The 52,305-nt window shown below is 36.6% G+C and overlaps 7 protein-coding genes and 1 long non-coding RNA gene across 12 annotated transcripts; 2 read left to right on the top strand and 6 right to left on the bottom strand.

Annotated features, from left to right (window-relative positions):
- Window positions 1-777: 777 nt before the first annotated feature.
- Window positions 778-2,905, bottom strand: LOC147297673 (uncharacterized). 3 transcript variants are annotated; one of them, XR_015119931.1, is made up of 5 exons: window positions 2,432-2,905; window positions 1,579-1,853; window positions 1,436-1,492; window positions 1,094-1,147; window positions 778-990 (listed from the first exon to the last, which is right to left on the bottom strand). It is a non-coding gene; the product is annotated as an uncharacterized LOC147297673 (long non-coding RNA). The 3 variants fall into 3 exon arrangements; XR_015119930.1 differs by having other exon boundaries at window positions 1,422-1,492; XR_015119929.1 differs by having other exon boundaries at window positions 1,094-1,492.
- A 2,019-nt stretch (window positions 2,906-4,924) lies between these two features.
- On the top strand, window positions 4,925-17,944 carry PIE1 (SNF2 domain-containing protein / helicase domain-containing protein). Of its 2 annotated transcripts, XM_086241251.1 has the most exons (20): window positions 4,925-5,125; window positions 5,716-5,796; window positions 5,984-6,091; window positions 6,251-6,331; window positions 6,450-6,538; window positions 6,673-6,806; window positions 6,915-6,976; window positions 8,160-8,295; window positions 8,744-9,061; window positions 9,146-9,219; window positions 9,304-9,435; window positions 9,959-9,997; window positions 10,998-11,066; window positions 11,203-11,265; window positions 11,350-14,434; window positions 14,927-14,991; window positions 15,070-15,140; window positions 15,454-16,234; window positions 16,373-16,920; window positions 16,998-17,944. In XM_086241251.1, exons 1-20 carry the CDS (start codon window positions 5,066-5,068, stop codon window positions 17,443-17,445), a joined length of 6,444 nt encoding a protein of 2,147 aa, XP_086097377.1. In that variant the 5' UTR covers window positions 4,925-5,065; the 3' UTR covers window positions 17,446-17,944. The 2 variants fall into 2 exon arrangements, with proteins under 2 accessions (XP_086097377.1, XP_086097385.1); XM_086241259.1 differs by lacking the exons at window positions 4,925-5,125; window positions 5,716-5,796; window positions 5,984-6,091; ... (4 more) ...; window positions 8,160-8,295; window positions 8,744-9,061 and having other exon boundaries at window positions 9,149-9,226.
- A 272-nt stretch (window positions 17,945-18,216) lies between these two features.
- Window positions 18,217-23,603, bottom strand: LOC147297675 (DEA(D/H)-box RNA helicase family protein). The gene is made up of 13 exons (XM_086244753.1): window positions 23,213-23,603; window positions 22,845-22,968; window positions 22,684-22,753; window positions 21,529-21,591; window positions 21,264-21,338; window positions 20,857-20,976; window positions 20,224-20,265; window positions 20,072-20,146; window positions 19,674-19,820; window positions 19,417-19,554; window positions 18,937-19,048; window positions 18,770-18,858; window positions 18,217-18,564 (listed from the first exon to the last, which is right to left on the bottom strand). The coding sequence occupies exons 1-13, from the start codon at window positions 23,433-23,435 to the stop codon at window positions 18,427-18,429; spliced, it is 1,416 nt and encodes a 471-aa protein (XP_086100879.1). The 5' UTR covers window positions 23,436-23,603; the 3' UTR covers window positions 18,217-18,426.
- Window positions 23,604-25,789: 2,186 nt separating this feature from the next.
- LOC147297676 (Tetratricopeptide repeat (TPR)-like superfamily protein) lies at window positions 25,790-28,854 on the top strand. The gene has a single exon (XM_086229155.1). It carries the CDS (start codon window positions 25,790-25,792, stop codon window positions 28,598-28,600), a length of 2,811 nt encoding a protein of 936 aa, XP_086085281.1. The 3' UTR covers window positions 28,601-28,854.
- Window positions 28,855-30,133: 1,279 nt separating this feature from the next.
- On the bottom strand, window positions 30,134-35,417 carry LOC147297677 (N-terminal nucleophile aminohydrolases (Ntn hydrolases) superfamily protein). Its single transcript, XM_086255654.1, is given in 11 exon segments — window positions 30,134-30,231; window positions 32,236-32,301; window positions 32,592-32,654; window positions 32,861-32,946; window positions 33,185-33,254; window positions 33,671-33,756; window positions 34,251-34,326; window positions 34,742-34,788; window positions 34,887-34,951; window positions 35,185-35,261; window positions 35,377-35,417. Coding segments are annotated over 11 exon segments (726 nt in total). The 3' UTR covers window positions 30,134-30,182.
- Window positions 35,418-36,228: 811 nt separating this feature from the next.
- Window positions 36,229-38,899, bottom strand: SCI1 (splicing regulatory glutamine/lysine-rich-like protein). The gene is made up of 4 exons (XM_086228851.1): window positions 38,795-38,899; window positions 38,317-38,445; window positions 37,626-37,681; window positions 36,229-36,631 (listed from the first exon to the last, which is right to left on the bottom strand). The coding sequence occupies exons 1-4, from the start codon at window positions 38,862-38,864 to the stop codon at window positions 36,398-36,400; spliced, it is 489 nt and encodes a 162-aa protein (XP_086084977.1). The 5' UTR covers window positions 38,865-38,899; the 3' UTR covers window positions 36,229-36,397.
- Window positions 38,900-39,783: 884 nt separating this feature from the next.
- Window positions 39,784-42,689, bottom strand: LOC147297679 (putative Peroxidase 48). 2 transcript variants are annotated; one of them, XM_086229529.1, is made up of 4 exons: window positions 42,321-42,689; window positions 41,066-41,263; window positions 40,537-40,702; window positions 39,784-40,413 (listed from the first exon to the last, which is right to left on the bottom strand). In XM_086229529.1, exons 1-4 carry the CDS (start codon window positions 42,636-42,638, stop codon window positions 39,977-39,979), a joined length of 1,119 nt encoding a protein of 372 aa, XP_086085655.1. In that variant the 5' UTR covers window positions 42,639-42,689; the 3' UTR covers window positions 39,784-39,976. The 2 variants fall into 2 exon arrangements, with proteins under 2 accessions (XP_086085655.1, XP_086085654.1); XM_086229528.1 differs by having other exon boundaries at window positions 39,784-40,437.
- A 3,554-nt stretch (window positions 42,690-46,243) lies between these two features.
- On the bottom strand, window positions 46,244-48,750 carry LOC147297680 (putative Peroxidase 48). The gene is made up of 4 exons (XM_086229827.1): window positions 48,394-48,750; window positions 47,463-47,660; window positions 46,894-47,059; window positions 46,244-46,804 (listed from the first exon to the last, which is right to left on the bottom strand). The coding sequence occupies exons 1-4, from the start codon at window positions 48,748-48,750 to the stop codon at window positions 46,320-46,322; spliced, it is 1,206 nt and encodes a 401-aa protein (XP_086085953.1). The 3' UTR covers window positions 46,244-46,319.
- Window positions 48,751-52,305: the final 3,555 nt, after the last annotated feature.

Consider the following 52,305-nt stretch of genomic DNA (forward strand, 5'->3'; position numbering starts at 1 on the left):
ACAATTAATCATGCTCTAATGTCATTGGTAACGCTGCAGCCACGATTATGTGCTCGTGACCGGTATTGGCGTTACTCATAAAGATGAGGCACAATCTTGATATTTGTGTCACACCCACAAAGACACAAATACAAGTACTAATTGTGTCTTCCCTCTGACAATCACGTTGACAAACATGCAGACGTGGCCTGGCACGGTACTGTTACGGACATGGCACATCTACTACAAATGTGCCCAATGAGTTTATGTTTTAAAAAAAAAATAATAAACAATATATATTTTTATGAAGACCATTTTGTGTGTTAATATTTACACCTTATTATTTTGCACTTACACAATATATATAGCACATGCTATACACTAGAAATCTAGAATACTATCCTATCTACTGGAAGTGTAGTACCATTAAAACTATATGCATACATGTTATTATATTATACCATTAAAACTAGTAAAAAATTAGTATAGTGTACAACCCTATTAGAAAGTAAAACAATCATTGTAAAAATACCTAATAAAAAAGATTTAATTGCAATTAGTTAATTTCATCATAATATGCTACAAACAAATCATATAGACTAATAATGACAATCAGTACTTGATTCTATTGTGTAATCTGTTCGGAAAAAAAAAGGTATATATTAGTTACCATACTACAATTGTAATATGCAAGTACAAAACACAAGATTTACAAACCTACATATTACAATTAAATAAATAGACTATTACCAACATTTTCCTATTCTACGTAATCTTGGATGACATCAACAAGTTAAACTTCATTCCAAGTCTGCATCAACAAGTTTCAAGTGTATGTGACTTTTCCTTAGACTGAAATATTTAAAAAAAAGCAATAACATCACTCCCAGCAGGTTTGGAATTGTTTATAGCAGAAGAGAGTATTAAAAAAAAAAACAAGCAAAGGAGACAGGAAAAGTAAACCATACCTCAATAAGTTTTAACTTCCACATGGTCTCTGACTTTAAAAGCCTGTAAAAAAATAGACCAGAAAGTTAATAAGAAAATCGACCATGATCCTTACATACAGATACAAGAAAATAATAAAAAAAATTTTAAAAAATTATGTGCTTACATCTTCAGCTTTTTCCAGCCAATTTGAACTCAACTCACTAATATGGCAAAGTCCCTGTAAAAGATTGAGAATTGAGACGTCTATTAACAATACTGTTTCAACCTCATCCCTCTGCAAATATTGTTTAGAACTCTATACTTCACCTAACATAGGATCTAAGTGATAAAGCAATTCAGCATACGGGTCAATGATAACCAATGTCCAATGATCCCTATAATCCAAAAAATTTATGCATTTGCTCTATAATAAACCAACCTGCTCAGTAAAAAAAAATAAAAAGCGATAGGAAAAGAGACATGGAAAATAACCATTACAAGAAAAGCATTACCTATTTATACATACTTTATTATTATGGAAAAAGGCTGAAAATAAACCAAAGCTGCCTTTCTACATAACAAGCTGACAAAAAAAAAAACGCATAAGCTTTTGTTCATTCATCCATTCATCCAAATTGAATCAAACAGGCATCCAAAAATTGAATCAACCAGCCATCCAAAATCTCATAGAAGCTTTTGTTCACCGGAAATGTTTAATCATATAATGAGCTACTCTCCTGCTCAAGACAAGAAACCTAAACCAATCAAAACAAAATAAAGAATGATTAGCCACACTTGATAAGGAATATCATAATTTAAAAAAGTTCAAACACATTTGAATTGTGGGGTCGTTGAGGGCCTTGGGGGCTGTGGGGCTGTTTGAGGAGGATCAACCCCTTCTGTGACTGCTTCAGCTCTAGAACTCTCATCCATTGTTGACATTCCTAATTAAAGGACATTGCAGTGGAAATCAGAGGCCAACATAACTTAATAAACGAACCGTGACTAACCCATAAATACAATTTATTTAATAACACCCAACCCAAATGAGTTTTCTAGTTTACTAATCAAACAACCAAACAACATTTTAGTCCCTATGCAGAATAGAACAGAACATATAATCAAATATGCAGATAATCAATTACACGCAGATAACCAAACAACATTTTACTGATCGATGAAAATAATGCAGATAATCAAATTAAATCCCTCTGTTTAAGCCGATAATCAAACCCTAAGAAGTGAACAAAAAAACAATTATACAAAAATCCCTAATTGATTAAACAGATAAACCCTAAATTGAACCCTAACCTGCAACACCCTGATCCTAAAACAAATTGGTTTCTCAACTAAAAATCAACCCCAATCAACCTAGGCACTTCAATTGGACCAAAAACAACTCAGAATTCATTCCAATATGCTCGATTCAAGGTAAACCCGAAATGGGTACAAGCCCTAAAATTTCAAATCTTTAGATTCTCAAAATTGACACGCAATAACAAGGGGGAAGGAAAGCCCATACCTAGAGGATCATTTCTCGTAACTGGATCGAGGGCCAAATCTCGCCGGAAAAGCTCAAACTGGCCGGAGAAGCCGCCGGCCTTCTCAGCCTCGATTTACCGTCGTGGAGCGTCGGGTAGACGATCGGAGCACACCACCGTGCTCGGCTCGACGAGAGGAAGCTTCCAGGGCCAGAGCTGGGCCGCGAAGACGCCGGAAACGGCGAGTCAACGCCGGAGCTCTAAACGGGCGAAAACTGGGTTCTCAGTTTCTGCGCAATTTCTGGGTGATCCGAGACTAGGAGAAGAGAGAGGGAGTGACGACGAGCAAACTGGGCCAAACACCCAGCCTAGCCGCCGCCGGACGCGCCACCACGCGCCGGTGACAGGCGCAGCAAGGGTGAGAGGCGAGAGAGAACAGAGACGCGAGGGAGAGAGAGAAAACTGGGGAGTGAGTTTTTGTGTTTTAGTTGTTTGGGGTTTGGTTTGGGTGACCTTACAAGTAGCACAATGGTAATATTTGTGTCTTATGACAGCAACAAAGAGCATGAATCATATATTTGTGTCTTATGACCTGCCAAATAGAGCACAAATATTTGAGTATAAACTCAATTTAATATTATTTTTAATTTTATGAATAGATTTAGTTACTTCCTCAGCTCTCACACGAGTTTCAATAAAATTGTTGCACAGTAATAATATGTAAAAAAGCACGAAAATTATGTCTTATATAATAGGACACATATAAAAAAGACACAATCACATGTGCCAAATGTAACAGAACACAAATATATTTATATTTATGCCCCTTATTAAATAACATGTCACAAATTCGTATTTGTGCCCATTTTGTATGTGCCTCATGTCCCTTTTTCTTGTAGTGCATCTTACTGCCTATTGGCTGCGGCATGCTCCTATATTTAGACTCTCGAGAGTCATATTAGCCATGCAGGTGACCACGATGAAACCTTAAGAATGCATGCTACGTACTCTTGTGAATATCCAGTATCTGATTGGATTAAATATATATATATATATGTATTTTTTTTTGTTTATGAAAAGATGTCTCATTGGACTAAATGTGATGGCCATGGAGTGAGCAGCGTTGGTTTAATTTCAGTTCCTTTCGGTCAGATTGTGTAAGTTGCAATGTCTTCACTAAGAGCTGTGGAATAATTAAGCTTGCAAGTAGGCATTCGTACTGTATCTCTTTTAAAAGATGGCTCCTTATGGCTTGTCAATTTTTGCTTTTTTTTTTTTTTTTTTCCCCTCGTAAGATGGGGGTTTTAGCTAGGCCTAAAATTAAAAAGGGTCTATATTAAACAAATCTTGAGTTTATTATTTAATTTCTTCTCTTTGAGGGGTTATTTTGATGTGATATCTGCTAATTGGATATCAACCCCACTTTCCACAACATTTATAAATTAACAAATTAATGATCAACAATTTGAATAAGTGGCTGTACATAATATCATTTAACCCATTTTCATAATTTATGATAATTAAAACAAAGAGCACTTATATACCATCACAAGGCTATTTTCTATTAAATCCATGAATATTATAATCATCCATTTTTTCTCCTTCTTGAAATTATAGCAATTTAGCACGACCGCACCGAGTATAGTTCACACTCACACACAGACCAAAAAAAAAAAGTTCACACTCACACATGAAAAATTGAAAACCACCTTAATTTCCTTGATATATATTTCTAAAAAGTAGGGTTGGCATTTTTGAACCGCCTACCGACTAACCAACCGTTCCAACCAACTTTGGTTTGTCGGTTTTTGTGGTTTTCGGTGGAAGCTCGGTTGCTGGTCATATTTCCTACCAACCAACCTCAGTCGGTGTCGAGCCGGTTCTAGTGTCTAGCACTGACATTCCATCCTAACCGACCGACATCAACTTCTCTATGTCTCAAACGTCTCTCATCTCTCTCAAACCTCTCTGTGTCTCTGCATCTCTCTCACTCACAGTCTCTCTCGCAGCTCTCACACTTTCACCACCATCTGCGATCTCCACCGCTGAGCACCACCACCCGAGCCCACTTCGATCGACATCCCCTCCAAACCTCCCCCCCACACCACCACCACCCGAGACACCCCTCCAAATCGATATTTGCCTCCCTCTATTTTGGCTAGCCAAATCCGACTCCAACTTCCACCGACCAAAATCGACCGCCTCTGACATAGTCGATAACCAACCACCTTCGAATCGGCATCGGCTAGCATTTTGGTATTCCGACCAGCCTTGGTTAGTTAGAAGTTGTCGGATCGGTTACCGATTCAATACCAAACCTACTAAAAAGTATATCACAGGGTAACGACGTCGTAAGATGGCCATCCTAAACCCATTTTATACTTACGTTGGGTCCATTAGACCTATTATTAATTTGGGCCCATGACCCAAACTATTATAAGCCCAAGCAGAATCCGCCACGTAAGCAAAGCCAAAACGCAACGCCGCAATGAATTTCAGAGGCTCGGAGCCTCATAGACAAAGAAAGAAGCAGCTCGAGAAAGATAGACACAGAAAGAGAGAGAAAGAAGAAGAGAGAGAGATTATAGGAAGAGGGGCAATCGGAGAAGGAGAGCATAGTGGCGTTGATCAGACGGTCCAGATCCACTGGCTGCTGGATCTGACGACCCAAAACCATGGCTTCCAGAGGTCCAAGGTCCAAGCTTGATCATGAAACCAAAGCTAAGCGCCCAAAGGTTGGCTCACGAATATTATACTTTGCATTTTTTCTTCAAATTTGAATTCTTAATAAGCTACCAATAACTAGTTGTTTTATGTGAATTTGAAAGGCCACTTTTTTTTTTTTTGTAAAAGATGCGTAGTTTTGCTCGCCAATGTGCTCTAGCGAACTTGTTGAAACTTTTAGATATACAGCTTCGAAATAGTTTTTCTTATTTATTTTACTTTTTCGTTTTTGTTTTTTCTGAGCTTGTATTGCGGTATAGTGATTTGAAATTGTAGTTTTGAGTAATTTAATTCTTAAGGTAACTACTTTTTTCCGGAAATCTCTGGTTTCGTTTGTTTTAACGGGAAAATGGCATTTTTAGGAAAAAAAAAATTTCCCAGTAAAATTTTCTGTCTTGAAAATTTTGGTGCTGTTTGGTTTATGTTTTTGTTGAGTGTGTGCTTAGGTCGTGGCTTCGGCATAATGCATGTGCGTGGAAAAGTTTTTCGTAAATCACAATCACATACATGCAATGGTCTTTTGACTCCATGCTCCTGAGTGATGAATAAATTGAAACGGTCAGTAACTTGAATGTATTGCTGCAATCCTTGACTGTGATAGGCCCTTGAAGCTCCGAGTGAACCTCGTCGGCCAAAAGCTCATTGGGATCATGTTTTAGAAGAGATGGTTTGGCTTTCAAAGGTAAATTATTAATATATGCCTCAAAGATCTGGAAATTTCTGTTGGCGTTAATTTTTGAGTATTTTCATCTGCTTGTTATGATTGTGCTTTATTATCTTTAGTTCAAGTACTTAAATGACTAAGAGTGTTTGAAAAGGTGAGACAATTGTCTTTGTTATTCCTTGCTTATCAAACTGGTTGTTAGCAGGACTTTGAGTCGGAGAGAAAATGGAAATTGGCTCAGGCGAAGAAGGTTGCTTTAAGGGCCAGCAAGGGCATGCTAGATCAGGCTACAAGGGGAGAAAAGAAAATGAAGGTTCTGATTTTCCTTAACTAAAGTGAAATTTAGATATATCATGCCTAAAGCTTAGAATAGATTTATCTCATGTTACAAAAAATGGGCTCTTATGATTATTCACTGACATGTTTCCTTCTCTCTGTTATTTGTTACATTGTGAATTTCAATATTGATCAGGAAGAAGAGCAACGGTTAAAAAAGGTTGCACTCAATATTTCAAAGGATGTGAAGAAATTCTGGCTGAAAATAGAAAAGCTGGCAAGTTTATCTTTGTATAGTTGATTAAGTCTCCAACTTATTTGACTTCTCGATAAGGAATTAATGAATTGATTTCTTTGTATTTGGGGCTCTGACTATACACAATTTTGTAATCTAGGTGCTTTACAAGCATCAGATGGAGCTTGATGAGAAAAAGAAAAAGGCACTTGATAAGCAGCTTGAGTTCCTTCTAGGTCAAACTGAGAGGTAAAGAATTTTTCCTCCTAGGTTAATTGATATGATCTGAATTTTCGTTGTATGCCGTATACTACCTTTTATTTTTGGTTCTATGTTAATTGATATGATCTGAATTGGGACTATGTTGTGCATGAAATTTCTAGGTACTCAACAATGTTGGCTGAAAATCTCGTGGAAAGTTACAAGCCTGTGCAGCAATATCCCACACAAGACCAAAGTACTCAATGCAAAGAGATGGATGAAAATGATATTAACAAATCAAGAGAATTGAATGTCGGTAAGTTGAAGGTTGCAATTTCATTTCTGTTATTTGCTTGCCTCTAAAGTTTATTTTATTTTCTTTTATTACAAAAATAAAATGTTTTTTTTTATGCATTTTAAACAGAACCTCAATCAGATACAGCAGATGCTGATGATGATTATGATGTACAATCTGATGATGGATCAGTGAGTCTTTCAATTCCTACTAAATTATATGAAAATATAATTTTCATGGTAGTATGATAGTCTTCAAAACCCCTCCTCCTTGTCCTTTTTTCTTCTGACTGTTCTATTCTGTAAATAATATGATATCTCTTTGGAACTCTACTTTTTAGTACGCATTTACATTATAATATTGCAAATCAAGCAAGGAACTCTTTGCATTTTCTGTGGATTCCACTTGATGCTTTCCATGCATTAGATCATATCGAGGAAAAGAATGCAGAGTAATGGGGGGCTATTATCCAGCAGTCATCGGCTGAAGCCTTGTCTTGGCTTTTTCCTTGATTTTTGCTCTGGAAAATAGTTTACTTGTATGAAGACATGATGTAGGGTTGGCTGTAGAATATTATGGCAGTGATTTCTGTATACTCTTATTATTCACACTAGGAGTAATTACATGATCTTATGCACTTTAGAACGAAGAGAAGGAAGAATTAAAACCTTTGGAATGGAGCATAATAACGTTCAGCTGTCATTTCTAGGGGTTGTTGCTTCTACATGAATGATATCTCACTATTTATTGGCCATCTGATCAAACACAACATCAACACTCCCCAGTACTTCTTGGTATTTTGAACCAGATCTGTACTGCCCTTGGCACTGGGATGTCAGGCGAGGGTGAAAGAAGCATGGTTGATAAAGTAGTTGACCACCTCTGTTGGGTAATCCAATGATGATGCCTATAGATCAACTGATCTGTTTATACTGAATGGGTGCAACTGATTTTTGATGGGGAAACCTCTGTAATATCAAATAAAACCTAAACAATCACAAAGAAAAAGCTTGCATGAAATTTTGGAACTAGATCTCTGACCACAATAAGGTCAGCAAAAAATGACATACAACCCTTGTTGACAATATTTGCAACTTATATAAGCAGCCTCATGTTCTATTAGTTTGAGTTTCATACATAAACATGTTATTTGGAGTATGTTTCTATCTGTAAAGTGTTATGTTACCTGAATGTGTTCTGCCAAAACATATAATTTCCTATGCATGTCTGCAAAGGTTGCCTTGTGTCCTTTTCTTTTGTATTATTGAGGTTAGACTGCTACTCTATGTGGATTTAAAGGATGCATTGATACTGCTCTTTATGTATAATTTCTATTCTTAACAGATGTTTTCCTGCATGATGATGCTGTTTTAGGAAGATGATGAGAACACTATTGAGGAAGACGAGGCTCTTTTTACTGAAAAAGAAAGGCAGGAAGAACTGGCTGCTTTACAAAATGAAGTAGATCTTCCACTTGAGGAGCTACTCAAACAATATGATGCGGAGAAAGGTGAATGGTTATAATGTTTTGCACAACTATACTTTATTTACTTGTGAGAGGCAGTGTGGGTGTCCTAAATATGGTTCTGGAACTTTTAGAACAATTTTTGATAGGGAGGTTGGTCCACTAGGTGATACCTAGGTTTCGCATATTTACAACCTGCTTTAGGCATGTGCCTGACTGTAATTGTTTCTAGATGGTCCTGACTCATCTGTGATTGACCTACTATATGGGTTGTCGAAGAGTTATGAGCCAGTTGGGATGGCTATTTCCAATACTCTTTCCACTTTATCCTTATGAGCTTTATTTGTTTCTGTGTTGAAAATCACATGGCCAATAGATAGTATATCTGGAAAATTGTTGGTGGGATATCCTCCCTTCTTGCCTGCTAAGTGAGCTCTCTTTATTTGGTATCAATAGAATTTTCATAAATCTTATATGACACATGGACTTTCAGTTGACCCTGAAAGTAGTCCAGAAAAGGGTGAAGATGGTGCAGAAATGACCTCAGAGGGGGAAGATCATGATATGTTTCCAGAAAAGGCAGAAAATGTTGAAGATGGCGCAGAAATGACATCAGAGGGGGAAGATCTTGGTATGTGTCGAGAAATGGTTGGAGATGGCACAGAAATGACCTCAGAGGGGGAAGATCATGGTATATGTCCGGTAAAGGTTGAAGATGGTGCAGAAATGACCGCAGTTGGGGAACATGATGGTATGTATCCAGAAAAGGGTGAAGATGTCGCAGAAATGGCCTCAGTGGGGGAAGATCATGGTATGTGTGAGCAGTTAATGTATCATGTTATGAAGTGAAACTTATGATTATGTCTGAGTGGGTGAGGGGTTAATTGTGCTGCAGGTGAACGAAATGACCTTTCTATTGCTGAGAAGACTGATAAAAGCAGCCCAGACATTTTCACTGGTCGTCGTTGTGTAAGTTGTATGTGTTTATAGTTGCCAACGCTGAACTGCGCAGCATATAAAGGGTTTGGCTTGACATTTATTTTCAAATTACAGGTGGAAAGTAATGGTGTTTCCGTTTCGGGAACCCATTTATCTGAAATTGAGATCAGTGAAGCCAAAAGTATTTCAGAAGATTCTGTGCAATTTTCCAGAGGACATATGTCATATGATTTTAATGAAGAACATGTAAGAGTGCTATTGTTTAGATTTTAATTTTGTTCTTCCACCTTTTGCAATGATCTACATTGGTTTTGTATCATTGTGTTTTATCTTATTGGACCTTGATGTCTGGTGAACTCATTTATGCTCTGATTTATGTCTTAGCATGGTATTTTGCAAACTCCAATTATTTTTGTAACTGTGAGACTTGTTAGTAGTTACATTAAATTGTGGATAATAGTTTTGTAGATTTAGAATTGAGTATATATATATATATATAGGAGAGAGAGAGAGAGAGAGAGAGAGAGAGAGAGAGAGAGAGAGAGAGAGAGAGAGAGAGCTATGTGTACATATATATACATATATATATATATATACACATGTATTTTGAATTATCCATATGTATATATTCCTACTTTCAGAAGTCTAACATATACTTTAGCGCAAACTCTGATTTGTCCCCCTTTCCCTTCATTTATTTTTCTATGTTTTATTTTTAAAATCAAATTTTGGCATAAGCTTGTTGCTGACTGTTTCTTAAATTATGTAGGAAGATGGTGACTTCATTCTTGCTGCTGGAGAAGTAAAGGTGGGAATGATGGAAGCAAAATAGTTGTCATCTTGTCCTATCATGGGTTCTGTTTCTAGTTTGATGCTGTAAATAAGGCGCGGCTTATTTTACATTATTTCCAACTTGATACTATTAAGGATGCTGCTTGTCTTTGATTGCTGGGATGTCTAGAATTACAGAATTGCTACCTTGCCTAAAGTAGGTGGCTGGTGCAATACTCTTGATGTCTAGTTCTCTCCAACGAATACTCTTCCCTTCTTACTTACCATTCAGTGAAAAGTTTCATTCTCCGTTTTATTCCCCCATATTTTTGTTCATCAAGATTTGTAGGTTGTGGTCCAGCACAACAAACAATTGAGTCATACTTGGTTAGGATGACAGTTAGTAACTTGGGGTTGCTTATGATATTGCAGTACTAGATAGGTCAATATGCTGTTATTAGGAGCCATTTTGTCTTATTAAATATGTTTAAAAGAATAAGACAGGTTCTGCCCAATGACTTCAGCATCTAAATTACCTTGTAACTGTGGTTTCCAGCATAATGTGGCCATAAAGAAAATGATGTCTTGTTATTCTATTTTTTGTATTTTTGTTTGTCTTGAATGCAATGTTATTAAGCTAATAGGTTTTATATATCAATAATTAAGGTACTGGGAGTATGGATATGGCAATCTTTCTTCTTCGCTGTTATCAGATGTAAAGAAAACATGAAGGGATTTGCCTAGCATATCAATCTCTTTAATGGTTGATTTTTATGTTTTCTTTTTAAACTTATCTGTCCTGGTGTGCATTATCATTTAGGTAGATATTGCTTGTTATTCACTCACTCAACCATCTTTGAGGCATTTTTGTACTGTTTTTATGGTCTTGGCTTTGGAGCAACATGTAGTTGTATTTTAGCTGCCTTGTTAGAACTTAGAAATAAGTTTCGAAGTGGTTGAATTTCATATCCAATATATTTGATTAACATTGCTAATTCTCAATTTCCTTTCTCTACTGACGTTTATTTGATGCCCAGGATGATGAGACAACCTTGTCAGAGGAGGAGGAATTGGCAAAAGCAGATACCAAAGATCCCATGGATGAGGTGAGGAGCCAGAATACCTACCTTTAATAAGCACCCTCATACTTAAGGAATATTTGTCAAAACATTCAGGTTCTATTCTTTAAAAGATTTTGGTCTAAGTTTTTGTCTGTTTCTATGGTTTGCTGCTATCTTTCAGATTTCCTTACTGCAGAAGGAGAGTGAAATACCTTTAGAGGAACTGCTTGCAAGGTATAAAAAGGTACGGTTTATTGTATGCTTCTGCTCATAGGTTGAGTGGTTCGTATCACATTTGATTTTTGTTCAATCATCAACCTGTTTTCAGGATTTAGACAGTGATGAAGTTGCAGAAGGTGAATCTGAATATGGCTCTGCTTTGTCAGAGGGATTTGGGGATTCTCCATCTCTTGAAGAAGATGTTGAACCCGAGCAACATGGTGTTTCTATGGATGAAGATGTTGACTCTGGTGAACACCAGCCAGCTCTTGATTCTTCCACTGAAGAAGAGAGGGCTAGGCAACGTAAATTATCAGAAGGAGGAAAGGAGAGTGAGAACAGAATTGAGGATGCAGCTGCTGCTGCAAGATCAGCACAGCCAACTGGAAACACCTTCTCCACAACCAAAGTCCGTACAAAATTCCCCTTTCTTCTTAAGTTCCCTCTTCGTGAATATCAGCATATTGGCTTGGATTGGCTTGTAACGATGTATGAGAAAAGACTGAATGGGATTCTAGCCGACGAGATGGGGCTTGGGAAGACAATCATGACCATTGCTTTGCTTGCACACCTAGCGTGTGAAAAGGGAATATGGGGTCCTCATCTTATTGTGGTCCCAACTAGTGTAATGCTCAATTGGGAGACTGAGTTTCTTAAATGGTGTCCTGCTTTCAAAATTTTAACTTATTTTGGAAGTGCAAAAGAGCGCAAACTGAAAAGGCAAGGTTGGTTAAAACCAAACTCATTTCATGTCTGCATAACAACGTACAGACTGGTTATTCAAGATTCAAAAGTCTTCAAGCGTAAGAAATGGAAATACTTGATTTTAGATGAAGCTCATCTGATTAAAAATTGGAAGTCACAGAGATGGCAAACACTTTTGAACTTCAATTCCAAACGGCGCATTTTGTTAACTGGCACTCCTCTGCAAAATGATCTGATGGAACTTTGGTCTTTAATGCATTTCTTGATGCCCCATATATTTCAGTCTCATCAGGAATTCAAGGATTGGTTCAGTAATCCAATATCTGGGATGGTTGAGGGGCAAGAAAAAGTAAATAAGGAAGTTCTTGATCGTCTTCATAATGTCCTTCGACCATTCATTCTTCGTCGTTTAAAACGAGATGTGGAGAAGCAGCTCCCTATGAAACATGAGCATGTCATATACTGTAGGCTCTCCAGGAGGCAGCGTAACTTGTATGAAGACTTCATTGCTAGCTCGGAAACACAAGCAACTCTTGCAAGTTCTAACTTTTTTGGAATGATAAGTGTTATAATGCAACTTCGGAAAGTATGCAATCATCCCGACTTATTTGAAGGTCGTCCAATTGTCAGTTCCTTTGATATGAATGGTATTTACATGCAATTGAGTTCTTCTATATGTTCGATGCTTTCACCTGGACCCTTTTCTATAGTAGACCTTAGGAGTTTGGGGTTTTTATTTACTCATCTAGATTTTACCATGACTTCTTGGGAGAGTGATGAAGTTAAAGCTCTTGCTACCCCATCAAGTTCAATCAAGGAGCGTGTTGACCTGATTAGGGTTGAAGATATTGGTGGATTTAAACATCACAAGAAGTTTCATGGTACCAATATTTTTGAAGAGATTCAGAAAGAAATTATGGAGGAGAGACTAAGACAAGCAAAGGAACATGCTGCAGCTATTGCATGGTGGAATTCCTTGAGGTGTGATAGAAAACCTATATACTCAACAAGCTTAAGGGAGCTTGTTACAGTTAGACATCCTGTTTTTGATATTCATTGTCATAAGGGTAATCCTCTGTCCTACATGTATTCCTCAAAGCTTGCTGATATAGTTCTTTCACCAGTGGAACGCTTCCAGAAAATGATTGACCTTGTTGAAAGCTTCATGTTTTCAATCCCAGCTGCAAGGGCCCCCCCACCTGTATGCTGGTGCAGTAAATCTGGAAGTTCTGTGTTTCTGCACCCATCTTATAAGCATAAATGCGCCGAAATCTTGTCACCACTTCTATCACCATTCAGACCTGCTATTGTTCGAAGGCAAGTATATTTTCCTGACAGGCGACTTATACAGTTTGACTGTGGTAAATTGCAAGAGCTTGCAGTTTTGCTTAGAAAATTAAAGTCAGAAGGTCACAGAGCATTAATATTCACTCAGATGACGAAGATGCTTGATGTCTTGGAGGCTTTCATCAGTTTGTATGGTTACACGTACATGCGTTTAGATGGATCCACTCAGCCTGAGGAGAGGCAAACTTTAATGCAGCGGTTTAACACCAATCCAAAAATTTTTCTTTTCATATTGTCAACCCGTAGTGGGGGTGTTGGTATCAACCTAGTAGGGGCAGATACGGTTATCTTTTATGATAGTGACTGGAATCCTGCTATGGACCAACAAGCTCAAGATCGTTGCCACCGTATTGGACAGACACGTGAAGTTCATATTTATCGGTTGATCAGTCAATGCACCATTGAAGAAAATATCTTGAAGAAAGCAAATCAGAAGCGTGCTCTTGATGATCTAGTTATACAAAGTGGGGGCTACAACACCGAATTCTTCAAGAAGCTTGATCCTATGGAGCTTTTCTCTGGTCATAGAGCACTTCCTATTAAGAATATGCAAAAGGAGAAAAATCACAATGGAACGGAGGTTTCTCTATCCAGTGCGGATCTGGAAGCTGCTCTAAAGCATGCAGAAGATGAAGCAGATTACATGGCATTAAAGAAAGTTGAGCAGGAAGAAGCTGTGGACAACCAAGAATTTACAGAAGAAGCCATCGTGAGGTTGGAAGATGATGAATTTGTAAATGAGGATGACATGAAGGTTGATGAACCTGCAGATCAGGGTGGCTGGATGACGTCTTCAAACAAAGAAAATGGCATGACGTTGAATGGGAGTGATCTTAATGAAGAAAGGGCTCTTACTGTTACTTCTAGAGAAGATGATGTGGACATGATGGCTGATGTCAAACAGATGGCTGCAGCTGCTGCAGCAGCAGGACAAGAAATCTCATCCTTTGGCGATCAGTTACGTCCTATAGATCGGTATGCAATTCGTTTTCTAGAATTGTGGGACCCAATTATAGACAAGACAGCAGTGGAATCGCAAGTTAGATTCGAGGAGACAGAATGGGAACTGGACCGCATAGAAAAATACAAGGAGGAAATGGAAGCTGAGATTGATGAAGATGAGGAACCTCTTGTTTATGAAAGTAAGTACCTTGTTATTTTCTTATTGTCTAAAGTTACTTTTGAGGCATATTATAACCTTAAATATATACAACTCTAATGAGCTTGTCACATGGTGCTACTTTGCTACTTCATGATACATCGTGTGACCTTGATCATGTGACCTTGATTAGTAGTCCAAAGCATACCTCAATTTGCAGAGCTAAGTTTGCTTTAGACATTAGAATTGAGAAAGAATCTATGAGAAAGTTTTATTTTCTCTAAGATCAAATTCTTTTGACCTGGCTCTTATTGAAACATTATATCTGCCTGACACCATCGATGACCATGTCTCACTAGCTCTTGTTTGTTAAGTTGTGCCCCTTTAATTTATCTTGTAGTGATATGGTATTCTGTAACTATGTGGGACATGCTGCTCATTGATGGAATGTAGGATATTCAAACTTTTTATATGTGATAACTGCCATGTGTGCATGTTGCAACATTAGACTAAAACTTATGTATTTTCTGCTTAGCATGGGATGCTGATTTTGCAACTGAGGCATATCGTCAGCAGGTTGAGGCCTTGGCTCAACATCAGGTCAGTGTTTACTCTGTAACTTTGTGATGCATATTTTTTGTCCATGTATTAATAATCTGTTTGCAAAACTTTTTGCAGTTGATGGAGGAACTGGAATATGAAGCCAGGGAGAAGGAAGATGAAGCCGATGAAAATTGTGATTCTAAGAAGTAAGCTGACAATCTGAACACTCATCCTGATAGTATTTGGTGCAAATTAATCTTTTTTCCATCAACTCTATATTGATTTATTATTCATATATACAACAAAGTGCCTGTATCTATACTGATGACACGCACACACACAGAGGACAAGATGCCTGCATCTATACTGATGTGTAGGTCAGCATTTTGGTGATACACATTTTTTGATTGGCCAACTGGTCAAGCATTGAAAATAGGAGCGCGCCTTCGTAATGCCATATAAATTTTGGAATTTCATTATATTTGAATAGTCCGTAATTAATCATTTGTATGTTAGCAGGAATGGGACGTCAAGTGAACCTAAACCCAAGCCTAAGAAAAAATCAAAGAAAGCCAAATTTAAATCTCTGAAGAAACGATCTTTAGCCTCTGAACTGAAAACTGTGAAAGGAGAGCTGCAAGTGGAACCGATGTCCATAGATGAAGATACTATGTCTCATGATATGGTTACCTATTCTGATATGGAATCACCAAATTCAAGTGTGCAGAGAAAACGTAAGAAGGCTGAATCTAGAACAGTTGGTGAAGAGAAGACTTCAAAGAAGAAGTCTAAGAAACCAAAGAAGTCTCCTCTTGAAATATGTACTTCAGAGTTCGATTCTAACTTCTCTGTAATGCAGCTTGATGAAGCTTCAGAGTCAAAATATGAGACTCTGGTTGATTTTGAGCAGAAATCAGTTAGCAGAACAAAGATGGGAGGGAAAATATCTATCACCCCTATGCCTGTAAAGCGAGTTCTAATGATAAAACCAGAGAAGCTAAAGAAGGGAAACATTTGGTCTAGAGATTGTATTCCATCACCAGATTTTTGGTTGTCACAGGAGGATGCGCTATTATGTGCCGTGGTACATGAGTATGGCCCTTATTGGAGCTTGGTTAGTGAGACACTTTATGGTATGACTGCTGGTGGCTTTTATAGGGGAAGGTATCGGCATCCCACTCATTGTTGTGAAAGGTTTAGGGAACTCATCCAAAGATATGTTTTGTCTACACCAGACAATCCAAATTATGAAAAAGTTAACAATATAGGGTCTGGAAAGGCTCTTCTAAGGGTAACAGAGGTACGCTTATTTTGTAAACTTACTGAACTGCATATGTGATACATTTATATCACTTAACTGTGAATGATACATCAGCGCTCTTAACATTTATTGAAACATTGAAAATGAAATACCGCTCATCACCTTTCTTCTATGCAGGATAATATTCGAATGTTGTTAAATGTTGCCGCGGAGCAGCCCAATAGAGAGTTTCTCGTTCAGAAACACTTCACTGCCCTGCTTACCTCTGTCTGGAAGGTGACATCTCGCAAAGACCACCGACAAAATCTCCCATCATCCCGGAATGGTCTATATTTTGGTGGAAATTTTTTCAGTTCTTCCAACCACATTTCTCAGACTTCTAGGAAGGAACGTACAGAAACCATGAAATTTACCAATTTAGGAGAGGGTAAGAAGTTGATAGCGGCTGCACTTAATGATGCCAGGAGCAGGCAAGAGGATGGCAGAGTCTTTCGTCCCAACTTTGGGAAAGATTCATCAACTGATGCAGAACGGTTGGATATAACTCTGGTACTTCCCAAGGATGACTCCTTGGGTCCATTTCCATCTGTTGTTAATTTGTCAATATCCGATTCAGACCCTCTGCCACTGGTAAAGGCTACGGAAGATCATCATCTTCGGGATTCCTGTAATGATCATCATTGCAAAGATTCCATTGATGTAAATGTGTCTGAGAACCGCTTCAGGTAAGGTCTCTTGCAACCATAAATCTAAAACAATTGCTGTCATAAAAACTGCTAATAGGAGTCCTGTCTCCTTTCAGGGCTGCTACAAGATCTTGCGTTGACGATAGTACAGGGTGGGCTTCATCTGCATTCCCGATAAATGATGCCAGGTCTCGATCAGTGTCAAAATTACCATCCTCAGGAAAGCACAAGCTCGTTTACTCTGATTCGATTAGACCTTCCAAATCGAAGTTCAGAAAAAATTTGGTAGAGCATGGTGAGATGCACAAGTTTATTCCTGAGCAGGTATTCCCACCTTTGCCAATGGCTGCACCCGTCAATCCCAGTCCAAGGTTTGACCTGAATGAACCCATGAACGAAGATGTTGGAATTGATGATTTGGAAAGCAATTCCTATTCTTATGTTGATGAGGAGTTTTCGCTGGGAATGGAGAATTTTGAAATTTTCCCACATATATATGTTCCTGGCTTGGTTTCAGGCCTTGATGATTGTTCATCATTGCCAGAACATACCGACATTGATTGAGCAAGGTTAATCAGAGGGCCAGAACCAGATATATTTTGGGCTGATGGCAGGGTCTCTTCTTGTTAAGGAAGCTACCGTCAGTGAAATACTAATCATCAACTTGGGGCTTTATCAATTTTTGGCTCCCATAGCATATCACCACTCACCAGGCAGATGGCATGTGGTGGATTGGACCCACCCTTTCCAGATACCGATTGAAAGGGAGTGATTTTTCGCGCTTTCCTGTCACAAGCTTGGAAATTGACTTTGTGAATGAAGAATCTGTGTAGGGCTTCCAAGGATCCCCGGATCAGGGTATTCAAATTGTAACATAAAAATTTTGTAGTTTCATTTTTTTGCTTGGAGACTGAATCTGTTTAGGGCTTCCATTGAGACGTCTGTATGGGCACATTTCCTCCATGGGAAGTAGTGAATGAAGTTAGTGTACTAGTCGTTAGCAAAAATAGAAAGAAATTATTATTAAGCTCGTAGGGCTTAAATGGCTCTCTCTCTCTCTCTCTCTCTCCAAGGATGATGCAGTAGTTACATGCACTATGTTCCCTTTTTTCCTAAAATTTAAAAATGATCTTACTTTGGGGAAAATAATTATAATTTATGCTTAGCTTTGGACTCGCAAAGTCCAGTTTAACGAGTAATTTTTGAAAAACTTTGTTCGAGTTGACGATGGTATAAGGTGAAACCATCTCGCATTGAAAGAGGATCTATCAACTGTCAACAATGTATCAAAGCAAATACTACTGTCAAAAGAGAACTTCTAAAGAGACAAGAAAAGAACAAAAGACGTTATTAAGCATTTATAAAGTATAATAAACTTTGAAACTGTTGAACAAAATCTAAATCAACAATGTTTTCCACTCTAACAAAAATAGGGGAATAAATCTCTAACTTCGTCCCTCGGGCCTCAGCTAAAAGAAAACTCGATGATCTATTACAAAAAAGAAAATTGCCTCAACAAAATTTTCGAGAGTGATAATGCCAATCTCATCTTTTCTTGAACTTCTTAGACTTTCCATCCTTTTGAAAGGACTTTCCGTCTTTGTGACCTAAATACTTGTCAATATCCTCCTCACCGTGGTTTCCTCCCCACTTCCTCTTCTTGCCTCCACTTTCTTTAATTTTCTGGAGAAGTCAAACATAAATCACGTTAATCAACAATAGAAAATCAAATTTTTTTCATCACAAGGACAATAGGAAAACTAATTACTTATAGCTGATCGAACCAAAAAAACCAATATAATTCAATGGGATGCCCCATAGATGGAAACACATTCCTTAATATTGACAAGTATTGAAAAAGATAACACCAACTTAGGAACAACATTACCATCAGGGACAATCTTTTGGCCTCTGTAACACGTTCTAACAATAGTAGGACTTCCTCTTCTTCAGCAGGAAATTCAGGTAACTTATTGCCTGAACATTAACAAATTGTAAGCATTCAAAACACTCTTCTTTAGGAGTCACCACACAAACATAGAAACTGTGGCCTACCGATAAGCTTCTCAATCTGTATATACCACTCCAACTCGTACTGATTCACTAAAGAGATTGCAATACCAGATCGCCCAGCACGAGCAGTTCTTCCCACTCGATGGATGTAATCCTGTGACAACACAGAGTTCTTTCAACAATATATCATCTGAAGAGAATTAAATAACATTATTAACCCTTTTTCTTGAGAAAAAATAATAACCAAATTCCAGCAGAATGCAGGGAAAACTTTGCGACATAGAAGGGGCAGGGGCAGGGGCAGGGGACGGGGTTGGAGAGAGAAGGCATCAGCTGCCATTCTAATGAATCTAAGGACAAAATTAGAGTGGCTTGGTATTATAGGGGAACCAAGACCTTTTCTGAGTCATAAAGTTAAAAAGCTGCAAAATGCAGTCTCCATAACAATATTAGGTAAATAGCATCAACTCCTCAAAGATCAATGGCTAACCATAACTGCAAATAGCAAACAGCAACCCTAACCTTAGAATTTGTGGGGATGTCATAATTAATGACCATATCCACTTGTTCAATATCCAACCCTCTACTTGCCACATCAGTGCAGATAAGTACATTACACTCGCCAGCTTTGAACATATTTAAGGCTCCAAGTCTTTTTGACTGCCAGAAATACACCACAAACAAGGTTAGAGGAACTCCAGAATATCATCCAACATGCTTCAACTTCAAAAGAATAAAGCAAAGTCACAACTACTTCTAGTTAATTTGATTTTATATACCTGGCTCATATGACCACTAATTGGGATGGCCCTTATGCCAAGATTTCGAAGCATCAAAGCCAAAATGCGTGTTGCGTCGCATGTACGAGTAAAAACCATTGTTGTACATTCACACCTCTCAGTCAGGATATAAACAAGAAAACAATCCTGTAATCATAATAATTGTGAATTTATATCCAAGGGAGACGGACATTAAACTGCCACAGCAAAAACTGGTAAGAACTCCATGAAGAAAGCAAACATGCATGCCATGATTGCTTCTAGAATATGCGTGCAGATTTTGCACCAAATATGGATACATCTTACTTGTAGTGCATGTTACGTATTAAACTGTTTAATAGATGCTTGCCTACTTAAATAAATAATGAAAGTAGAGGAATAATAAGAGAGGGAGAAACCTTGTACTTGGCCGGCAGAAAACGATACTGCTGCTTTAGTGTGTCAACAGTAGAATATTTAGATGCTGCTTCAATCTGAAATAGCGGCTTGTTACAATTCAAGACACACATTGTGGAGAATGAACATGGTGCAAAAAACTATTTCATGATACCTTCACAGGGTTCCTTAGACAAGCCCTTTGCAGTTTCCGGACCTGCAATGTTACAATCATAACTCTGTTAATTCACATAAAAAATTATAAAATATGTAAGGTTTAAGGCATGCCTCTCTCATCTAGGAGCCAGCAGCATTTCTAAGATAACTTTCCTAGGTTTTGCAGTCCAACACCATCATCAGACACCAGGATGATTTAACTGATGACAATTTCAGTGATGAAACTGGACACATTCTTAACTAAACACTAAGGCTGGCTCAACTCAAGAACCTACTATAACAAGTATTTGGCATTTGATGCCATAATCTGTTCTCTAATATAAACTCCAAGGGGCCATAGATCTCTTCTTGGAAGCAAGTAGGAAGTACAATGAAGTAGGAAATGCAACCTTAAATAATATGGTACAGGTCTTTTTCTTAGTTGCTTTGGAACCTTATAGTAGTAGCATAAAATAATTTTCATCATAAGCAAAATTCAAGACCGCTTCCTCAAAGTTTCATTTTTTATTTATTTTAAACATCAATTCAAAGTAGTTTCATTAAAAATTTCTAAAAATTTCCCAAAATTTAAAATACTGGTAGAATAACAATACAAATGCTTCTGTAGATACATTGAAATAGTTGAACATACCTTTTTAGTCATGGTGGCAGAAAATAAATATGTTCTCCGATCACGAGGAATGACATTCAGAATTTCATCAATTGATTTTTCAAAGTCCTCATTAAGCAACCTGTCTGCCTCATCTAGAACCTGCTCAATTGGAAATAAGAGGTCACTTAGTATTTCTAGCCAGGTCTCATACATGGCACATCTGAGGTTGTCCATATAAGATAATGTTACTATTCCCATGGGATGAGAAAGAAGATGGAAGAAACATTCTCAGAAAATGGTTGACCTCTTAGTTTGTGTAAGATCTTTTTGTTATTTCTTCCCATGTTAGTCTATGTCCATACCATCCAGCACATTTCTAACTACATTATGCTAAACAAAACTGAATAGGTAACATAACTGATGTAACAAAAATAATCATCTCATACCAAATATTTCAATGTGCGAAGAGAAAATCCTTTAGTGTTTGATAGATGATCCATGAGGCGTCCAGGTGTCCCAACCTTCAAAGGAATTTAAAATAAAAAATAAAAAATAAAAAATTTAACATTAACATTAACATTGAAAACCCAAAGACATATCTAACAAAATTCATACATAACTTGCCAAAGTATGCTCTATAGACAAACAACTATACTCTAGTACAAAATTTAATGAAACCAAAGTTGCCATGCTAGTAAATTAAAAACTTACAATAATGTGTGGCCGCTTGGCAAGATTGATAGATTGTTGCACCATGTCCACTCCTCCAACAAGCTAAAAAAAATAGGTAAAGAAGCTAAGTAGCATAAACAATGTTAAAAGATATGTAAATCAATAAGAAACTTTGATCACCAATTCAGAATGTTAGCTTCCAAATCTTGAGAAAAATGATAAACTTCAATTTACTTCATATATCTCACACAGAACAACTACAAATTGGGACTTTAATTGTTCAAAATCGTTTACCTAAATAAGAAAAAGCTACTAGATCTAATTTGAGCCTCTACGAAAAAACAATAAGAAACTATTAAAGATAATTTCATTAATTTGTACCTTTACAAAACAAAAACAAAAAATCCACACACTGGCTTACATTGAAAAAAAAAAAACAAAAAACACCCAACTCTATGGTATGCCTTTTTCACATATACAGAAAGCCTTAATCTAGAGATACTTGAAGCAATCAAAACCAAGCATACAATTAGACATTCATTTTTTGATGAATTAGAAGAGTTTACAAAAGAACCACCCATGGGCCCCAAATTAGAGAGTAGCTATTCATTTTCAGAAGAATAAAAGCAATAAAATCTAACACCTAAATTTGTCTGTAAGATGTATACAAGCTACATTCCATTTTCCTCAACCATCAGGAAACCAAACACTGAGAACTCAATTATGCTTGTGACTGTGACAAATACAAAATAGCAAAGCTCATATAATGTGTAACATGCACATGGGCCCCAAATTAAAGAGTAGCTATTCATTTTCAGAAGAATAAAAGCAATAAAATCTAACACCTAAATTTGTCTGTAAGATGTATACAAGCTACATTCCATTTTCCTCAAACCATCAGGGAACCAAACACTGAGAACTCAATTATGCTTGTGACTGTGACAAATACAAAATAGCAAAGCTCATATAATGTGTAACATGCACATGGGCCCCAAATTAGAGAGTAGCTATTCATTTTCAGAAGAATAAAAGCAATAAAATCTAACACCTAAATTTGTCTGTAAGATGCATACAAGCTACATTCCATTTTCCTCAAACCATCAGGAAACCAAACACTGAGAACTCAATTATGCTTGTGACTGTGACAAATACAAAATAGCAAAGCTCATATAATGTGTAACACCAATGGCTCACCACTGCACACTTGACACCAATCTCACATCCTAAAGCTTCAAACTGCTCAGCAATCTGAATTGCAAGCTCCCTGCAGCACGTGCAAGTCAATTAAAGAAAAAATAGGAACTTGATAAATATAGATCTTCCTAATAAAATTTGATTTAGAACAAGTATGTAACCTTGTAGGAGACAGGACAAGCGCAAAAAATGCTTGCGGAGAATTTATTAGGGCTTGCAATATTGGAAGCGCAAAAGCTCCAGTTTTACCCGAACCAGTTTGCGCAAGTCCAATCAAGTCTTTTCCTATAATACAAAAAGTCCATACTTTACATATACATATATATATATATATATATATATAACACACACACACGCACACGCACACATACACAAACCCAACCCATATGTAAAATGTAAAATTCAGATTAAGGAATTTTCCAAAATCTAAACTAGGCAAACATGAAACAGAAAATAAAAAAGTTCAAATTTTTAGAATAAAATTAAAATGAAAGCGAAGTGAAACAAAAGAATGAGAGATCGAACGAACCGTCGAGGGCATGAGGCAAGGTTTCGACTTGAATTCTGGTAGGTTTTGACCAGCCCCGTTTAAGACAAGCCTCCACCACTTCGGGGCATAACCCCAATTCACCAAACGTCGGCAACTCACTCTCTTCGTTAATCACCGGCGCCTCCTCCTCCTCTTCGTTCACCGTCGGCGATTCCTCCTCTTCGTTAATCGTCAGCACCCCCTCGTTTTCGTCTGTAGCCATCGTCAATGCCTGCGACGTCGTTCAGCTCACTTTCTCAGGACGCGGAAACGAAGACAATACCGATAGGGCAGGGTTCGAGCTCAGAAGCTTAAGTAGTACCTCAAAGCTGTGTGGCGCGCGAAAATCGGGTCGACGGCTTCGGCGGTTAGGGTTTTAGTTTTGCAGTCTCAGTCTATGTGTGCGAGCCAAATAGAAGAAAGGTTTATTAACCCGGTTTAAGGCGGCAAAAGACAACGAAAAATAACGGAGAGAATATTGGATTGGGCTGGAGAGTAATTGGGCCGAGCCCATAACAATTAAATCCTAACCCAACAATCCCAGAAAAAAAATAATAATAATAGGAGTGTTATGAAATTAAACTATATAAGAGAGAAAGTATGAGATAACACAACAGAATTCAGAGTGTATTTTCAGATTAGGTCTCTATTTTTATGCTCTAGGATGACCAGAGATCTCCTGATTTACTTGGAATAGAACTCTTATCAATTATTAATACAATATTTCTCAAGATAGATATAAGAGATAAATACTTAATACACTTGGGGACATCTACATATTTTACATTATTTATAACAAAGACAAATTAAATGAAGAGCAAATTACAAATAGTACTCTCAAGTTTAACTCAATTCATAAATTGACCCATATCTTTTTAATTTCTTCAAATTGGATCTTAACATTTTTTTTTTGGTAAAAAAAAAAATTAATGAAATGTGGCCTCTCCGCCTTTTTGATTGTCGGATCAACAATTGAGTAATGACTTGGCAAGATTGGGCCCATTTTTTTTGACATGTTATGTTTGGAGGCCCTCTCTTTGCTCATGTGACAACCATGTCAATGTTGCCAAGTGATATAAAACATTTCTAAGATTAAATTCTTTAATAGATAACTAAGCTTAGATACTTTAAAAAAATAGTTTTAGATAGAGACCTGAAGTGTTTTAAAATTTATAAGAAATTTTTTTTAATTCATAATAATTTATAAAAAAATCATTTTAATTCATAATAAAGTCATCTTTCGATTTGAAGGGTATTGCTCCTAATTTGAAGGGTTTTTCCCCTCCTAGGGTGTAGAGTACGTGGGCTTTGTAGAAGCTGCATATTAGGTTTTAATTCCGAACAAAATCTTGGACTTAAAACTTAACATAGAGCCGTCATAGAAGAAAAATAAAAAGACTTAATTAAAAATTCTAAATCACTACCGGTTTTAATCTAAGAAATTCTCATAAAAATAGAATGGATTTTAAGTCTCCCATATTTTTATCCGGTATGGCTTTAACATGCATGCAAGCCAAAAGAGGGCCCTTATGGCCTTAAACATACACCCTCGAAAAAAAAGAGGACTCTAGTCTTGTCATGCCATCACTTAATGATAATGTTTTTATCCAACTTTTAGACAGATAGAAAGATTATATTGTCATCACTTTCAAGTTTCAAACATTAGAAAGCAATTTTACAAAATTGAAAAATAAGGCAACAACTTGGAAATCGAGTCAAATATAAATGGTGCAAATTGTAATTTGTTTTCTTTTTGGCCCCGTAATTTGCTCTTAATTCTTAAATGAAATTAAAAGCAGGCTTTTTTACATTTTACTAACCTGAATTTTAGGCTCAATCTCACTTCACCACCTAGATAAAAAATTATTTCAATTTATCACTTGAATTAAAAATTTTTTGCAATGTATCACCTTTGGCTAATTTTGTCTAAATTTTTGTTAAAAATAAGAGTGGTTTAGTTTTTTTTAAGTTCCTATTGTTAAAAAAAAAAAAAAAAATTTTACACTTTACTTATTGTGGCACAACAAAAAACTGACTTAAAAAGATCAAAATATCCTTATTTTTAATAAAAGTTTAGACAAAATGAGAGTGATACATTGTAACAAATTTTTAATTTATGTAGTAAATTGAGACAATATTTTTTAGGTAATAAAGTGAGATTGAGCTCAAAGTTGAACAAAGTGTAATAAAGCCTTAAAACACGAAGTCTCTCCCTCTCACACATAATGCAAAAACGTATTTTCTCAGTGGAAGCCTGAAGAAAAGGAAGCAGAGCTGGCTCGTTGCTGCAGAAACCTCTCAACTCTCAAACTTGAGCTTCAGCCAACTACTTGTCTGCCCATTTTTACACGCAGAAACTACCTAAACCCAAAGCCCATCTCACTCCCATGCCTAGAAGAACCCACAAACTGTGTTGGCATTCAGTCCCTGACAAACCACCCCGACCCCGAAATCTCATGCTTTCCTTGGAAGGGTTTCTCAGAAATCACCAAAGAGATCTTTGGCAAAGCAGTACATGCATTATGCGTAAAGGGTTTTGTGCCTCTCAGGGTATTCTGTTCGAATACTTTAGTAAACATGTACTCGAAGTTTGGTCGTATAGGATATGCGCGCCACATATTTGATAATATCTGTGAGAGAAACGAAGCTTCTTGGAATACGATGATGTCAGGTTATGTACGAGTGGGTTTGTACCCCGAATCAATTGGATTCTTTTGTGAAATGATTGACCGCGGGGTTAAGCCAAGTGGGTTTGTCATTGCTAGTTTGATAACTTCTTGTGATAAGTCGGCTTGTATGTCTAAAGAAGGATTGCAAGTCCATGGTTTTGTGGTTAAAATTGGTTTGTTATGTGATGTCTTTGTTGGTACTTCTCTTTTGCATTTTTATGGCACCTATGGGCTTGTTTCTAGTGCCCGAAAGCTCTTTGAGGAGATGCCGGATAAGAATGTAGTAACTTGGACTTCTTTGATTGTTGGGTATTCAAGTAATGGAGATTTGGGAGAAGTTACCAATGTATATAAGCGAATGAGGCATGAAGGAGTATGTTGCAATGATAACACATTTGCCATAGTCATTAGTACTTGTGGGATGCTGGGGGATGAATTGTTGGGTCATCAAGTTCTTGGACATGTTATCAAATTTGGACTAGAGACTAATGTTTCTGTGGGAAACTCCCTCATAGCCATGTATGGTAACTGTGGTAATGTGGACGAGGCCTGCTATGTCTTTGATCGTATGGATGAACGTGACACAATCTCATGGAATTCGATTATTTCTGCAAATGTGCAAAATGGTCTTTGTGAACAATCATTAAGGTGCTTTCATCGTATGCGGCATGTTAATAAAGATGTAAATTCCACAACAATTTCAGCATTGTTGACAGTCTGCGGTTCCACAGATAAACTGAAGTGGGGCAGTGGGATTCAGGGACTAGTGGTAAAATTGGGTCTGGAATCAAATGTTTGTATTGGCAATACTCTTTTAAATATGTATTCTGAGGCTGGAAGATCTGTAGATGCTGAGTTAGTTTTCCAAAGAATGACAGAGAAGGATATAATCTCATGGAATTCTATGTTAGGATGCTATGTTCAGAATGAGGAGTGCCAAAATGCCCTGAAACTTTTTGCTGAAATGATTTGGATGAGAAAAGCAATAAATTATGTGACTTTAACAAGTGCATTATCTGCCTGTTCAAACCCTGAATTTCTCCTTGAAGGCAAGATTCTTCATGCCCTTGCAGTCCTTGCAGGCCTACAAGACAATTTGATCGTTGGCAATGCACTAGTTACCATGTACGGAAAGTTTAGTATAACGGTTGAAGCAGAGAGGGTTTTGCAAATAATGCCCAAGCGAGATGGAGTTACTTGGAATGCCCTTATCGGTGGTTATGCTGAGAACAAAGAACCAAATGAGGCAATAAAAGCTTTTAAATTCATGAGAAGAGAAGGAGCTCCAACAAACTATATTACAATAATTAATGTTCTTGGTGCTTTCCTGACTCCTGGTGATCTACTAAAACATGGAATGCCCGTCCATGCACATATAGTTCTAACAGGATTTGAATCAGACAAGTATGTGCAGAGTTCCCTTATAAAAATGTATGCTAAGTGTGGTGATCTGAATTCAAGTAATTCCATATTTAATGGATTAACTATTAAGAACTCCATCGCATGGAATGCAATCATTGCTGCCAATGCTAATCATGGTTTGGAGGAAGCTTTGAAACTTGTTTTGATGATGAGAAAAGCTGGAGTGGACTTAGATCAGTTCAGCTTCTCTGTGGCACTTTCTGTTAGTGCTGACCTGGCTATGTTGGAGGAAGGTCAGCAACTTCATGGACTGGTACTGAAGCTTGGTTTTGACTCAGACCATTACGTTACAAATGCTGCCATGGATATGTATGGAAAATGCGGGGAGATGGAAGATGTTTTGAAAGTAGTTCCTTCACCAACCAACAGGTCACGAATGTCATGGAACATTTTGATATCATCTTTTGCCAGACATGGGTGTTTCCAGAAGGCTAGGGAAGCTTTTCATGAAATGATAAATCTGGGTATGAAACCTGACCATGTCACCTTTGTCTCACTTCTCTCTGCGTGCAGTCATGGGGGTCTTGTGGATGATGGTCTTGCATACTATAATGCAATGACCACAGAGTTTGGTGTCCCACCAGGAATAGAGCATTGTGTTTGCATAATTGATCTTCTTGGACGATCAGGAAGGCTTACTGAGGCTGAAAATTTTATTAAAGAAATGGCAGTCCCACCAAATGACCTTGTGTGGCGGAGCCTGTTGGCTGCATGTAAAATCCATCGCAATTTGGAGCTAGGGAGAAAAGCTGCAGAAAATCTTCTTGAGTTAGATCCATCAGACGATTCAGCTTATGTTCTTTTTTCAAATGTCTGTGCAACTACTGGTAGATGGGAGGAAGTAGAGAATGTAAGGAGACAAATGGGATCAAGAAACATAGTCAAGAAGCATGCATGCAGTTGGGTCAAGTTGAAAAACGAGGTGAGTAAATTTGGAATGGGGGAGCAATCCCATCCACAGACGGGTCAGATTTATGCCAAGTTGGGAGAGCTTATGAAGATGATTAGAGAAGCAGGTTATGTTCCTGATACAAGCTATGCACTGCACGATACAGATGAAGAACAGAAGGAGCATAATCTTTGGAACCACAGTGAAAGAATTGCCCTTGCTTTCGGATTGATCAATGCTCCAGAAGGTTCACCTGTCAAGGTTTTCAAGAATCTTCGTGTCTGTGGTGATTGCCATTCTGTCTACAAGCATGTTAGTGCAGTAGTTGGGCGGAAAATCATATTGAGGGATCCTTACCGGTTTCACCATTTTAGTGATGGCAACTGTTCTTGTTCTGACTATTGGTGAGGAAGGTTTTTTTTTTTTTTTTTTTTGTCAAAGTGAGGAAACTGTTTAAGAACCTCAAATACACTGTATTGAGTCAAAGGATCTAGGTTACTTTGTCCTGGGTATAGGATAGGTTTGAATCCCATAATCTAACATCTATGGCCTATCGGGATGACCTGGTTAGGGTTTGGGGTGTATGATAAATGATTCGAATTCTTTTGTACTATATCTCTGTACCCTTTTCTAAAATCTCAAATGAATTTTTGGGAATAGAAATTGAAATACCATTTTTATCAAGCTAACCTGTGAACCTAACTCAAGCAGTAGCAGTTTGTATTCTTCAAGTTGACATGATGTGGATTGCCAATCAGATTAGTTCTTTCAGGATTTATGTCTTTGAGATATTACTGAACATGCAAAAAATATGAGGTATTGTTTGGCCTTAATTGTTTCTGGTTGCTCATTGCACCGTAGACTATAGAATTTGTTATTCCCATATGTTTGGAGGAGCTTTAAAAACCCAAGAATTTTCCAAGGCAATGTTGAGTTAAAAGAAATATTTGGAATTAATATCATTTTGCTCCCCAGACTACTACACTTGTATCAGTTTGTTCCCCAGACTTCTAATTTAGAAAATTAAGGACTCTGAATTTTTCAATTTTGCCAATTGAGGTTCTTTTGTCAATTTACACATTTTTTATCCAAATCTTTGAGGGCAAAATGGTCCCTTCCAATTAGATCTTATCATTTTTTTCTCATGCATCATTTTTCCTCTTTTATTTCTTGTTAAATTTTGCTTGATCATCTCGACATTTTAGATGAAAAATGTATAAATTGACGGAATAACCTTAATTGACAAAATTGAAAAAGTCAGGGTCTTTAATTTTCCAAATTAGAAATCTTGGGAGCAAACTGATACATGTGTAATAGTCTGGGGAGCAAAATGACATTAATCCCGAAATATTTTGATGGATAAGATGCCAATATGCAGATTTAACAGTTGGGTTAACATTAGAATTTAGAAGTATAAGGGCATATCTGTATATCACCAAATACTATTCTAGGAAAATGGGAGTGCCTCTGATTCTATATAAATCTGCTAGTTGGTGCAATTTTAAGTCAACAAGCGAGTCTATAAAATAAGAAAATTTTTCTTTTGAATCTGGTTGGGAGGAATTTCTCATTGCATCAGATCGAATAATTTTCAAAGGAGAAAATAATCCATTTTGGTTTGGATTTTGGTCCTTTTAAGCTTTTTTGAAATTAACTGCAACATTTTCCTGAGGACTGAATTGATAAGAAAAATTTCACAAAATGCACAGTAGACTCCCATTAAAGGAATCTTATCCAATAAGTGAGATAAATGGATACTGGAAGCTTGCAGTTACTGAAGAACAGCAGAGCCACAATCAAGTACTATCATTAGAAGTGAGTGGCCTTGAAGTTGAACAGCATTTTATGAAATAAGCATGAAACTTGAAACAAAGAAAATGTAAAAGCCTTTTTTGCCAGTACAACAAAACAGGGGGTTACAGAACCCCCAAAGCGCGAGTACTCAACAATCAGTGGTTGCTCAACTCCTCTTTTCTTCATTTTTCCCAAATTAATCCAATTGGGACAATACATCCTCAATTTCAGATGCTGGAAGTAATCTGCAACAAGACAATCATAATAAAAACCCAAGCTAATGAATGTCAACCAAAGGGTGAAACATCTAGTTCCCAATCAAAGCGAATAAAACTAATCAAGATACTGAAAATGAGGTAGTTCTGTATATATATAGATAAAAAAAAAAAAAAAAATAAAAGGAAAAAATTAAACTAGTACTATATACTAGAAAATATTTTGTTCATGTCATGTATTCTAAATATGTTGGAATTGGTATGTTATAACTTATGTTTATGCACTATTCAGTGGTGCATTTACCTACAAACATATGTATGTATCCATGCATGTAATTGGCCAATCAGTTTGTATATCCCAGGTCCTGGCAGGACAACCACTTGCACCTTGCTAAGTGAGCCAGATTCAATTAATCCTGGCTTTGTCCCAGCTGAAACTAACCTAAAATGCATTCCGATTAAAACAAAGCTGGTAATAATTATCCCAGCTTTGCTTACCTCAAGTTATTTTTCAAACTGTCATATTTTAGCAAGAAATACATAATAGGACAAAAAACCAAGAAAAAGAGAAACAGTCAACAAATTAAACGACCATTTTATCATACGGGAAAATGTTAGCAAAAGGACTATAAATATACCCCTATTTTCAGTTGAGGATCCCGATTTCACTTTGATTCAATTAAGGACTATAATTTTTCAAATGGCTCAATCAAGTACATTCCGTCATGTCTGTCACATTTACCGTTAAAAACTGGTCACGTGACCCTCACGTGACCAATTTATAGGGGCAAAAAAGTCTTTTCTCATAAAAAAATGAAACTAAATAAATTTAAACAAATTTAAAAACAAAAAAAAAAATTCCCTCCATCTCCCCCATCTCCCACCTTCGCCACCCCCTGCACCATACCCAGCCCAGCCCCTCCCCTCCCTTCCCTTCCCTTCCCCTCTCTTTTCTCTCATATCTTTCTCTTTCTCTCTGCCCCCCAGCCAGCTCCCCCTCCCCGTCACCCATCCCCGCCCCCTCCTCCCCCTATACCATCGCCATCCACTAACACACCGCCAAAAACGGCGATTCAGACGGTGGCAGCGGCGACGGAGGCTGTGGGTAACTTGAAAATCAACAAATCAAGTCTCAATCAACTTCAATTTCATTTTAGACACTCCAATTTGATGCAAAACTATTCAAATTGATCCAATTTAAACAAATTCCGAAATGGGCATAGACCCTAAAATTTCAACTTCAACTTTCTCAAAATTGACAAGCTAGATCAAGGGGAAAATAAAGGCCATACCAAGAGGATCAATTTTCACAACTAAATCAACGGCCAAAACTCACCGGAAATGGCAAAAATCGGCGACGGAAGCCTCCGACCTTCATAGCTCTGATTGGCTCCCAGCGGTGGTCCGATGAACGATCGGGAACCATGGTTAGACTCACTGCGACGAGAAGAAGACGTCTGGGCCAGAGTTGGGTCACGAAACTACCGCAAACAACGAGTCAACACAAGAGCTCCAACCGGCCGAACTGGGTCTCGAGTTCGTGGTGTTTCTGGGTTGAACCGACACCAAGGAGAGGGAGAAGGAGAAGTGGCGACCTCATCTGGGCTAGGGGGCAGAAAGAACGAGAAAGATATGAGAGAAAAGAGAGGGGAGGGGAGGGGAGGGGAGGGGCTGGGCTGGGTATGGTGCAGGGGGTGGCGAAGGTGGGAGATGGGGGAGATGGAGGGAATTTTTTTTTTTGTTTTTAAATTTGTTTAAATTTATTTAGTTTCATTTTTTTATGAGAAAAGACTTTTTTGCCCTTATAAATTGGTCACGTGAGGGTCACGTGACCAGTTTTTAACGGTAAATGTGACAGACATGACGGAATGTACTTGATTGAGCCATTTGAAAAATTATAGTCCTTAATTGAATCAAAGTGAAATCGGGATCCTCAACTGAAAATAGGGGTATATTTATAGTCCTTTTGCTAACATTTTCCCTTTATCATACAGGCACAATCAGGTTGTACCGGGAAATATTAGAGAAACTTGCCTGAATTTTTTGTCATCGCCAATCATGCCAATCTCAATGTTTTTACCAGAAATTTGTCCTTCAAACCTAAAACCACGTACAGAAAGAAAGGTCACAGAGAGCTAACATATATTTGTATAATAACAAGAGCCTATAGCTGTGCTTAATACTATGCACAAGCAGACCAAGTTAAATAGCTTACTCCACTATATGGAATATTTGTTATACTTTATACTGAAATAAAATCATGGCCAAGTTAAAATAGAGCAATTGAAGCACATTTGATACCATTTTGTGATAGATGACGACCTTCATAATAATATCATGATGGTTGTTTCATTTAGGAATAAAAAAACTTAGAGAGATAAATTGCCTACCCTTCCTTCAATGTTAATAATGCCATGTCGACAGCATCGTTAAGTACCACATCATCAGTGTACCTAGACGAAATAATCACATGAATGCAACATAAATTCAGAGGCACAATCTATGAATTAAAGGGTAGGATAAAGAAATAAAATCGAATCAACAAGTTGGCAATCATCTGATTACACACAATCTACAACATTTCATTTTACTTTACAAATTTAGACCAATGGAACATCAACCACAAAAGAGTTTCTCTAAATTTTTGATTGCAACTTGCCTCCTCTCAAGAAATGTTTTTGCATTAGAGGCATTCTTCCCCATGGCAGAAGCTTTCCAGGAAAAGTATGAACCTGATGGGTCCACCTACAGCAGAACAAAAATCACGGCTATGTACAAATCTAGTTGAAAGTGGAAATCAGAATAAATAAATAAATAAATAAATTTGAGAGGTTGTGTGTTTTTGTTGTGCCAGCTATATTTTGACATTAAAGACCCTTAAATGCTGTGAAATAAATTCTACTTAGCATGGTTCAAGAAATTATACGGCGAAGTTGGACAACATAAGTGAAAGCCATATATAAAGGAGGCAGAATTGAAGTACCTGATATAGTTGTGGACCTTTGTCATCAAAGCCAGCAACAAGCAGTGAAACTCCAAAAGGCCTCACACCACTAGCAGGACAACAAGGACAAATTAGAATTTCTAAAGTTGAAGAGGACCTGAAGTTTTAAGCTTGAGGCTTTGCAGACTCAAAAGTCAAATTAAAGATTCAGATAGTAGTATTAGACTGAGGATTTCCATTGCTCTATTGGCTCATTTTGAGTCATGCAGCATAAGTACTGTACTATTTTCCTTCTCAAAATTGTTGACCTTAGCTCCTCTATACCTTGCATACATTTCTTTTTTCTCATGAATAATATTTTTTTTATTTTGTTTTGGAAAGCCAAAGGCATGTGTAAAGGGGCCCACATAAACCAAATTTTATGTTACACCCAACCTAAATTAATGAAACCAAACCTAAGTCAGAAATTTCTTTTGTCCTCCCCTTATGAGCAAGAACATACTTAAGCAAGGGAACTCCTGTTACAAGAAAAATGATGATTAACCCGATTGTGTGAACTCCTGCATAACAGCAGCAATTTCCCTAACAAGTTGTGCAACAGGGATCGGTTCCTGCAAAATACCCATGACATCACATTGAAAGTTATGGTAGTGAAATAAATAAATTACAATAATTGACAGGATGACATTACAAAGTAACAAAGAAAACCCTTTCAAGTTGAGACTCATATAACAAACTAGAAATAGGAATGCAAGGGGCCAACGAAAGCAATCACTTAAAACAAACTACCAGCTAGTCATAATCCCAAAATATTATGACTTCAATCCATTGGTAGCCCTATTTCAAGAGAAAAACAATTCATTTACTACATCGACAGGCTCAAACAACCACATCTGAAAAATCAAAAATGGAATTAACATTCCAAAAAGAAAATGCATTAATGGTGTCACACAAATTGAAGAGACAACAGATAAACAGAATTCTTCTGTGAAGAATCTGAACTAAAATGACCATATGCACAACCACTCAAGGGACAATATTAATACTACAAACAAAATTATGGGACAAAAAGCATGAAAAAAAACAACATAAATCTGAGTTATACTTTGTACAACTGATGATATTGCTCTGCCTGCTTCCTACTTCTTCGAACCAGAACTCTGAAATCTGGACCCATGCCACTGCATGAGAGATAACAGTAAATTTCAGTTAACTGAAAAAAGGCTGGGGAAAAATGGGAAAGAAATAAGTACTACAAAAATAATGAAAAGGTCAAAGGAAAAACCAACTTTAATTGTCCATTCAATGGAAGTTCACAAGATCTAACAGAAAAAAGTATACCAGATCATGTAAAATACCATGAGTCTAAAGAAAGGGAAATTGAAAAAACTGATAACATGACCCATCTACGATGGAATAAGAAAAATGATGTCAAAGGCTACACCAACATATTTCTTTTTCATGGTCAATAAAATATGAAAATGTTGTACAGGAGAAGGGAAGTAGCTATTATAAAAGCAGTATAGCACCAACAACACAATAGCGGTAACAAATACCAAATCTCAAAAACCACTCAAACATGTGGTAAAAGAAAACCTGTAAACAACTCCAATGTTTGTTGTCAACATCTGAATTTTCTGAACCTGCAACCAAATACTTAGAATGTCACATGAAGTCCCCAGTATACCACTGAAATATCTGAGAGATCATGCTTTAAAAACGGGAAGAGTATTCTACTCACAGTTGTTTCGTCAACTAAGATAGATGGCAGTTTCTTCTCCGTTGCAATGACAACTCCATTAGCAGCTGCAACAACCAGATAAACTTATTGTTACCAACGTACGTGGATGAAAATTTAAATATTTGGTACAACCACAGAGTTCCACCAATATAGTTAACATGTAGCAGAGTTATACCCCATGAGGCCATGACTCTTTCATACCAGTTTTCAACACCAACAGATTGCTCAAGTATACACATGCATATCAGTACTGACCAGTTTAAATCAGTCTGCTTAAGCAAAATAAGAGTTTGCATACCTTTAATCCCTACAGCTGTCTGGCCAGACCCAACTGCGGTTACAGCATGTTCAATCTGATGAAGCTTCCCAGAAGGACTGTATCAAAAGTTCAAAACAAACATGGAGATATTATATACCAACATAACCCAATTTCATTATGTATATATATATATATATTTTTTGAGTCTACATTGAGTTCACAAGTCCATACTCGAAAGTAGTAAGAGAGAATGAGTACTGACTATCCCCCATTGTGTCACAGCTCACAAGTCACAAGGGCCTGCCGGAAAAAAAAACCCAGAACGAAACGAACCCATCAACTTTCACGAACCCACATACATGTAACATAATACTGAATTTGAACGCTCGAGTAAAAAAGAGTTCATTGTGTCTTGAGAAGGAGAGTCCAAACTGTTCGTATGGCAGTAAAAAGCAGGAAATTTGGTTTCTTGGAGGCTTACCTTAGAGGATCACAACCCGAAACTCACCGTGTGAGAAAGTTTTCTTGCAGAGAGCGCGTATCGACTGTTTTCTTTTTATAATGGTTTTTGGTTTCTTGTTAGAAAAGAAATAAGCTGGAGTCGCTGCACTCCTACGACGCCGTTTCGACTTATGTCAATTCCTAAGGCCACGTTTGGCGGTGAATTTTTCTGCTGAGAAATACCCTTTTACTATTTGTTAAACTGTGGCAATGTGAGATAAACCCCCAAAGTTTGGGTGGTATAGTTGTAAAATACCCTTTTTGTTAAACTGTCAATAAAACGTAACATAACTTCTAATTCATTAATCACCTCACTTGATTTGTATATGCCATTTAAATCTTTAATTTGATAAGAAATATTTTAGATTTTCTAAGTAGTTATGCATATACCTTTTTTTTTTTTTTTTTTTTTTGTGTTATTTATATTCAATCAGGAACTGGCTTTGATGAAAAAAAATAAAAAGACAGAAAGGTAGCTATTATTTTAACAATTTTATTATTAGTAAAGAAGTATACAAAAATTAGGAATAGAATTTTGATGCATTGAGTAATAAATACTAAATCAAAAGTAAAAGAAACATATGCCGTGTCAACAACTTCAGTATGATATTATAAATGAAATTAAGCTATATATTGTAATGTGTAGTGAGAAAGCACATAAACCACCCCTGAGTATACAGCAAATCTATTGATACAAAAGCAAAAACACAACAAAATAAGCAGAGCAGGGATCAACTGCTGGTGTTGCTCTTCAACCTTTAATTTTCCACATATGGGCAGACCGAGGCCCGCTTGCAATCCCCTCGTAGTATCTGGATTCAAGTTTTTTGTTGTTCCAAGCTTTTACAAAGTCTGAGAACAGTTGGCGTGCAGACTCTGAAGAAAGATCAGAGAAGAACACATCTTTCTCTTCTTTCAGCCATGTAGCAAACTCATTGTTCTTAAGGAAATAGTCATCACTGGACAGCTCTTGGATCTCCATTTTCTGAAACAGAGAAGATAATTTCCTAAGTCCTAACCATCAGAAAATCAATGCTCAAGAAACAGAAGACAATCAGACACCATAACCAACAAGGTGTACTATCAAGTGATCAATATTAAACAGCAGAAAGTCTTATGCCAACTTGTCAAACTTTCCAAAACGGAATTCTACTTCCTACACCACACTAGCGTCTATACTGAAACTGAGATGCATCTAAATTTCTTAAAGTTCACACATTTTCACCAATTCACTGAACTGGAGCTTAGAATGCTAGATAAAATTCATCTGCCCGGGAGATGGTCTTAATGCAATAAAACTAGGGAGCAAACTTTGACCATTTACAAGGAAATTATTTGTAGGTCTTCTTAAGCATGCACTCCCAGCCTTTCCATAGGTTGAGCACCACACACCTTTAATTGAAAGAAACCCTACTGCATGAGAATTTAACTTGCAAGCAAAGACAAATAATAACAAAAACTGCATAGTGGAACAAGATTTTGTAAGTAGGTTGTTTTCTGGTTTCTAAAATTGATCAGCAGAAGTAGGTATACAAGGAAATTATGAGTTTCTGCTCTCCCTGTTCCCAGATTTCCTATATATTCCCTGACACAATCTAAACCTTTGATGCCCTTTCATCTGAATCTAATACTTGATTACAAACAACAACAAGAACGTCTTAACAATTAAGATCAAACTATGCAAATTTTAGACGAACAATACAGCCTCTTAAAATCACCTACTTCTTCAATGACTCAGATCAGTTAAAGAGTCAAGAGTAATAAAAGGACTTCTGCTAAAATATTCAAGGAATTTGGATTATTTTACACTAATTGTAATGACAGGTTAGCAATTTTTGTAAGTATGTTGCATTAAATTTGACCCTTTTTTTGTTTTCTTAAAGGATTCAGAGGCATAGATAAAATCCAAACTATCCACAGTTCACCCATGGCAAAACATGATACACTAAAGCTTTATAATTAGAAATCAGGAAGCTTACCGAGCAACGATCACCTTTGTGATGTTTACTTTTGTGCTTATCCTTTGTCTTCTTTTCTGAGGCATAACAACATGTCAATATGATAAATAATTTCCCATAAAGAACCTCATCTTCAATATGCTAACAAGTTCAAAACCATGGAAGTTTCTTGAATCATAATCCAACAGAATACATGGTAAGTCAAATAATGTCATTTTGTCTAGTTAATCTCCTTTCTTTTTTTATTTCCTTTTCCAATGTCAAAATAACTCGATCTAACAAAGCTTTTCCATACACCAAACGAAGGATGTGTCTGATAAAACCATACCAATGCCATTGCACTAATTGGACTGGAAACTGAAGCATACAACTAGTAAGATTGTATGTGACTGATAATACCATAGCAACACAGTTACACTAATTGGGCTGCTAATTGAAACATACTTCCTATCATTATTCAGCTAGTAAGCCAGTACACCATGGCAGCTTCTCTATCCTAACTATGTCAAAACAAATTGAATTTACTCTTAGTCTTTGATTGACTGAGTATTGCAAAGAAACATTAGATTAGACCCATAACCAATTGAAAACTCTTCTAAACCTAGTGAAGCAAATTGATAAACATCTTCATTGTATTCAAAACTGATAGCAACCAAAACCTAATCTAATTTCAAAAAATAAGTGCCAGCCATTCATAGTCATATGAGTATACCTTTATCAGAATGGTGTTTGGAGTGCTTATGTGATTTCTTCTTGTCCTTTGACTTGTCCTTCCTATCACTCTTTCTGCTCTTCCTTTCCTCATCTTCTACTATTCTGTGCCTTTTACTTTTCCCCTCATCTGTTCCTCCATAATGAATAAAATTCAAATCAAACCCACCTTAAATTAATTATAATCAATTTAATGGAAACCACCATAAATTGTTGTTAGTTTGCTGAGAATATAGTTGGGAAAAAATAGAGAAAAAAATTAAAATTCCAATGCTTTCTTAATTGAAAAATCTGGAAAAACAACTCTGGCACTAACCCAAACATGAAACAGATATTTACTCACTAGAGATTAAACCAGAACAACAAAAGCTATGAAATTGAGAAAGTATTGTCAGTTTCTCTTCCTATTTCGTTTCTCATTTGTTTTCCCAGCAACCAAGCATTCTAGAAAGAGAAGTAAGCAAGAAAATTTTGGGTACCTTCGGAGGCTGAGGAAGTGCTCCTTTTCCTACTCTTCTTCTTCTCCTCGGATTTCCTGTCGCTTCCCATTTGTGTTGCACAGATTGAGAGATAGAGAAAGAACGTTTAATTTTTTTGCTGAAGTACTTTTTTGGTGGCGGATACAAACGGGTCGGTTGGATTGGACCGAGTAACGATCTGCCTGACCAAAAGACTGAAGGCCGCAAATCATAAACCGGCCCATGAATCAATCAACCCATAGTTTTTTAATGGTTATTTATATTTGTGTAACTTGAATAATTTAATAAAATTTAACTTATATTAATTGTAGGGGTTAGCCTAAGTGGTGAAGGTGGGTGGGGTAAATGTTAGGATTAAGCTCGGTTCAGGGTAAGATTCTCTCCATCCAATATAACCAAAAAAAAAAATATATAATTATTTACTTATTATAATTTATTATATATTGTAAGTAAATTGTATAATTATTAGATTAAGCAATGAGAGATATGTGAATTGTGAGGTGTAAAAAATATGAGTTTCAATTGCTTACTAGTTTTTATTGAATAAAGAAATTCGGGTTTAGATATTTGAGGCCAAACATGAAATTATCGATTGCCCAATAAAATGTGATAATAAAGTCTATGGGCTATAGCCTATAGGATAAGGAGTTTTAATTTTGATAGACCTCTTAATGGGTAGGTTTTTTTTAGAATGTCACCTATAAAAAAAGGTTGTTGGTCCTTGCTCTCACAACACTCAACCTACTATAACGTTCTGGCCCTCCCAGAGAGTTGAAGATATCAAAGCCAAATTCAGGTTTATAGTTATTGATCAAAGAATTCATCTTGTCAATCGCTTTTATAGAATAAGGTATGTATCTACTACTTAATTCAATTTCCGCATTTAATTATTGTGAAAATCATGAGATTCAAGATTTTGGATGTATGGATTAACTCTAATACTTAATGACAGCACAACCACAATACTTAAGACAAAACTTAGACTAAGGTTTGTCCATGTATTGTGCATCACACCATACATGGCTAAAAGTCTCTCTAATGTACAACCAGAGGGTAAAGAATTTAAAAGAAGTTTCCGATCTTCAAAAGAATGTGCTACAATGTATGATAGTGCTCTAATATATGATGAACATCCTAAATCTTCATCATACGCAGTGGTTCGCCACTGGTGGATTGTGTAAGTTAAGAAGTGTAGGCTGGCAAAGAGCAGTCCACTCGGACCTGACCTTGAGATCCAGTAAGAACATTAAGGCCTGACAACTTGATCATAGCCCTGGCAAAGTCCATTCGAAAGGTTGATCCATCATCTGAAGCATAAGCTCGGACCAATTTAGCAGTCCTCTCATTAGCCATTAATTGCTGATCAGCAAAGAGGAGCCCTCTTCCCCTCAACAAGCTCTGGTAGTAGTGAGTATCAAAACCTGCCCCAGCTGGTATTGATGAAAACAATTGTTGATAGTATGACATCCCCATTGCAAGCTCTGGAATTCCAAGACTCCTCTTGTTATCACTGTCTTGGCAACTTAGTCTCATCTCTCTGAGGAAACCAGGAGCTACAGTTGGGTCAGGGTTCCCTGTCCCCTTGAAGTTGTTGAGGCGTGCCCGAATGAACTCACATCCTATAGTTCCAATGTTGTGCGCTCCTTTAGATGTAAAAAAAAAAAAAAACAACACAAATTAAACTAATCTATTTCAACTCCAAACAACAAGGAATAAGAATAAGGAACAGGGTTGGTGAGTACCTAGAAGAGTAACTGTTTCTCTGTCATTAAAACCTCTGAGTGAGAACAGACGAAGTGTCTCAGTGATGTTTACATCAGGTTTTGGAATCTCAGCCATTGCTTCATCATAGTAGGACCGGACACTATCTCTTCTACCAGTGAAAACTGGATAAAAAGGGCCACCAGCCTGTCATTTCCATATGACAAACACATCAGAGAAGAAGACAGCTAAAAGTGCAGGGAAATACTGAAGCATGCAATAGATTAATATTGAAAGAGGTATGTATCCGTTCCTCTTCAGTTCTGAGGAACTAAGGGAAAAGGAAGAGAAAATTCAAAACCTTGTATAATGTGTTGATCTTTTCAATAATTGGAAAGGACCAAATACCAATTCAACTAAACGTGTGACAGTTTCAGTTTCTTGTTTCTCTCTTTTAGTTTGGTTTTCTAAATAATAATAGCTAGGCTCAGAAGTTGTTTTAGATCAAACTTTGAAAATCAAAACACAAAAAAAGAGCATTTCAGGACTCAGAGGAGCAGGACAACATACCAGAACAATGCCATCTCTAGTGGCAAGAGCAAGAATGTCGGCACAAGATACCACTCCTGGACAAACATTTTCGATCACCTCCTTTATCTTATCAATTTTGTCGAAGCCCTTCAAGGTCTTATTTGGCACAGCCTGCTTCTCTACGGAATGTTTTTTATTCCCTTTGCTGTCATCCAAGAGGACTGAAGCATCACAACCCTGATTCAAGAACCCCACAACATTAAGAATGACATGAATAGCAGATTAAAACTACAAAATCAACAATATTCAGAACAAAAGACCAATTCCCAAAAGAAAATGTTCACATATCAAATAGTCACCAAGTAAAATTCATAGGAAGCATAATACAATGACAAGTTTCAGTTCAAGCAGCAAACTACCCAATTTCACCAAATCACAAAGCATCATATTAAGCACAAAAGGAAAATAAGAGCAACCATTCCAAGGAACCCCAATTAAAAATTGGGAAACCCGTAAATTCAGAACAAAAAGTCATAACCAGTAAAAACATGACAGCTGATAACAGAATTTTCTTAGGTCCTGAATACAAGATTCAGAACAAATCACTGGTTTTTGGAATTGGATTAAAGAGAGTCAGCCAGTGTGTAGAACACATCTTGAAGAAGAAACAAAATTTCATACAGTACATAAAAGAACCATACAATACCGAGGTCCGGATTAAAGTAACAATCTTTACAACCAGACAGGTCACAAAGAGCATCATTTTAAATCCAGAAGGTCAATACCTAGATGAAGGACCACAAACACCCATTTGGAAGAACCCAAGGAGTCAAGAAATCACATGACATCGACCAAACTGCTCAGTCAAGACACCGGCTTAAGACCCATTAAAAAGACAAAACATTCCAAAACATGTTGATAAAATGACAGAAACCACCTTATAAGAAAAAAAGGGAATCTAGTAGCCTAAGCCAGATTAGAACCAAGAGACAGGGAAGACAATCAAAACCCATTTGAGGAAAACTCATAAATATTGTGTCAAAAGCATGATACACCTAAATGACTAGTTTAATATTCCCAGATGCAATTTCAAAGTTCCCCAAGTGTTATTAGACACCAAAAAAATTTAAAAAAAAAAAAAAAAACTATTACATCAGATTGAAAACCCCAAAGTCTCAATATTCACAGATTGCGATACCCACATCATCAAGATTTAAAAGCAATTCAATCAAAGCAATCAAAGCCCATTTGTGAAAAACCCACAAGGATGAAGAAAGGGAGAATCTTCGTATACCTGAATGAAGCAGTCATGGAAGAAGAGGCGCAGTAGGTGAGCCGAGACATCCTTCTGCTGGGAGTAAATCCGAGCCATCATAGACTTCACAATGACCTCAGCTTCTGAGCATGTGTCCCGGTAGAAATCATAAACGAGGTTTGGTGAAACGTGTGTCATCTCCATGAACAAATCTCCATCTCCATCAGTAGAAGCCAAAGAAACCAGATTGACAAGTGGTTCTTGTGATTCACCTCTTGGGTTGCTCCAGGAAATGAGCACAGAGAAGATCATCACCACCATAGCAAAGACCCACCACCCCTTCATTGCACTCCACATCGTCTCTGTTTCTCTCGCTTGACTCTGTGTGTGTGTGTGTGACTCTTTGTGTGTGTGTGCGCGCCAAAGTGAGTGAGTGAGAGAGCGGGAAAAGAATAACTGAAGAAGCTTTCCGTTGGGCTGAGACCCCTTTTATTTATTCATGAAGTTAATTATGGATGACCCATCAGCTTTAAAATAAATTCAATTTAGCCATTTCACTTACCAAAATTACAGAGTTGTTTTTTTTTTTTTTTTTTGCTTACTTTCTAGAATTGTCAACAATTATCATGTTCTTAATTAATCATCTTCAAGACTTCAACATTCCAGCTAGCTAGCGACATGATCAAGTTTATTGTCACCTTTAAACTCTTCTATTAATTTCAGGGGCCGCTTGGATTCATTCCAACTGCTCAATATAACAAACATGAAATATAACCGCCAGACCAAACTTAGAGGGAAACTCAGGGAAAATACCTGAAATGACCCCATGAATTGAAGAATCCCAACCTTTATTATAATGGCATCATTTGTAAATAAGGAGAGTCATATGGGTATTGTATTATGACATGGCATTGGGGTTTTAAAATAAGGACTTAGTAAAATTATAAAAGTAATAAGCAAGGAGTGAAATTTCGAAAATTTCGGCGAAATTTCGCCGAAATTTTCGTTTTTTTGGAATCCTGAAATTTTATCACATAACCACGAAATTTCGGTAATATTTCGGCGAAATTTTCGAAATTTTGCCGAAATTTCGATCCCCCTCCAAGTGCATTTATGTGAAATTTCGTTTAAATTTTAGCGAAATTTCGACGAAATTTGACGAAATTTTGATGAAATTTCACTGTACCTGTTGAAATTCGCTGTACACCCAGCCCCCCCCCCCATTACTTCACTTCACTCTTCACCTTCCCGACTTCACCTTCCAAGACCCAAGACCACCGGCGCATCCCCCACTCGCCGAACATCCTCCACTCGCCGGAAACTACCTAGCCAACACCATTCCTTGGGGCGAGATAAGGGTGAGGGTGAGGGTGGGCTTATGATGGAGATGCCGAGAGAGAGAGAGAGAGAGAGAGAGAGAGAGAGAGAGAGAGAGAGAGAGAGAGAGAGAGAGAGAGAGAGAACCACGGGGTGGGGTGGTGTCTGTGAGAGAAATGAGAGAAAGGGGAGTATTGCTGTACGCCTATACTGGGAGTGGGGAGCCTGGGACTGGGAGCAGTTTATCTTCTTCTAAATTTACAAGAAGATAAATACTGTGTTCATCTAAAGTTTCTTCATTAAAGTAAAGGGAGCAGTTTGACTTTTGGGGCAAAAAAAGAAAAAACATGATAAAGTCATAAAGAGAAAGACAAGTTAGACAACTTAAGAGACTTATTAGAGTTACAGAAGTAAGTCACAGACCCACGGTGAAAGAAAATGAAGGAAAGACAAAAAAAAAGTAAAAAAAAATAGAAAAAAAGAAAAAAAAAAGTTTTGGGTTGATTGAGGTTTGGGTTCTTTGTAGTTTGGACAATTGGAAAAAAAAAAAAAGATTTTGTGTTTCGTTTAATTTTTTTAAACCCTAATACATTTATATTCTTTAAAAATAGGTCATTTTTATGTAATTGTTAAGTAATAAACAATTTTATAATAGTATTTACTTCAATCACACATTATATTTATTTTATTGAATATTTATTTAATTCATGATTTAATATTGTAATATAAATAAATTTGAAGTATTATTTATATAATTATTAATTAGCAACCCATTTTTTTAACAGTATTTGCCTCCAGCGCGCATTATATTCACCTTATATCACTTGAAATCTACTATATAATTTGATTTTTTTAATATTTTTTATCAATGTAGTAGATAATATCTTAAATAAACATATAGTCAAGTTTTATTCAAAATTTTCGTATTTTGATAACAATTTCCGTTGTTTTTGTCTAATTTTGTCGAAATCGAAATTTTAATCGAAATTTCCGCTAAAATTTCCGTCGAAATTTCCATCGAAAATTTCCTCGAAACCGAAATTTTACTCCTTGGTAATAAGGTCAGGTTATATTTTAATTAAATTTTTGATCTTGTACTCCAAGTATCTTATCTTATAATTAAGGCAGATTTAGAGTTTATTTATTTTATGAGTTTTTCTTACACTAAGACCGGTAGTTATTTAAAATTTTTCATTAAATCTTTTTATTTTTTTTCTTTAACAACTTTATATTAGGTTTTAAGTCCAAAATTTTAGAATATCACTGTCTATATAAATATGAGTTACACACACGTTTAATAATTAAAAACATCAAGTACACCCTACCACATATCACATATACATTCGATCAATCAAGAAGGAAGTACTAGCTAGTCCTCGATCTTCTCTGCCTGTGCGCAGCTGCATGTTCACAATCCATTGATCACCGTAGCAGCAATATTCGAAACATGCTGGAATTTGTTTTTCCCGGAGGAAGAAGAAATTCCAGCATTTTTCGAATCTAGCTGCTTAATTCCACGGTGAATACAAGACGAGCCATGCAGATTTCGATCTGGGTTGGGTACGTACGTGGTTTGATCTTAATTCGCATGCTTACTTTACTATATATTATATGTATAGAATTTTCTGTGTAATATTAATGGTTCTGTCTTTAATTGTTTGATATATATTATATATATAGCAGATCCATTAATCATTCATAACTTCGTTTTCTATCCTTCTTTGTTTCTTATGCATTCGATAGTAAATATATAATCATTCTTGTGCAAACTTGTGCAATTCATTCTTTCTCATCAGCTACATAACATATATGAGATGACCTGTGTTTGATTCACCATCGACCACTTGACCAGCAATATTCTAGCTTTGATGGGTCACCTTTCTTTGATTCAATTCAGAAAGATGGCCCACCAAAGAAAGAATGTAGCTGCTTCCATGGTGGTGATGTGTGACTTCTTCAACTCCCACATCCCACAAGGAGCTAGCAGGATCTTAATCGCTATCTTCGCTCATAATTATTATGTCTAGTGGTATAAGAATGATATTGATCTCTTTTCTTTTTCTTGTTTGCGATGCTTGCATGCAAGATTCATTCCTTTCTTCCTCTTTCTTAATTTCTTTTGTTAATTTGATAACAATTATATATTCATTCTTGTGCAAACTTGTTCTTTCTCATCAGCATAAGCCTGTTCTTAAATCTTGATCGACCACTTGAGCAGCAATATTCTAGCATTGATGGGTCACCTTTCTTTGATTCAAATCCAGAAAGATGGCCCACCAAAGCAAGAATGTAGCTGCTTCCATGGTTGTCTTCTTTTTTTCTAAATCGGATTATGCCATGGAGTAAAGCACAGAAAGTATAGTACACTCAGTAAGGGAGTGACAGCATAACCAGAATATAGTATTCTGCATAGCAGAGTAGCATGCAGCAGAATTTACTTCAAGAAGCACTTTTAATTTCTTCCTGTTCTTCTGTTGTAACTTGTAACCAAAGCTACTGAAAGTAATAAGCACTAACAATTCATCAACACTAATGGGTATGCCTATTATACACTGATGCGCAACTTTCTAAGGTGTGTCCAAGTATTCACACTAGACATGGCTAAAAGTTTCTCTAATGTACAACCAGAGAGGGTAAAGAATTTAACAGAAGTTGTCTTCAAAAGAATGTGTCATATATCTTCATCATAAGCCCGGGTTCTCCACTGTGGGGTTGTGTCAGTTAAGAAGTTGAGAGTGGCAAAGAGCAGTCCACTCGGACCTGACCTTGAAATCCAGTGAGAACATTAAGGCCTGACATCTTCATCATAGCCCTGGCAAAGTCCATTCGAAAGGTTGATCCATCATCTGACGCATAAGCTCTGACCAACCTAGCAGTCCTCTCATTAGCCATTAATTGCTGATCAGCAAAGAGGAGACCTCTTCCCCTCAACAAGCTCTGATAGTAGTGAGTGTCAAAACCTGCCCCAGCTGCTATCGACGAAGACAATTGTTGATAGTATGACATCCCCATTCCAGGCTTCTCACTCAAGCCCCTTGATTCCCATGGAATTCCAAGACTAGTCTTGTTATCATTGTCTTGGCAATATAGTCTCATCTCTCTGAGGAAAGCAGGAGATACAGTTGGGTCTGGTTGCCCGGTCCCCTTGAAGTTGTTGAGGCGTGCCTGAATGAACTCACATCCTATCTTTCCAATGTTGTGCGCTCCTGCAAATGTAAAACAAAACAACACACAAGTTAAACTAATATATTTCAACTCCAAACAACAAGGAATAAGGAACAGAGTTGGTGAGTACCTAGAAGACTGACTGTTTCTCTGTCATCAAAACCTCTGAGTGAGAAGAGACGAAGCGTCTCAGTAATGTTGTCATCAGGTTTTGGAATCTCAGCCATTGCTTCAATATAGTAGGACCGAGTGCTATCTCTTCTACCAGTGAAAATTGGATAAAAGGGGGCACCAGCCTGTCATTTTAGATATGACAAACACATAAGAGAAGAAGAAAGCTAAAAATGCAGGGAAATACTGAAACAAGCAATAGATTGATATTGAAAGAGGTATGTATCCTTTCCTCTTAAGTTCTGAGGAACTAAGGGAAAAAGGAAGAGAAAATTCAAAACTTTATATACTATGTTAATTTTTACAATACATGAAAACAACCAAAGATCAACAAAATGGTTTTCTTAGTAATAATAGGGAGGAAAGAGAAAGAAACTGAAATATTTTGCCACAGAAGTTTTTCTAGTATAAGGGAAAAACTAACACAATGGAGCCTGATACAAATATTTTTCCAAGTAAAGATCGAACTCCAAAAGTCAAAACAGCAAAAAGAAGCATGTCAGGAATCAGAGGAGCAGTAAAACATACCAGAACAACGCCATCTCTAGTGGCAAGAGCAAGTATGTCAGCACAAGATACCACCCCTTGACAAACATTTTCGAGCACCTCTTTGATCTTATCAATTTTATCGAATCCCCTCAAGGTCTTATTCGGCACAGCCTGCTTCTCTATGGAATAATTTTTGTTCCCATTGCTGTCATCCAAGAGGACTGAAGCATCACAACCCTGATTCAAGAATCCCACAACATTAAGAATGATAGATAAATACCAAAATGCACAATATTCAGAACAAAATACCAATTCCCAGAAGAAATCTTGAAGAATAAACAATGTTCACATATCAACAGTCACAAGATAAAATGCAGAAGAAGCTTAATACAATACTAAGTTTCAGTTAAAGCAGTAAACTTCCCAATTACACCAAATTCAGAAGGCATCGTATTAAAGCACAAAAGGACCATAAGAGCCAGCATACCAAGAAACCCCATTTGGAAATCAGGAAACCCGTAAAATTCAGAACAAAAAGTCATAACCAGTAAAAATCATGACAGCTGCTAACACAATTTTCTTAGGTCCTGAATACAAGATTCCGAAGAAAAATATACAATACAGTGGTTTTGGAATTAGATTAGAGAGAGTGAATGTGCACAACACATCTTGAACAAGAAACAAAATTCCATACAGTACATAAAAGAACCATACAATAACCAAGGTCTGGATGAAAGTAACAGAGGATTAAGACCCATTACACAAAGATCGAAATGACACAAAACCACATTGCGTGAAGAAAGGGAATCAATCAAAACCCATTTGAAAAGTACATCAAATTGAAAGCCCCTTCAAGATTCAAAAATTGCAATACCAACATCATCAAGATTAAAAACAATTCACTCAAAGCAATCAAAACCCATTTGAGAAAAACCCACAGAGACGAAGAAAAGGAAGAATCTTGTTATACCTGAATGAAGCAATCATGGAAGAAGAGGCGCAGTAGCTGAGCCGAGACATTCTTTTGCTGGGAATAAATCCGAGCCATCATAGACCTCACAATGAGCTCAGCTTCTGGGCATGTGTCCCTGTAGAAATCATACTCGAGGTTTGATGAACCGTCTGCCATCTCCATGAAGAAGTCTTGGGCTCCATCAGTAGAAGCCAAAGAAACCAGATTGACCAATGGGTCTTGGGATGAGGATGAGGAAGAGGAGAAAGAGAGAAAGGGTCTCTCGGATTCACCTCTTGGGTTGCTCCAGGAAATGAGCACAGAGAAGATCACCACCATAGCAAACAACCACCATCCCTTCATTGCACTCAACATCTTCATCTTCTTTCTTTCTCTCGCTCAACTCTGTGTGTATTTGTGTGGGAGGTGAGAGATTGAAGCCGCCAAGGTGAGCGAGTGTGAGAGCGGGAAAAGAATAACTGATTAAGCTTTCCGTTGGGCTGAGTTATTTATAGAGTTAATTATGGAAGACCCATCCTTTTTAACATACTTTCAATTTGGCCCTTGCACTTACGAAAATTACAGAGATGTTTCTTTGGAATATGAATTAGTTATACAAATATTGACCCACCCATTATTATATTTAATATTTTTTTCCTTAATATAATGTTGCTACAAGGGATGGATTTCAGATTTTAATTAACTTTTAGGTTTGAAAATAAGTTGTTTTATTTCATATATTGTATTTTTGTTTTTGTCGAAGTTGGCCTTAATTTTTTTTTGGAGGGAAACCATATATTCATTTATAAATTACAAATGTTTGGAATTTATATTCATTTATAAATTATAAATGTTTAGAAATAGAGAGAGAGATGAGCGGCAAGGGGAGGGGAAAGCCGGTCAAGGAAGGAGAACCTGGCGGGGGAGGAGGTCGCCGGTGCGGTTGCAGGAGAGAGGGAGGGTTTGTTGGGGTGGATAGAGTTTTTTGGTTTTTTTTTTTCTAATAAGAGTAAAAAAGGAAAGCTCAAGAATATTTTTGAGTGTGGGTGTATTGAGCAATTGGTAGGGTACATATAGAATTCCCTAAAAATAAACCACATGAACTTGATTGAGAATTTGGGTATTGAGGTTTAACTTCATGTTAATTTTGGTAGGTTTAGTTAGAGCTTTGTATTTAGAGTTTACTAGACATCAGTTTTGCAGACTTAAGGTAATACATATGTAATGGCCATGAGTTGGGGTCCTATTTAATACTTAACAATTAAAGACTTAAAAGTTAAAACGGTTTCTATAATTAATGGAAGGGATATGACTTCCTTGTCACATGGGAAAGATGGAGAATCAAGAGTTAATATTACATAATTAATTATATAGTAGTGTAGTTATGTAGTACCATTAGAATTTGGATTTAATCAAGATATTATCAGTTTATCACTAATATTATGTTAATAATATCTAATAAAGCAAGATACATAAAACAGTATTTTTTTTCTTTTCTCTTTTTACCTTGATTTATTTATAATATATTGACTCCAAGTCTCCAACCAACCAAATCTTATATTTAGCCACGAATAGCTTCAACTTTAAACTTTTTATTTTATTTTTTATCTTTCTTTCTTTCTTGGAAATCAATCATAGTCTTTCCTTAATTTCGGGTCCTAGTTGCTTCCTTGGTTTTCTAGAGCTTCAGTTGATTGAAACGCAACAGAGTAGTGCATTATAAATAAAAGGGTAGCTTTAGCCGGTGGCGTAGCTAGAACTTTATTTATTAGAGGCGAGTTTTAACTCCTAGACTCCTAGTATATTTTAAAAAAAAAAAAAAAAAAATTTTATTTCTTTCAATATCTTGAATATATATATATATATATATATCAATAATGAATTATTCATATCAACTCGATCAATTTTGCTTTACATTAATAGTGTTTTTTTAAATCACTTATATTAGTAGTTTTTATGTTAGTTTATTGAGACACAAATTTATATTTTGTTATCATAAATTATAAAAATAAGTTTATTATGACCAACTTATCATGTAAAAATTATTAGCGATCATTCTGTTTTCTTTCCAAAATCATATTTAAAGTATTCAAAAATATTGCATAATTTTGTGGACTTATTAAATTAGCACATGTAATTGATACGACATAATTCACATCCAAAGTTATTTGTTTATCTTTATTAACTATATATATATATATATCTGTTTGTAACATACTTTTAATAGTTTTATTTTTAAAAAAATATTTTTGGATTTTCAAAAAATTTCACCAAACTTCGTAAGAGCAACCTATAAAAAACACATATAATATTAATATTGATTATATGCTTAAAGATAAGTAGAAAAAATTATTGAGCCAATAAGCCAATTGACCTCCCTTTAGCCTAACTCGTATGAATTCATTGTAATTATAAAATTTCACACTGGAGTGTAGCCCAGTTGAAAGGACCAATGAATTACTCTCCCTGCACCGATATGTCACGTTCATAAAATTCATATACATTTTTTGAATGGATAGGAGAGAGCTCAAAATGATCAATCTGAGATTAAACAAATCCATCCAAATTTGTACTATATTTATTAACTTCATTGTCAATATATCATAATGGCTAGTATGAGGAACAAAATATAAGGGACAAGTGAGGGTTGGATTTGAACTCTCACTTGTGGATATGTTGTCTCTCACTTGTCCCTCATAATAACTGGACTAGTAAACATATTCGAAAAAAAAAATCTTCAATATCAATAACAAAAAAAAAAAAGTTATAGGGGTCAGTTGACGCCATTGCCCCCAGGGCCCCACCATGTCTTCGCCACTGCCTCCTCTAACCTCACCCTCACAGCCGAAATTTGGACTAAGAAGGGGCGCCTCTCCCAAAACCTGTGCTCTTGGGGCTAGCAATGTCGTTGGTGTTGTGAGAGGGGGACGTCGGAGAAATCGTTGGCTGGCAATGAGGTGGAAGGGTCGCATGAGAGTATATTGGGGCTAAAATGGTCATATAGCAAAATTTTGGGAGCCAAAACTTTTGCTATTTGAGGGTAAAATGGTCATGTCACACTTTTCTAATGGGCCTTCACTATGACACACAAAAGCCCATTTTTGTTTTCTAATAAGTCGAAACGCATGTCTATATGTTTCTACAACTTATTTCATTGTTGTATGATAACTTTATTGTTTTGAATGCACAATTGTTTTTCTCAAGATATTCACAACAATAAAAAATATCTTTACATAATTAGAATTACTTTCGCAAACAAAAAATTAAGAAAATTAACTTGTTTTTAAGGTAATTAATCATCAAGTATCTTTAACAAAAATAAGCATTTTTTTTATAAAATGAGCATGACAGATCAACTTTTACCATTGAAAAAATATATATATAATTATTCACTTGGATTTACACCTGCTATACAAGAAACTAGTTCATATTTTATGCCAAAAAAATTTATTTAGAAAATATGTCACAATATATTAACAAAAATAATAGAAATATTGAAAAGAGAAATCAATTCATTAGAGGTGAGGGGGGGCCTGTGTCCCCCCTGATCCCTATGTGGCTCCGCAACTAGCTTAGCTACCTCCAAACTTGTGCTATTAATACCAAAATATAGAGAGCCTAAGCCTACCACATAACATGTACGTATATATTCAACCATCCACACAAACTAGAACTAGAACCAGAACCAGAACAACTAGAACTAGTCTTTCTCTCGGCGCTGCCTGGTTCTTGATATCAATCACTGTAGCAGCGATATTCGAGGTTTGATGGAGCGTCTTTCTTTGATTCAATTCGGAGAGACGCTCCTTCAGCCCCGAATGTAGCTGCTTCCATGGTGAATTTATTCAAGTTCAACTTCCATTCCCACCAAGAAGCCATAGTTATTAATCATTCATTACGTATATATTCATTCTTTCTCATCAGCCACAT

The sequence above is a fragment of the Dryas octopetala genome, chromosome 1 (assembly GCF_963921425.1).
Source record: "Dryas octopetala chromosome 1, drDryOcto1.1, whole genome shotgun sequence".
Lineage (NCBI taxonomy): Eukaryota > Viridiplantae > Streptophyta > Magnoliopsida > Rosales > Rosaceae > Dryas > Dryas octopetala.

Bases quoted from the DNA above. Each gene is read 5' to 3' on its own strand.
- LOC147297679 (XM_086229528.1), bottom strand. From the start codon at position 42,638: ATGTGGAGTGCAATGAAGGGGTGGTGGGTCTTTGCTATGGTGGTGATG. The intron at 40,703-41,065 runs GTATGTTGTCCT...TGGAAATGACAG, and splicing joins CTAGAGATGGCATTGTTCTG to GCTGGTGGCCCTTTTTATCC. The intron at 40,438-40,536 runs GTACTCACCAAC...TTACATCTAAAG, and splicing joins AGAAACAGTTACTCTTCTAG to GAGCGCACAACATTGGAACT.
- LOC147297680 (XM_086229827.1), bottom strand. From the start codon at position 48,750: ATGTTGAGTGCAATGAAGGGATGGTGGTTGTTTGCTATGGTGGTGATC. The intron at 47,661-48,393 runs GTATAACAAGAT...TTCTTGAATCAG, and splicing joins TCCATGATTGCTTCATTCAG to GGTTGTGATGCTTCAGTCCT. The intron at 46,805-46,893 runs GTACTCACCAAC...TTACATTTGCAG, and splicing joins AGAAACAGTCAGTCTTCTAG to GAGCGCACAACATTGGAAAG.
- LOC147297675 (XM_086244753.1), bottom strand. From the start codon at position 23,435: ATGGCTACAGACGAAAACGAGGGGGTGCTGACGATTAACGAAGAGGAG. The intron at 20,266-20,856 runs GTATGTTCAACT...GTAACATTGCAG, and splicing joins CTGCCACCATGACTAAAAAG to GTCCGGAAACTGCAAAGGGC. The intron at 19,555-19,673 runs GTATATAAAATC...TATTTCTGGCAG, and splicing joins TTAGTGGTCATATGAGCCAG to TCAAAAAGACTTGGAGCCTT.
- LOC147297676 (XM_086229155.1), top strand. From the start codon at position 25,790: ATGTACTCGAAGTTTGGTCGTATAGGATATGCGCGCCACATATTTGAT.
- SCI1 (XM_086228851.1), bottom strand. From the start codon at position 38,864: ATGGGAAGCGACAGGAAATCCGAGGAGAAGAAGAAGAGTAGGAAAAGG. The intron at 38,446-38,794 runs GTACCCAAAATT...ATGGAGGAACAG, and splicing joins CACTTCCTCAGCCTCCGAAG to ATGAGGGGAAAAGTAAAAGG. The intron at 36,632-37,625 runs GTAAGCTTCCTG...TCTCTGTTTCAG, and splicing joins ACAAAGGTGATCGTTGCTCG to AAAATGGAGATCCAAGAGCT.
- PIE1 (XM_086241251.1), top strand. From the start codon at position 5,066: ATGGCTTCCAGAGGTCCAAGGTCCAAGCTTGATCATGAAACCAAAGCT. The intron at 5,126-5,715 runs GTTGGCTCACGA...TGACTGTGATAG, and splicing joins CCAAAGCTAAGCGCCCAAAG to GCCCTTGAAGCTCCGAGTGA. The intron at 8,296-8,743 runs GTGAATGGTTAT...ATGGACTTTCAG, and splicing joins ACAATATGATGCGGAGAAAG to TTGACCCTGAAAGTAGTCCA.